The sequence below is a fragment of the Benincasa hispida genome, chromosome 3 (assembly GCF_027475165.1).
Source record: "Benincasa hispida cultivar pf3 chromosome 3, pf3_genome.v1.1, whole genome shotgun sequence".
Lineage (NCBI taxonomy): Eukaryota > Viridiplantae > Streptophyta > Magnoliopsida > Cucurbitales > Cucurbitaceae > Benincasa > Benincasa hispida.
In genome coordinates, this window is record NC_143480.1 from 72,986,041 (window position 1) to 73,054,590 (window position 68,550).

The window sequence follows — 68,550 nt, forward strand, 5'->3', positions numbered from 1 at the left end:
AACGCACTCAGTGGTCGTGCTATCTTAGAAAAGTCCTTAACAAATCGTCTATAGAATCCGACATGCCCCAAGAAGCTTCGCACAGCCTTCACGCTGGTTGGAGGTGGAAGCTTTTCAATTGCATCGATCTTTGCTTTGTCCACCTCCAAGCCATCTCGAGAGACTTTATGTCCTAACACTACTCTCTCCTTGACCATGAAATGACATTTTTCCCAGTTGAGCTCTAAATACGTCTTTTCACATCTCTTCATAATTTTCTCTAAGTTGGCTAGCAGACTTCATAAGTGTTCCCATAAACAGAGAAGTCATCCCTAAATATTTCCACTGAGTCCTCGAGATAATCTGAAAAGATCGTCATCATGCACCTTTGGAACGTGCTTGGCGCATTGCAGAGGCTAAATGGCATGCGACGAAAAGCGAATGTCCCATATGGGCAGGTGAATATGGTCTTGTCTTTATCTTCAGGAACTATCATGATTTGATTGTATCCGGCATACCCATCTAGGAAGTAGTAAAAATCATTCCCTGCTAGTCTGTCTAGCCTTTGATCGATGAATGGCAGAGGGAAATGATCTTTCTTTGTGGCCGCATTCAACTTGCGGTAGTCCATACATATGCGCCATCCAGTAATGGACCTTTGCGATATTAATTCGTTGTTCTCATTTGGGACTACCGTCATTTCGCTCTTCTTCGACACACATTGCACGGGACTGACCCACGTGCTATTTGCTATGGGATAGATAATGCCCACATCTAGCCATTTGAGAATCTCCTTCTTGACGACCTCTTTCATCACAGGGTTGAGTCTGCATTGATGTTTAATTGTTGCTTTGTGGTCGTCTTCAAGACGAATGTGGTGCATACAGTATGCGGGGCTAAATCCTCTGATGTCAGCGAGTGTCCAGCCAATTACTCGCACATGTTTCTTGAGAATGATCATCAACGCATTCTCCTGTTCTTTGTTGAGCGCAAAGGAAATGATCACTGGCAGCTTCTCATTCTGCCCCAGAAATGCGTACTTCAAATGGGTTGGTAGGGTCTTCAATTCAAGTGTTGGTGGCTCCACTAAGGAAGGTTGCATTATTTTTCTTTGATCTGTCGGCTCTACAGCTTTACGATCATTTCTTCTTCCTTGTTTGTTTTTGTTGCGATCGCATTGTAGGCAACAACGGATGCGCTGGCATCCTCTTCTTCATACTCTTCATTAGACTTTTCTTCTTCAATCAAATTCAGGTCATCATCAGAATCTTGCAGGTCCTCTTCATCCGAAAACTTCATAGCACGAATCATATTAAATTTGAGCTTTTGTTTGTTGATACTCAAAGTGATTTCTCCTTTATACACATCAATTTGAGCACGACCCGTTGATAGAAAAGGTCGCCCCAAAATGATAGGCACATCTTTGTCGGCCTCATAGTCTAAAATGATGAAGTCAGCTAGCAGGATAAATTTGTCAATTGTTATCAATACATCTTTCACGTTACCTTCTGGATGGACCAGAAATCTGTCGGCCAATTGGAGAGTCATTGATGTGGGCACAGTTGCCCACATTTACTCATCTAAAAATTGACAGCGACATCAAATTTACGCTAGCCCCCAAGTCATACAGGGCTTGCCCAATATAGAGTTCTCCTATGGAGCAAGGAATAGTAAAGCTCCCAGGATCGCTCATCTTCGGTGGGATTATGGATTTGGAACTTTGCGTTAATGCCACCGTGACAAATTTCCCAGCACCCTTCTTCTTAGTTACCATGTCCTTCAGAAACTTGGCATAGGTAGGCATGTCCTCAATCGCTTCATTGAAAGGAATGTTAACATGTAATTGCCTTAACATAGATAAGAAGCATTGGTATTATACCTCTTCGTTTTTCCTCTTCCTTAGTCTCTGAGGAAAATATGGTAACTGAACTTTCACGGTTCCCATTTCAGTTGGCTTCGAGGTCGATGTAACCTTAGGTTCTTCTGCTTCATTTTCTCTTTCTTCTCCTTGCGTTACCGCAATCTCAGGTTCAGCTGCAATGGAAGATGTTCTACTAAGCTCCTTCTTTTCTCCCTCCACAGTCTTCCCACTACGCAATGTCACAACCTGACATTGCTCCTTACCTGATCCCCCCGAGTTGCATGGAAGTTCGGTTGAACTTAGCAGTACCCCTTGTGGTCTACTTTTCAGCTCACTCGCAATCTGGCTCATCTGTAATTCAAGATTGTGGATAGACGTGGCCTGACTTTGAAGCACTGTCTCATTTTTCTCTATATATTGCTTCAATAGGCTCTCCAAAGAATAGGATTGTGGTGGTTATTATGAGCTACTTGCTTGATTGCTCGGTTGACCGTTGCTGCGTTAAAAGAATCCTAGTGGCCCTTCTTTTTGCGCCACAGGTTGAAAATTTTGTTGTTGATTCTTCCAAGCAAAATTGGGGTGGTCTCTCCACCGAGGGTTGTAAGTATTTGAAAAGGGATTATTTTTCACAAAGTAGACAGATTGTGGATTTTGGGGGCAATCTTCCATTGCATGCCCATCACCACAAGTCATACACCTTGCAGTGTTCTGACTGATTGCATTGATTTGCCCACCTTGCGATGTTGGGCTGTTGATCGCCATTCCTTGGATCAAATTCATCATTGCGGTCATTTGGTTTTGCAATGCAACAATAGCACCGTTGTTTACGTCATAATCTTTAAGTCTCAATCTCTGGTCACTCTCTCTTCAGTCTTCATGGTTCTTGGAGATGCGATCTAGGATATTCTTCGCCTCATCATAAGTTTTGTCAAGCAGACCACCAGCGGCTGCCGCATTGGCAGCGGTCTGTGAAGCGGGATTCAAACCATGATAGAAAATCTCCATTTGAAGGCAGTCTAGTAACCCATTATGCGGAAAATCCTAGACGAACCTTTTAAACCTCGCCCAAGAATCGTTGAGCGATTCGTTCATATCTTGTTCAAAATTTTTAATAATCTTCCTTCGTCTTGCATTCTCGTTAGGTGAAAAATACTTCTTCATAAATTTCTCCACTACCTGCTCCCAAGAAGTGATCTCTCCCAGTTCGAGAAAATGTGCCCATTTCCTAGCTTGATCACAGAGAGAAAATGGGAATAACGTTAGTCAAACTTCTTCAGCAGAGATGTTCGGGAACACAAAAGTATTGCAGATTTCAATAAAACTTCGAAGGTGGGCGTGCAGCTCATCGCCACAACTTCCTTCGAATTGACCTAAAGTCTGGATCATCTGTAGCATCACTGGTTTCATTTTGAATCGGCTTCTGTCGAGGGCAAGCCTCATGATTCTCAGAGAAAAATCATAGAGGTTTGGCAATGCATAGTCCCTAATGGGTCTATTGCGATCATTTTCCAACAAAATTGGATTCGCCATGACATTATTATCATTTGGTACTCCAGCTCCAGGTTGCTCCGCCATCTCTTCTTTATCGGATTGTGGTTATTGTTGGTGGTTTCTCAGTCTTCTTCTAAATGTCCTCTCAATCTCCTGGTCGTAATTCGCTAGAGATTGAGAGTTCTGCAACGAAATAAAAAAAAAAATACCGTTAACAAACTATTTTGTCGAAGTCCCTGGCAACGGCGCCAAAAACATGATGCTCGTATTTATGAAGTGGAAATATGGATGATATGCGTTGATGGAATTGCGTTATGCACTCAAGTTACCACAGTGGAATTCAAGTATAAATTCCTCTAAGTTTCCTGATAAGTCTAGGGTCGAACACAGGGATTTGTGAAAATAGATTGCGTTGGTAATTTTGATGAAAAACTTTGCGGTAACCAGGAAAATAAATAAAGTGTTTGGTTTGTTGATTGTATTGATTAAAAATAAATAAAAAATGTGGCGGAGTTTGAAAAGAGTTGGTAAACGGAAAATGCGATGAATATGCGGTGAACGAGTTGAGAAAGGTTTCGGCTAACACTCCCTAGAATGCGTTCATGCTTGCGATCATGCAACATGCATACAACAGTAAACCACCTCTCGGTGCGAATACCACTTCTTCTAAGGCTAGAACGCATGCGATATATATGCGATAAGACTACAAGATTTACACATAAACCTCTATTTCTATTTAAGCGATGACAACATGACGTTCACACAAATATGCGACCACATAATATCATTCCCATCTCTAGGATGCATGCGTTGCAAATTGACAAACAGAGCTTATCTCTAAGTCCCTATCTCTTATTTATGTAAGCCTAATCTTGCTCTTTCACGTCCAGATTCTAACCTAGCTCTCTCGAGACATTAGGTTCTTTCTTTAGACTCTCTCTCGAGTAATTCTAAAGGGTATTTTGCACAACATAAAACAAGACAATCGCAAGCAATGAACTTCCTAGGTCATGTTAGCTTAGTTCTTCTCAACCTATTCAACTAGTTTAGCTACTCAAGCGTATTAAGAGAGTGAGTAGATGTAGAAATAGAACTTCCATTGAATAGATATGAAGATGATGTACAAATAACAATGCAAGTATAATAAAGAGCCTAGTAGCAATTTCTTGCTGCCAGGCGTACACACTGTTTCTACTCGTGCTCTAAAGATAATCTCGCTCTCGCGAGAGTCGGCCCACTCTCTGCTCTTATGCCCCAAGGTTCTCTCTCAAGTTTCCCTGAGCGATCTCCGGCGTCACCACTCTTCTCTTGCTCTGCCTTAAAATGGAAAGGAAATTATGAACAGAATCAACTGGTTAACTCGTCAACTGGTTGTAAAAACGGTGAACCCCTTTTTTGAAGAATGCACTTGGTATTTATAGAGCATCAATGGTGAAAGGCGGCTTCTCTCTCCTGGTTGTACTGATGGGACAGCTTTAATTCCTGATTGACGCGCCGAATAATTATCACCGATAAAGCTGAATATACTTTGTGACCGTTATCGGCTGTCATCTTAATTTAGATTCGACTGTCATCAGCTTTCTGTCCCATCGCTCATAATTGGCCTTTCACCCAGATGTGTCTACCATGTTACACTGCCAAGTTGCAGCGATCCTTCTTGGGCGAATGTTTGCGAGCACGATCAAGGCAAAGCCTTGTGGTGAAGTTGTGCTCGACCAATGAATTCCTATGATCGCAATCTTTGTATTTCGTTAATGCATATTCTGCACAAAAATACAGAAATCAATAGTTCTAATGCACTGAACGCATGTGACTGCAATATTATGTAATTGATGCTTAATGGACGCAAAGTAACATATTTCATCAACGCAATCCAACATTGTTTAAGAACTTAGCACTATGATAACTTACATTTCTGCCCGTTATCAGGAGGAGGAAGGGAGATCGTATACAATGATAAAGTAAATGGGAGAAAGGCTCATCTATCGTATAGATAAAATGCTTGATCGGCTCGTCTATCGTATAGATAAAATGCTTGATCGTTTAGGTGAAGTATAGGTGAAGTATACGATCATGTAGGAAAAGGTAAGTGATCGTTTAAACGATCGTATAGGAAAAGGGAAGCGATCATCTATACGATCATTTAGTAAAGCTTAGGTGTTAAACGATCGCTTAGTAAAAAGTAAGCGATCATTTAGTAAATAGGGCGCGTGGGTGTAAGCGTTAAGCGATCGTTCAGCACTATCGTATAGGCTATGATTTCACTAAGCGATAACACACTTCAACACTATGTCGCCATCCAATACTTAACACACCGTTGTGAAAACAGAAGAGACGCCGGCCAATTATCCCATAACTGTCCAATTAATAAATAATAAATATAATCTCATTATATTCATAACCTATGGCTTAATATCATATAGTAATTTTTCCTCTACTAGATATAAATCATATTTATATCCAATTTCCTCCAAATTAATGTATCTCATACATAAAATTAATTATATCATATATAATTAACTAGTTCAATTATATCATATATAATCTCCCTCTTGCCAATTTGAACATTTCAAACTGATCCAAAAACTGATTCTTAATTTTTATCCAAGCTACCAAGGGGACCTTATGGACCTATAGCTCGAAGCTCGAACGGTACGTGAATAACTAACTAAACTCTTTAGGCATGATATCCACCATCTGTTAACTGCCAGGCATTCCACTAAAGATCGACAGCTGAACACTTCTTACCATAGATATATTTCTATGTCCATTGGATATAACCAATCATCAGTAAGATGACCCTTCACAGATGCTCGTAAGTACAGCTAGGCAAATTTACCATTTTGCCCCTATAGTTACATCTTACTCCTTAAGTACCACTGATCCCTCTAATGAACAATACAACATAGTCCTACTATGTGTGAACACCTCTCGGACCATGAGAAGATGTGTGGTGCCACATCGTTCAAGCCCCGAGATCAGCCCTTAAGGGAGCAATCTATCTACTTACCCTTGCTTCGAGGAAGAAGTGAACTTCATCTTGTGAAGCTGAGTTCCCAGCTCCCAAATCAGACAAATCTCCAAAGTGGTAGGTTTGAGTCGACACTCTAGCCATTCACACCCATGCAAACCAAAGGACCGCCCTCAATGGCAGGAGTTCCCAACTCACTCAAGATTGAGGTCATGTTACCTATGGTTATCCTAGTGAAGTGAAGTCTCTGTCATGAACGGAGTTATATGACGAGACATTAAACCCTCGTGGTCAGGTCTTATATAAACTCTTTGTATAGAACGCCCCTACTCGCATGTCCCCTACACGAATGATCAGGACCAGACCATCTGTGACAAGTCACAACATTTGTAACTATTCCACAAAGCGAGTCACGTCCGTAGTGTTACCAGGATAAGGTTTCCCTTCTTTATCCATACTACAGACCATTTTGGTTATCACCTAAGACATGATCCACTTGTATGTCACTACATACATGCTTAAGTTACATAAAGACAACTAGGGATATTAAGTTTATTGGTTTATGGTAAAGCAAATAAAACATCTAAATGTGCAAAGTTAAGAAGTGAAGTAAATATCATATATTATACATCACAAGCGTTCGTACAAACTGCACGAGACTTTAGGGCATCAACCTCAACAACCCTCTCCATACTCGAGAGGGGTTTAGTCATAGTTGGACTATGATCTATTGTTCATTAGAGGGATCAGTCGTACTTAAGAAGTTAGATGTAACTACAAAGACAAAACGGTAATTTTGGCCTAGCTGTACTTACGAGCAATTTGTGAAGGGTCATCGTAGTGTTGATTGATTATATCCAATGGACACATAAATATATTTGTATTGCGAAGAGTGCAGCTATCGGTCTTTAGTTGAGTGCCCGACAGTTAACAGATAGCGAATAATTTAATTAAAGAGTTTGATTAATTATTCATGTACCGTTGGAGCTTCAAGCTACAGGTCCATGAGGTTCCCTTGGGAGCTCAATAGGATTAAATGAGATTTTTTTTTTGGATTAATTTGAATTGTTTAAATTAATTGAGGGATTAATTATATATGATATAATTAAGTTATTTTAATTATATATGATATAAATAGTATAATGTATTTTATATGTTATGAGAGGAAATAAATATTTGAATGAGATTAAAAAATTATTTATATGAATTGGATTCATAATTGTTAAATTGAATATAAATGTGATTTATATTAAATACCAAATGAAAGAGAAAAGAATCTATGGGTTATATTGTATATGATACGATATTAAAACTATAGGTTATATGTTATATTTAATATAACATATAATTTAATATATATATATATATATATATTAATTGTTATTTTAATTTAAATAAGGGAGGGAGTTATAACTCTCCATTCTCTTTTCTCTCCACTTACATAAATGGGTGGATATTGTTATTTTAGCTTTTAATAGGAGAGAGTCTCCTTCTTCTTTAGTAAGACCAAAACATTTTGGTTATGAGATAGTCTTAGAGATCAATCATATTCCAAATCTTTCTCTCTACTCTCAATCTTTCCCTCATTCCAAAATAGTGAGAGCTCACCACTCTTAGATTGTCTACCTGAGAATATCAAGGTCTCCATTTTGGTAGTGTTTGTTCTTGATCGAGGGATTCTTGAAGAAGGTCTTCAAAGGTATGGGTTTCTGAAACCCTAAGTTTCTTTGAATTAAGCATGCTATAATTAATGTAAATGCATAAATTTGTTCTTTTTGAAAAAAAAAATTTACATTCTATAAGAAATGAAAATTGGGATGATCCCGCTTCCATTCAAGGTTCTCTTCATTAAGATCCTTCAATTAGTATCGGAGCCAGGTTGCTGGTTTACTGATCCCAAATTCCATTTTTTTATTGAATCAATTTTTACAGTGATGGTGGGTTTTGATATTCTGCATTCTATTCATAATTCATGTGATGAATGGTTTAGTGATGAATGTGGTTTTGTTGATAGATGTTTCGGGATAGGATACTTAGTTTTTAGACTTTATCCTTTTACAAACTCATATTACAAGGCCCCTGTATTGGGCATATTTATGCGATAAAGTCTGTATTTATTGTTTTGAGTCACTCATGCTACTCCCGATGAGCTTCAAAGAGGAAATTCAGAGCACTGCTTCGATGAAGAAGAAAACATTACTGCAGAATCGTGTAGTTTTTTGCTACATGATCGTGTAGCATTTTCTAAACGATTGTGTATCTTATGCTACAAGATCGTGTGGTTTTTACTACACGATCGTGTAGCTTTTGCTACAAGATCGTGCAGCAAGTTTCTACTACTTTTACAACAAGTTTGCTACACGATCACTGCAAAAAGTTCCATGGTGGACGGTTCGGTTTGAGCGGTTCAAGGCCTGGTTCACTTGTTTCGAACCGGATGGCTCTCATTCTTGTAATAATTAGCATTTAAGTTCCTTTTAGGTGTCCTATTTCGGTCCATTAACTGTTAGTTTTAAATATACATTTGATGTATGTTTTTATTATATGTCATATTATATGTTATATAGTTTTAAAACCCAACATAGGTTATGCTTTTATATTCATGCATCATTTATATTATAATTGTTATAATATATGGTTGAATGAATGTATAAAAAGTATGCTATATTATGATTCATTAACTAGTTATATAATTGTTATATATATTAGTAATGAATGAAAATTGCATGAAGCATGACATTACCTTAGGTTAATTTATAAATATTATGATTAACTGAAGTATGTCAAGCATGCAATGAATGTTTTAATTGTTTCATTTATTTATAATTGTTACAATTAAATGAAATTAGAATTAAAATCGATAATTAAGAGTTGCATGCAAACCTTAGGCTATAATCATTTTTTAAAATTGTTTTAAAACATGATTAAGATAGACATAAGATCACATTTCTAATGAGACTAGAAATTTTAGTTTAACCTTTTAATCGGTTTAATAGGATTAAATTGATTCTTAATAAAAGATTAAATATGTAACAAATGTATCTATAAGAGATCTTTTATCTAAGGTGGTTCTGTCTAGGCTGGGGTACTTAAGTTGACAGAAACGTCGCACCCCTACTTGGGAACCTATCTAGAAAAGTGAATTAGATAGATTTGTTACATGCATGAAAGTTTGATTAAAGTATATTAAAGAGTTTAATGAGACTTCAATCAAAATTTTTTTATCATAAAAAACAAGTGTTGTTTTTTAGCAAATTAAATATTCACTTAGTTAAAATCAATAGCCGGGTTTTCCTAAGTTAGTTTACCCTAGGTAAAACACTTAGTGAGAGAAAAATGGGGCATATGATACTTCACTTTATCCTCTGCACGTTTCTCCTTGTAAATTCACACCGTGAGATCTACACTCCACCTCGAGGCATCATGGGTATCCCCCTACGGGTGGCATTTGGGTAGGTCAATAACAAGGTGAATAGAGAGAGTGTTTATAGTAAGTGGGAGCGGAACGTGTGAAAACACATCCCTTGGTCTCTCTCATTAGGTTAAATAAAGTTTCATGCATCGCCTCGTGGCATCATGGGTGTCCCCCTAAAAGATGGCTGTATTTCATGACGCTTTATTCAATCTCTAGAAATGGATAGGGTTGCTTTAGTTTCATGTCTCAATCGATTTTTCCCTACGGTTGGCTCATTGGGGCGGAACTCTAGAACCTAAAATGAGGAGTTACACTTACAAGAATTGCTAAGCAGATTAACAAATTCTGGACCAAACAATGGTAACTACTAGTCACAGTAACAAGGTGTTGTTTCTGTCTAATGGTTGAGAATGTCTCATTTCAGTGAAAGGATACTAGATCACCCTATGGTGACTTTTGTCCTGCCTCACTGAAACATCATTGCAAAATTAGATGTCACTTAGGGAATATTACATTTTTGCTAAAGCTAATTGGTTGTTTGAGTGGTTTAATGCAAAGTAAACTAATAGTAAATAATTTGTTCCTTTTCAATAATTATTTTATTATGGCAACCGCTACTTTAAACTTGCTCGCCGCAGATAAATTAACGGGAGAGAATTATACTCGTTGGAAAAACACTATCAACACAATACTGATCATTGATGATCTTCGTTTTGTCCTCATGGAGGATTGTCCTCCCATTCCAGCTTCTAATGCTCCTCAAAACGTTCAGAAAGCTTATGAGTGTTGGACATAGGCAAATGATAAAGCTTGAGCATATATCTTGGCAAGTCTTAACAAAGTCTTGGCCAAAATGCATGAGCTCATGCTCATAGCTCATGAGATCACGGAGTCCCTGAGGGGAATGTTCGGACAACCGTCTGCACAGCTTAGGCATGATGCTCTAAAACACATCTTCAATGCCCATATGCAAGAATAGGCATCTGTTCGAGAAAATGTTCTCAACGTGATGGTCCACTTCAACGTGGCAGAGATGAACGGGTCAAGCATCGATAAAGCTAGTCAGGTTAGCTTCATTTTGGAATCTTTACCTGAAAGTTTCCTACATTTCCATAACAATGTTGTTTTGAACATGATTGACTATAACCTGACCACTTTGCTCAATGAGCTACAGACCTTTCAATCCTTGATAAAAATCAAGGAATAGAAGGGTGAAGCAAATGTTGCTTCATCATCTAAGAAGTTCCACAGAGGTTCGATCTCTGGGACTAAGTCTGTATCTTCTTCCTCTGGCACCAAAAAATGGAAGAAGAAGAAGGGTAGAAAGGGGAAAGCTAACCCTATATATGTCGCTCAAAGGGGCAGAAAACCAATCAAGGCTGCAAAGGGAATCTGTTTCCATTGCAATCAAGATGGGCATTGGAAGAGGATCTGTCCCAAATACTTGGCAGAAAAGAAGAAGGTCAAGCAAGGTAAATATGATTTACTTGTTTTGGAAATCTGCTTAGTGGAGAATGATGATTCTACCTGGATTATAGATTATTGGGCCACTAACCACATTTGTTCTTCATTTCAGGGAATTAGTTCTTGGCGACAACTAGATATTGGTGAGATGACGATGCGAGTTGAAACTGGGTACGTCATCTCAACTGTGGTAGTGAAAAGTCTCCGGTTGACTTTACATAACAAATTTCTTATTTTAGAAAATCTTTATATAGTTCCTGATTTAAAAAGGAACCTTATTTCTGTAAAGTGTTTGCTTGAACGTTCTTATACTATCAACTTTCTTTTAAATAAAGTGTTTATTTCTAAGAATTATGTTGATATTTGTTCTACAAAACTGAAAAATAATCTTTATGTGCTAAGACTGTTACCAACTAACGCCCTCCATAACACAAAAATATTTAAGACTATAGTAACTCAACATAAAAGACTTAAAATTTCTCCTAATAAAAATGCTCAACTTTGGTACTTAAGACTAGGACAGATCAATCTCAATAGGATTGAGAGGTTGGTGAAGAATAGACTTCTAAGTGAGTTAGAAGAAAATTCTTTACATGTGTATAAGTCTTTCCTTGAAGGCAAAATGACTAAAAGACTTTTTACTGGAAAGGGTCATAGGGCCAAAGAACCTCTAGAGCTAATACATTTGGGCCTCTGTGGTGCGATGAATGTCAAAGCAAGGAGAGGTTATGAATGTTTCTTCACCATTACTGATGATTATTCGAGATATGGGTATGTTTATTTAATGCAACATAATTCTGAATCTTTTCAAAAGTTCAAAGAATTCAAGGTTGAAGTTGAAAATGCATTAAACAGAAGGATTAAAACATTTCGATCTGATCGAGGTGGAGAGTTTATGGATTTAACATTCTAAAACTATTTGATAGAATATGGAATAGTATTTCAACTCTCAGCACCTGGTACACCAAAATGGTGTATCAGAAAGGAGAAATCGAACCCTGTTGAACATGGTTCGGCCAATGATGAGTTACGCTTCCTTACCTGACTCGTTTTGGGGTTATGTAGTAGAGATTGCAACGTACACCCTGAACTGCGTTCCATCCAAGAGTGTTGCTAGAACACCTTTGGAATTATGGAATGGTTGTAAAGCTAGTTTACGCCATTTTAGAATCTGGGGTTGCCCAAAACACGTGCTTGATGCTAATCCTAAGAAATTGGAACCACGTTCAAAATTTTGCCTATTTGTAGGCTACCCCCAAAGAAACGAGAGGTGGTTACTTCTTCGATCCTAAAGAAACAAATTGTTTGTATCAACAAATGTTACTTTTCTTGAAGAAGACCACATAAGGGAGCACAAGGCCCGAAGTAAGATTGTGTTGAATGAAATTTCCAAAGAAACTACTGAATCTTCAACAATAGTTGTTGAAGAATCTAGTACCTCAACAAAAGTTGTTAAAGTAGGATCATTTAGTAGGTCAAATTCACCTCAGTGTTGAGGGAACCTCGATGTAGTGGGAGGGTTGCGAACCCACATGTTCGCTATATGGGTTTAACATAAATCTTGGCTATGGTAGCTGATGGTGAAATTGAGGATCCATTATCTTACAAAAAGGCAATGGAGGATATTGACAAAGATGAATGGATCAAAGAGATGGATCTCGAAATGGAGTTTATGTACTTCAATTCCATATGGGATCTTGTAGATCAACCTGAAGGGGTTAAACCTATAGGTTTTAAATGGATCTACAAGAGGAAATAGGGTACTGATGGGAAGGTGCAAACCTTCAAGACTAGATTAGTGGCAAAGGGTGCTGATGGGAAGGTGCTGAGAAGAGACTTTCTCATCTGTTGCCATGCTTAAATCTATCAGAATACTTCTATCCATTACCTCATATTATGATTATGAGATTTGGAAAATGGACGTCAAGACTGCCTCTCTGAATGGAAATCTTGAGAGGCCATTTTCATAGAGCAACCCGAGGGATTCATAACCCAAGGTTAAGAGCAAAAGATTTACAAGCTTAATCAGTTTATTTATAGACTAAAGCAAGCTTCTCGATCTTGGAACATAAGGTTTGATACTGCAATCAAATCTTATGGCTTTCATCAAAATGTTGATGAGCCTTGTGTATACAAGAAGATCATCAATAGTTCAGTAGTTTTTCTAGTATTATATATAGATGATATCCTAATCATTGGGAATGATGTGGTTTACTGATTGAGGTTAAGACCTGGCTAGCGACCTAATTCCAAATGAAATATTTGGGAGAGGCTCAGTTTGTTCTGGGTATTCAAATCTTTAGAGATCGAAGAACAAAGTATTAGCTCTGTCTCAAGCATCGTATATTGATAAGATGCTTGTCAAATATTCACTACAGAACTTCAAGAGGGGATTATTACCTTCAGGCACGGAGTTACATTGTCTAAGGAACAGTGTCTTAAGACACCTCAAAAAGTTGAGGAAAAATGAGACGAATCCCCTATGCTTCAGCTGTGGGCAGCCTGATGTATGCGATGTTATGTACTAGACCTGACATCTGTTATACGGTGGAGATAGTCAATAGATATCAATCTAATCTAGGATTAGATCACTGGACCGCTGTTAAAAACATCCTCAAATATCTGCAGAGAACGAGGGAATACATGCTCGTGTATGGTTCTAAGGATTTGATCCTTACGAGATACACGGACTCTAATTTTCAGACTAATAAGAAGACCACATAAGGAAGCACCAAGCAAGGGTGCATCGCTGACTCCACCATGGAGGCTAAGTATGTAGCAGTTTGTGAAGCTGCTAAGGAATTGATGTCGTTCCAGACATGTCAACGCACATCACATTTTATTGTGATAATAGTGGTGTTGTGGCTAATTCCTAAAAGCATAGAAGTCACAAACGTGAGAAGCATATAGAGCGGAAGTATCATCTCATCATGGAGATTGTGCATCGAAGGGACATGATCGTCACACAGATAGCTTCAAAGCACAACATTACTGATCCATTTACTAAGGCCCTCTTGACTAAGGTGTTTGAGGGTTACTTGTAGAGTATGGGTCTATAGAACATGCCACGTCTAGACTAAGGCAAGTGGGAGATTTATACTGGGCACGTGTTATGCCCTAGTTTATTATTTGTGTACTTTGTATTTTGACTATATTATACATTCTACTAGCTTTAGATCAAGTATGAGGTTGTTGGGGTTGATGCCCTAAATCTCATAGGGTTCTATAGTTGTAAATGTTTTGAACAAACTCATTGTGTATGTAATAAAATATATGATATTTTATTCCATATTTTAGTTGTATTAACCACAAACCAATAAACTAACATTCAAGGCTATCTTGTAGCTTAAACATATATGTAAAGAAATACAGGTGGATCATGTTTAAGTGATAACCTAAATGGCCTGTAGTAGATGGATAAGGCTGGATACCTTATCTTGGTGACACTACGAGTATGGCCCGCTTTGTTGGTGTTATAATTTATGTAAAGTGCTATAAATTATCTGATCTTGATCATTCATGTATAAACATTTGAGTGGAGATATTCTATACAAAGAAGTTTGTATAAGACCGGACCACGAAATGTGTAGTCTCATTATATAATGTCGTTCATGATAGAGACTTACATTTCACCAGGATGACCATAGGTAACATGACCTGAATCCTGAGTGAGTTGTGAACTTCTACCTATGAGAGTGGTCCTTTGATTTATATGGGTGAGAGTGGCCAGATTGCCCAGTCAATAAGCCTACCATTTTGAGGATTCGTCTAATTGGGGAGCTAGGAACACAGCTACACAAGAAGGAATTCACTCATTCCCCAAGTTCAGGATAAGTAGATAAATTGCTCCATTACTGGCTAATTCCAGTGCTTGAATAATGTGGCACCACACCCTTTCCTGGTCCGAGAGGGGTTTAGTCATAATTGGACTATGATCTATTATTCATTAGAAGGATCAGTGGTACTTAAGGAGTTAGATGTAACTATAAGGGAAAAACGGTAATTTTGACCCAACTGTACTTACGAGCAATTTGTGAAAGGTCATCGTACTTTTGATTGGTTATATCCAATGGACACAGAAATATATCTGTAGTGCGAAGAGTGCAACTGTCAGTCCTTAGTGGAGTGCCCGACAGTTAACAGATGATGAATAATTTAATTAAAGAGTTTGATTAATTATTCATGTACCGTTGAAGATTCATGCTACAGGTCCATGAGGTCCTCCTTGGTAACTCAGTAGGATTAAATGAGAATCATTTTTTTTTGGATTAATTTGAATTGTTCAAATTAATTGAGGGATTTAATTATATATGATATAATTAAGTTATTTTAATTATATATGATATAATTGGTATAATGTATTTCATACACTATGAGAGAAAATAAATATTTAAATAAGATTAAAATATTATTTATATGAATTGGATTTATAATTGTTAAATTTGATATAAATGTGATTTATATTAAATACCAAATGAAAGGGAAAAGAATTTGTAGGTTATATTGTACATGATATAATATTAAAACTATAGATTACACATTATATTTTATATAACATATAATTTAATATATATATATACATAAACTATTATTTTAATTTAAATAAGGGAGGGAGTTATAACTCCCTGCCCCCTCTTTTCTCTCCACTCACGTAATTGGGTGGATATTGTTATTTTTGCTTTTGATATGGGAGAGTCTCCTTCTTCTTTAGTAAGAAATAAACGTTTTGCTTGTGAGATAGTCTTGAAGATCAATCACATTCTAAATCTTCCTCTCTACTCTCAATCTTTCCTTCATTCCAAAATAGTCAGAGCCCACCACTTATGGATTCTCTACCTGTGAATATCAAGGTCGCCATTGTGGTAGTGCCTATTTTTTATCGAGGGATTCTTGAAGAAGGTCTTCAAAGGCATGGATTTCTGAAACCCTAAATTTCTTTGAATTAAGCATGCTATAATTCATATAAATGCATAAATTTGTTCTTTCTGAAAAAAAAAATTACATTCTATAAGAAATTGAAATTGGGACGATCCCGCTTTCGTTCAAGGTTCTCTTGATTAAGATCCTTCGGCGCCTGTCTAGAGAAAGCATCGAGGAGAATGAAGAAGTTGGCTGATAAAAAGCGGAGGCCCCTTGAGTTCCAAGCTAGGGACAAAGTTCTAATCAATTTGCAACCAGAACAACTCCGTTTCAGGACCAGAGAGACCAACGCCTCATATGAAAATATGAAGAACCAATTGAGGTGATTGAAAAGGTCGGGAAAACCTCGTACAGGGTTTAGTTACCCTCGTGGATGAAGATCCATCATGTCATCCACGTGAGTATACTGAAGCCCTATCACCTTGACCCTGAGGATGAGCAGCGAACATGTTGATGTGTCCACCCGTCACGATGAAGAATTCAATTGAGAAGGAAGTCGCGCAAATCCTGGAAAAACGTACACGCCGTATTGGAAGACCATGACGATAACATATAGAGTTCTTGGTGAAATAGAAAGACCTCCCTGAAGAAGAAATCTGTTGGGAGCACGCAGAAGACCTGAAGAATTATGCTCTAGCGATCACTGAGTTCGAGCAGATTCATTTGACGGGGATGTCAATAAATTGAGTGGAGGAGAATGTCATGGTCATGCTTATCTAGGGCCTGTTGCCCATGGCCACATGCCCAATCCAACCATTTTTTCTTATCATGCTTTCATGTTATGTATTTCATTAGTTAAGCTAGTTTGCTTTCCTTGTACTTTTTGTTGTAAGTGACTGCTCGCCCTTTTACATATGCAAGGGTGCCAGTTGGCTTTTTGTTCAGAATGCACTATATGGGGATAAGACTAACCATCACTTCCTCATACCATAAGTGGTATGTTATAAAGTCGTTGTTGCTTATTGCTTTCTAGTCTACTACAATCTTTCTCTTATCTATTCATATATTCAAACGTTTGCGAAAACCTTTTTCCTCTAAACCCGTTTTCTAAAACCATTTTTTCTAAAATGGGGATAGAAGTTACAAGAGGCACTCGGTGTACCATCAGCGTTTCGTATTTGAATTGGCTGACTTGTTTGTGAGCGAAAACAAGTGTTGCACAATCGCGAAGTGAAGCTTCTGAAAGTGCAATTGTGACACTATGTACGGGGGGAGAGAGGATTAATCCTTTTTTTTTATCTCATGTAACTTAATTCCAACTTTTACATATATATATGTATATATATATATGTATATATATTTATACAAACGTAAACCCTTTTCCTTCTCTAAATCCAAATCTTTTTTGATTTAAAATCCCAAATTCCTTTTGGAAAAATAATTCCAAATCAATTATCTCAATTAAACGATTTAATTCTAATCTTCTTCTCCAAAATATATATATATATATAAATCAAAATCTCCCGATTTTGATTCAATTTTCCAAATTGAATTAAAATAAAAATAATTTGACATAAATCCCTAATTTTTCTTTAATCAAATTTAAATTAAAAGATTCTTTTTTGAGCAAATATTAAAATTGAAATTATCCTTTCACAATAATCAAATTTAACCTTAAAAAATCCAAAATTATCCTCAAATGTTAAAAATAACTTAATTTTAATTACACAAAAATTGGGATGTCACAAGTTATATAAGGGGATGATCATAAGTATATAAGGGAAAACAACTATCTCCAATAATATTCAACCTTTGGGTGAAACCAAAAGTAAATCTATGAGTGATTTAGTCATATTCGATAGAATCCTCAAGTGCCCGTTAAAGAAGTGGAAAGCCCCTGGCCATGCATTTATGGTGAGATCCATCAATGAGTGAGCTTTCTGACAAGCATTGAAATGTTTCTCAAAAAGTTAATTACATTTAAACATTTTTTTAAAGTAAAAAAAAAAACTTTAAACATTTTTACTTTAAAAAATGTTTAAAGTAAAAATACAAATGTATTTGATTACATTTTCTCAAAAGAAATTGTATACACTAGTTTGTTTGGTTTGGTTATATGCTCAATATATTTATATCAATGTTAAGTTACGATATAAGATGCGCATTAAAAACTTTGAACTAGAACTTTCATTTTTTGTATTTGAAAAAAATTTCATCAGCCGACTTCTGTTTTCATTTTTTCAAATATATGATTGGTTGAGTTCGTTGTTAGAGTTAGTCATTGGAGAAGATTGATGGATTAGTGGTCGAAGTTGATCGCCAAAGGTGATCGTCGAAACTGGCTACCGAAGGTGGGTAGACACATCAAGTTGGATGTCTAAGATGGTCGCATAAGTATTCGACGAAGGTCGTTGTCAAAATTTGGTCAGAAAAGGTGGCCGACAAATCATGTCGTCGAACTGAGGTGGAAATAGTTGCCAGTGGTTGTTATTTCCAGAGTTGGGCATAAGAGTCAATCGTCGGAGGTGTTTGTCAAAGCATGTTACCAGAGTTATGTCGTTAGATGTTAGCTGTGGGTAGTGGGTGGATTCATTAGAAATATGGGAGGAGAGAGAGAAGTTGGAGAAGATGGAGTTCCCCAATAAATGTGCAAATTTTCGATAGTGAACTTTGCTGAAGTTAATGAAGTTGAGTTATTTAACACCAACTAAAAAAATTGGTGGATATAAATACTAGTTGGGTTAAAAATCCAACTCAACTTAACCAAAGTCAAATAGTCCAAACACCCTTATAGAAAGCACCTTTAGCTCAATGTTGATCACTAAATTAGTGCTATAATATTGTTATTCTACACTGTTTTCACTTGTGGCCATAAAGTTAATATACTTTTGACCTTTTCTATAGAATCACCCACAAATGAAGGGTTGAAAAAAAGATTCTCTGGCCACAATTAAAGATGACAAAAAAAGAATCATAACAACAGTAACAACAAAATTATTATTCTAAACCTCCAATTCATTAAACTTTTTTATGTCAATACACAAATCCATCTTCTTTGCCAATTTTAAAAGATATATAGCAAGAAGAAAGCCAAAACACTCATGTTTCTGAATTAGGGTTCACATCTAACCCTAAAACCATCCAACTAAACAGAACTCTTCAACAAGACTGAAAAGACAAAGCAAGTGGAAGGTGATAGTGGTGATGGTGGTGGCGATGGCGGTGGTAGTGATTTTGTTTGTCGTTGAAATTGTCAGATTCTTTCTCAATCCGCCACCGAAGTTGGAGAAAGTCGTCGACCGAGCATGGAAGCCGAAGAGGACCGTTGACATGGTAGCCATAGATTTCTTGAGCTTTGTCCAAGAGATTCTTGAAGAGAGGGTGATATAAATAGGATATGGGAACCACAAACCTTTCTGTTCTTCCATCTTCCTCTTGCAACCCTACTTCCACTACTAACCATCCTTTCTTTACCTTCATTTTCTTCTTCTCAGGCATGTTTTCCTTTTTTTGTTCTCTTCTCTTCTTTTTTTCTTCTCCTCACAGTTTCATTGTTTCCAAAGGACATATATATACAAGGTTTTGAGAGTGGTGGGTGTAAAGGAATTTCGTTTTCTTTTAAGAGTGTCAAATCGAATCATGTGTTGATTGCTTTTTGACTTGTCCATTTTCAGTTCTTTCATTTATTAGTTTGTGGAACAAGAATGAGATAAAGCGTGTACTACTCCACTTCTCTCTACCATTTATTCTGTCAGTGAAAAATAAAATAAATAAATAAATAAATAGATAAGTTGGAAAGTTTTAATATTATTGTAGTATAGAAAATTTTTCATACTACCATACTACCTTCGGATTCATTGTTCTTTGCATAAAAAAAATTTTAAAAATTTTGTGGGATTCATGAAATTAAAAAAAGTGTCAAATGTTAACCTTGAATTAAAAAATAGCACCTCAAAAAGTAGCTTCTGATTGTTGGTGGGTATGCAATTATATATTGTTTTTGAAAACAAATCTTCTTGTTATATATTGTTATCTTGCTCTGTGGGTTAAGTTTCTGTGTTGGTATCGTTATTTTGATTAGAATAAATCTCGTATACGATATCAGTATTCAAACGATGCAAGTATCAATATCGATAATTAATTATATTGGTAACGACATCAATCTCGTTATTCGACACTGCATGATTAAAAGCTACCTATATGACCATTTATATACAACGGATATTGATATCAATACAATACAAGTATAGATATACGATCATTTATATATGGATACTGTTATCGATTTTAAATGCAACAAAAATATATATAGATGATAATTGAATGGAATGGATGATGTGTGAGGGTAAAATCTCAAAAATGCTCCAAGACTCACACACAAAAAGAAGAATGAGTCTCGTGTAAAATTAATTATCAATAGCAATCGTATTGCTCACTCTCTCATTGCAATGAGATTACTAATCGAGATCATGATTTTGAAGTGGGGCCCAACATTCTTCATATTATCATTGACTAATTAAGATTGTGCACACGTAAACATGATCTTAATTACAATGAAAAATAAGATTAAGTAGTAGACATTATCATCCTCGAGGACTAAAATAGAAATTGATAGAAGATCATATTTAAAGATAAAAATAGAAAATATTTTGATGTTTTTCCGATTCAAAATATTATTGTATATGTCTTAATCAATCGAGATATATGATTCGACAAAAATGGTATATGAAAAAAGGAAAAAGGAAAGGCATAAGGGTTGTGTGGTGTAGGGAGGAAGTATTTGATTAAAAATTTCAAAGATTTAGGGTCCACAGATTCTATATCCCGTACAGTCTAAGTGATACTTTTTTTTTTTTGGGTTGATGATATTGATGAGGACACTCTCTTTGGCTATGAAATCGAAGTTAGTGGAGAAATAAAGTTGGTCTGTGAATTGGACCCCAAACTCCACTCAAAATCAAACCCTTTCATCTTTGCCTACTACTACTTCAAATTCATTCTTTTTTTTATTCCCTTAATCTCTCTCTCTATTGTGAGATTTGGCATTTGTAATCAAGTATATGCCTATTTTGCTTCTTATCCTCGATGCTAATCTCTTTCCCTTTTCTTTTCCTTTAATATATGTAAAAGAAAAATACTTAGTACATCTCGAACTATACTTATCTTTCTACATTCTACTGAATTGTTCAATTATAATTTATCATATATAAGTTTTGCTTATTTCTTAAAACTTTTTTAATTCATGGTTTTGAGTGTATGTCGAATGTGAGATGCATAAAGATAGATACATCCACTCGGATATTGTTCTATATAAAAGTTTAGTTATTTTTGTTGAGGTTAGGGACCAAACCCTAGAGCTCCTATTTTATGATGATGTAAATGCTAGGTAATATATTGTCATGGATAGAGTTGAAATAATTGTATTACATGAGGAGTGCTGAGAAATGATTGAGATTGGGTAATTTTGAGCAAAAAGGTGGAGTGGAGATAGAATATGTAGATATAGAATTGGTGGGGTGGGAGGGATTTTGTTTTTGATGGTTTAAAATTCTAATCATATTGTTTTGAAATGAAATCCAACGGAGAGAGACTTCTCCACCGCATGTTGAGTTTTTTAACTTGAAAAAATGGAATGTCTTACGACATTTATATCATATTTGAATTATTTTCATTGTTAGTCAGTTACGAGATGCAATCTCATGCTATCTAATATGGTATCATAGTAGGATAATTTTAATTTCAATTCCGTAAAGTCATTTCCTCCTCAATTAACATTGAATTTAACTTATTGGGTCATCGACAAATTTTCGAGTATTTGATAAAAAAAAATCCAATCAATAATAGTGAACCAAAAAGATAACATATTATCAAAGCAAGTAGTTTGAGTTCCAACCTCTACAAATTAATTTGCTTCTCAATTAACATTGAAATTCACTTGTTAGACCTTCAACAAATTTTCGGATATTCAGTCAAATGAAAAATCCGACCCAACAATAATAAACCCAAAAAGATGTCACCTTGTTCTTATATTTTGAGGAAGACATCTTAGCCTCACGCGTAAGATTAGAAATGATTCTTGTATTTTGAGTTGTCTTGTGCCAAACAAACATGAAGATCTTTCACACGGCTTAACGGCGATTTTGTAGGTGAACAAAATAAATTGAGCATTTTTCTTGAACAATAAATACATAGATAATGAATCTATAATAAATTTAAGCAAATCTATGACTTCGATTTCATATAAATTACTAATCGTTGTAATTTATTTATTTTCATGCATTAAACAACTTTATTTTGTAGTGATTTCTCAAAATTTTTTTAGTACAACAACTGTAGGATGCGAGATTGAATCTCCGATCTCTCGGATCGAAGTGCATGTCAATATAGTTAATCTAAGCGAACTTCCATGTGATTTCTCGAAATTTAATCCATAGTTATTATTATTTCTCAAGTATTAGCAAACTATATTATACATTTGTATGAAATTTTATAGCCTAAATTATGTGTTTTGGAACTGTAAAATAATGTTTGAACACAAATGGATCTAGTGTTTTGTTTCAAGTAGACAAATTGTTTCTAGATTTTCTAGAAGACTAAAATCTAAAAATAAGAAATAAATAAATAAAAGGGCATTTGTAGAAATGTCAATATCATTTATTAAAATTCGGCCCGTATCTCATGTTTTATGATATTGCAACTATGGCTAAATCCTTGTAAGCCCAACCCAATTTTCGCTGATGGACTGAATTAAAAAAATTTTGAAAAAATCGAAAATACCCCTACATTTTGAATCAGTTTGTGTTCTATTTTATTTCACGTAACTTGGGTTTTTTTCTCATGGCAAGTTCTTCCGTTTTGGGTTCTTCCTCACCCAAATTTCTTCCATTTTCCATGTCGGTTTCTTCTACTCTTTAACGATTATCTTCATTCTCTCCGATTTCTTATATTAAAAACCATCTTTAGGTCCTATATTTCAAAAATGTCTTTAAATTTAAATTTTTTCAGAAAAGGTTTTTAATATTATTTTTGCATAAATTTACCTTTTTTTATTATTTTTATTCTCAATTTTTATATATATTTCCCTATTTTCAAAACTTTCTTACTGATGGAGAGGGAAACTATATTTATTATGGATAGAAGATTCATTTAATATGATTTTTTTTTTCATATTTTCAAATGAAGAGAGAAAATGCATTTATTTATTGAGATTTTTTTCTTTATTTAATTTAATTGGAGAGAGAAAATACATTTAATGATTTTTTTCTATTTTCATTGGTTTCACGTTTTTTTCTTCCGCGGATTCATGATTATTTAAAATATATCTCAGAACATTTTGTAAAGAATTTTAAAATATTATAACCAATATATGAAATATATCACAGTATATAAATTCAATGATTGACATAAATCACCATATAATGCATTTATTATGGAGAGAGAAAATGTATTTATTATGATTTTTTTCTCTTTTTCTATTGTTATATTTTTTCCATTTTCACTTTGAGAGAGAAAATGACATTTAATATGATTTTATTTTTCATTTCGTTTTTCATGTTGATTTTTTGTTATTATGTGACATATTTCATTGTTTGTTCACTTGTACATGTAATATATTTCATTGTTTATTTGTACATATCAATTTATTGGATTTTTTTTATGGATTAATGGTTATTTTAAATATATCTTAGAACATTTTGACAGATTCATGATTATTTTAAATATACATTAGAACATTTTGTTAAATATTTGAAAATATTCTAACCAATATATGAAATATACTGCAGTTTATAAATTAGAGATTGACTCAATGCTTGACATAAATCACAATATAAACCAATATATAAAATATACTACAGTGTATAAATCTTCATAAATTTCATTTACACCACAGTATATTTACCATAATATAATAAGTCTAAATAAAAAAAAAACACTCGTTTATATCAAATAAATGAATATATATACCACGGTATATATCAAATTTCCTATAAAAGCTAAAAAAATAGTACATATATATAACAGTATATATAAAAAATAGGAAAAAGTAAAGTTCATCTTCATATGGGGGTTTATAATACATAACCCTCCATCTTCATCTCTTCTTCTTCAGCCATGGTCGCCACGAATCTCCCTCTCCATCTTCGTCGACCGGATTTGCTCACCCCATCGTGTCGTCGACCGAATCTGCTCAACCTGTCACCGTTGATTCGTCCACGTCGTCCGCACCATCGATTTGTCCTAAGTCATACGTGTCACCTCGTGTCGAGCCATCAATTCGTCTCACGCCATCGTCTACCACCTACAACTCACATTGTCGGAAGGAGAAAAGAGAGGGAGGGAGAAGGAAAAAAGAGAGGGAAAAGGAAGAAATGGGTGTGAATTATGAGAAAGAGAATATATGAAATATATTATTGGGAGAGAGGAAACATATGCATGGAGAGAGAGAATATGCATGGGAGAAAAAGAGTATGCATGGAATAGAGAGAAAGACATAAATAAATAAATTATATATAAACATATATAATGTAGGTGAGGGTTAAATTATAAATAAACACTGATATTATTGAAAATAGAAAGGTCAATAAGTTTTTTTTAAAAAAAATAAAATGTAAGACATTAACCTAATATGTGTCTATTCTTAAGACGTAAAATTCTCTTTACTAAAATTTCGGTCCATATCTCATGTTTTATGATATTGCAAAGATGCCTAAAATCCTTATAAGCCCAACCCAATTTTCGCTGATGGACTGCATTAAAAAAATTTGAAAATGCCCCTACATTTTTTAATCAGTTTGTGTTATATTCTATTGCACGTAACTTGGGGCTTTTTTCTTCATGGCAAGTTCTTCCTCACCCAAATTTCTTCCATTTTCCATGTCGGTTTCTTCAGCTCTTTAAGGAATATCTTCATTCTCTCTGATTTCTTCATTCTCTTACATTTATTACATTTCTTCGGTTCTTCAATGATTATACTTGCTTCTCTCCGTTTATACAATTATGATTTCTTCCTTCTCTCTGATTATATTCACATACATTAGGACTGTTGTTTTTGCTTCAAGTGGGATAGAAGAATGAGGTGAAAATTTTAGAATAGTATACTCGTAGTACCATATCTTTAGTTTTGCACACATCATTGAAATAGTATGCCGCATGTGGCTTTGTGCTCTTGAAACAAAAATGTACGACAAATACTGTTTACCTTTATGTTTAGCCCAACTTTCAATTTCTTCTTATTACCATATAATTGTTTATGTTCTTTGTCAATGAGAATTGTGAAGTTAAATTTGATTGATGGGTTTTGGGTTTTGTAGATTTTTAAGAACCCGATTAGATTCTCTGTAAATCTCTCAATTTCTCTTTTGGTGTTTTTTTTTCTCTGTGTGAAATTCTTATGTTCGTCCGAAATCGAGAATTCACTGTGTAATGCATCATCCAATCCACTTTTTATTGTCATGTGATTTACATTTGATTACGTCTAATTGTCATATGGTGACCTTATATTGTTTGTCACGTAGTTCATAGTTTGTGATATTACTACTTGATTGTTGTTTGACTACCATCTATTTATTTTTTATTTTTAACAATTAATTAATAGTTTCTAACATTAATATGATTGTCTTCTGATTATCATTTGATTGTCATCTAATTACCTTCTAACTATCATATGATTTCATAATTTCTTTTCTATTTAGTTAACTTTTTTTATAGTCATTTAATTACCTTCTGATTACCATATGATTACATTATACTCCTTGTCATGTAGTTTGTAGTTTCTAATATTGTGATCTGATTACCATCTAATTATTATCTTACTACTCTCTATTTTTGTCAAGTAGTTAATAGTTTCTAATAATCATCTTATTGCCTTCTAATTGCCATATGAAAAAAGAGAAGAAGAGCGCAAACGAGAAGAATAGAAAAGGATTTGGAATCAATTGATGAAATAGTCAACATTAACCAGCTGATGTTGCTATTTCAAATTAAATAGTTTATGATTATCTTCTAATTGATATCTGATTGTCATCCGATTGTTTTTGGATTTTTATCTGATTACTTCTCCATTTTTAATATATAGTTAGCAGTTTTTTATATAGTCATCTGATTTTCATCTAATTACTTATATTTTATCACGTAGTTGTAAGTAGTGACTAATTAACATGATTTGTTTAATTTTGTTTTTTAAATTGAATGACAATAATTTGTTTGTTTTGATAACATGTCGAAGGAAGAAGAGAAGAAGAAGGGAAGAGGAACAATAGGCATGAAGACAAAGAAAAAGTATGACAAAGGCAAAAAAAAAAATTAGTAACATTATTTTCTTCAAATAATCTTCATTAATTACTATTTGTTCACCTACTACAGGAAATCTGACTTCTCCCGATGTCACATTTCGTCGGAAAAGTATGAAAAATTCGTCGGTAGAGGATCTCCCGATGCATAAACGGTCGTCGAGAGTTTGGTCGGGAGAAACCCGTCGGGAGAAGATCTCTCGACGCACTTTTAAACGGCATCGGGAGTTATGGGGGAACTCCCGACATATCGTAGTGTGTCGGGAGTTCCTGGAATCTGATTACCTTTATTTTGTTTATATAGTTAGCAATTTATGATAGTCATTTGATTGCCTTCTGATAGCTATCTGATTTCTATTTGTTTGCTATTTGATTGCTTTTCAATTACCTACTAATTACTATCTTATATTTATTTCTAACTCATTATCTAATGCCAATGAAAAAATCTTCATAAGATAAATGTAAAGTGGAGAATGAACGACCAAGAAGAAAATTGAAACCAACACTAAAAATCTCCAAATAAGAAACAAACTACATACGCTGTTATTGAAGCACCTAATTTTCATTTGAAAATTTCGCAAACAAAATGAGACAATTTTCTTTTGGAAAGTTTGTAGGCTTTGACGTTGGACCAAGTTTTTATCTACCAAAATTGTATCTATCATATATCACATATCATTTTGATATTACATATCTATCACCAAAATTGTATGTAGTGCATATCTACCAAATTATTATATCACATATCTTTTCAGAATTTCGGAGCTCATAATCATGACTACAATTGAAAATAAGAAAGGAATAGACTACTATGAGATAACCATGTTACCTACAATGTTATAACATTCTACACAACAATTACAAGAAATAATCAAGAGACAAATGAACACAAGAGATTAGTAACCTAGTTCGGTGTAAACCACCTATGTCTTATGGGTAGTGTTAATTTTACGCCTTATTAGTTATTCAAGCGGATCACTTAAAAAGGAAAGAGAAGGCAGCTGTAGATCTCGAGTCTTTACGGGCAATGAAAGCCTCTATTTCATCAATCGAAAAAGGAAAGTCAAATACAGATGAAGGAGAAGCGGCTTGAGATTATTAATTTGGATTATCTGACTACTGATAAGGAGATCTAGAAGGTTGGGATTAATCGTTTCAGTTGGAATGCCAAATCATTAGCGACTGGCGTTGTCTTAAACTTAAAGCAGCAAATTTCTTTTTTTAAGTATACTGATCTCGAGCCTACCACCGGCCCAAGCGAAGATCGGCACTCGAAGGCTTGAGGAGCTGCCCGTCGAAATTTTCTTCACCACTAGTGGCAACGAAGTTCTTGGTAATTAACAAGGGGGAAGGAAGATCTCCACTCATGCCCAGAAAAGATAACTTTACTGATGTCAATTATAAGAAATTACAACGTAGTATTTAATCTTTATCGTATGAAGCAGCACATATTCCACACTGAGATCAAAGCAAGGCAATTGACCTTTCTTGGGCCAAGTATATTTGAATCCCCCTGTGAGTTCAAAAATAAGATCAGACATAGACGGTCGTTGTACAGTGACATTTTCAATAACTTGGCGATTCAGAAACTTGTTAATTAGAGAGGCTGAAAATAGAAACCAATGTCCTCTCACATGAACTTTTATGTAGTTCGAGCTACCTTCATTGTCAAACTGGTGAAAGAGATTTACATAAAATTCACGAAGTAATTGTGGGTAGTACGACCCAAGATTCAACACAGAGCGAACAATATATGCCTTCACAAGTAAATTCATAATTTCTAGATAGCCTTGTGCTTGTTCAGAAAGATCTCTTTCTGTAGCAATCTTCCTGTTTAACTACAATCTTCCACATCTTAGCACCATACTCATAATAGAATGATATACCATCTAAAGGCACGACCGGAACATCTTTCTTTTTCATTCTCCTCTTGGTCTCAGTTTTCTAAATATCCTCATCCAACATATCTTGAGGATCTTCTTCTAGCATATTTTCTTCTTCAACCCATTTTGAGTTAGAAATAGTTGCATTCGGAACACTTGGTTTCAAGGAACCAACACCCTCACTAACACACTTTTTCTTATCTTTTTGCTTTAATTGACTAATTGGTACATTATTATCAGATTATTCATCAGTAGAACTGGAGGAGCTCTTCTTGCTTCTTTCTCCTCATAAGTATTTTCACTCTCCTTTGCCTTATCCGACATACTATCTTCAATTTTGTTTTCAAAACTTACCTTCCTTGAGCTACTTTTGTCATTCGGACTTTCTAAATTGCCATGTGATGGAATGAACACATGCGCAGAGGAAGAAAAATGAACCTAAAGTAAACTAATTAGGCTAATTACAAAGATAAGCATGAAAAAGAAACAAATAAAAGGGAAAATATTGGATATTTTCACTAACTTGGTCAAAGTTTGACTCTCAAAGTCCAAAGTCAACAAATTTGACTTTTTGATTTTCAAACATCAAAAGTCAACAATTTGACTTTTAATGCAATTTTAATCAATTCTATTTAATTTCAAAAATTAATTCTAATAATCAATTTTAAAATTAAATTAATATTAAATAATTAATTAAACAATTTAATTAATTTAATTTAATATTAAATCCAACAAAAATCTCAATGAATATGAATCTCTGTTCATAATCTTGATATTTAAATCTTATTTAAATATCTTCTACTTTCTCTCTCTTTATGTTTAATTCACAATTAAACATTAGGTTAAATATATTGTGTATATTTAATGCTTTGCTCCAAAAACTAAATTTGAACACTTCAAATTCGTTCGTCACACTGTTCTAAGGTTTAGTCTGATATGAGCTAGTAGGGGGACCTCATGACCCTATAAATCATGGGCTCCAACGATTCATGATTAACCGGCTAAACTCTTTAACCTAATTAATTATCATTCGTTAACTACCGGGTCACTCCACTAAAGCCCAATAGTTTCACTCCCCTCATTGTAGATATATTATGTCCACTTGATATAACCATGATTAGTAAGTTAACCCTTCACAGGTTGTTTGTAATAACGGCTGGGTCAAAAGTTGTTTTACCCCCGAGATTACATCTTGCTCCTTAAGTCCCACAAATCCTCTAATGAATAATTCATTTGTGATCCAATCACTAGACCGAGTCCCTCTCGGGCCAATAAGAGGGTGAGGCCCCTTGTTCAAGACCCAGAGTCAGCACTTAAGGGAACAACCTCTCTACTATCCCTAAAAGCGAGTAAGAGTGAATTCCATCTTGCACCTGTTGGGTTTTATGTCCTAAAACTTGTGGTATGTAAACAATGGAACTTATTCTGAAAATTCAATAAAGGTGTTATTGAATAGATCTATTACTTGAATAGAAATCTAATAAACCTAAAAGTCGCTTGACTATTGGATGAGTACTTGAACTTTATGTGGAGACATAAAGGTGGATCAAGTTCGAGTAAATAGTCAAAATGATCTATAGTATATGGATAAGGTTAGGTACCTTATTCTGGTAACACTATTGGATACGGCTTACTCTGTAGTTGTTACAAGAAGTTATAAAGTGCTACAAACAAAGTGATCCTAATTCCTAATTCTGGTAACACTATTGGATACGGCTTACTCTTGTAACAACTACAGAGTGGGTCGCATCCGATAGTGTTACCAGAATAAGCTACCCAATCTTATTCGTATACTATAGACCAGTTTGGCTATTTACTGAACTTGATCCACTCTTATGTATCCACATAAAGTTCATGTATTCAAATAATAATCATGGATCTTTAGTTTATTGGATTTAGTCTTTATAAGTGCAATTCACATATTCAATAATAGTTTTATTGAATAAATGTTAATAATATCTTTATTGATAATAGAATATGTTTAACATTACAAAGTGCGAGTTTTAGGACATACAACCCAATACAATGATCATCTTCCTTTTCAACACACTCAGATCATTTAATACCTCAGATGTAAAAACATTCAACAACACATTTAGAGCCCCAACCTCAATAGTATCAACATTTTGAACTGTTCCATCAATAGTGGACTCAACACCCAACACAATTGAACTGCTTTCAGTTATTTATCTTTTGATGATTTCGTATTGTCCTAAACCCTTTTACTATATTATCATCAATTTGAATTTGTTCTATAGTGACAACATGCATGTCATCCCTAACCATGGTAACATTTTCATTTCTAGAGTCAACAAGAAGAGGATCATTACATGTAGGGTTCTGAAGTATAGAAAGAAGTTGGGAAGACTCAATTTCAACACCAGAACCCACAAGGTCCTCCCTGGTCAGTCTAAGGAAGGTCTCCCTCTTCTTCTTCTTACCTTTAACTTTTGTCCTATGATTTGTTTGTTTTTGCTTTGCACCAGAAGAAGGAAGAGCATTAACTTGCCCAACATCTCAGCATTAGGGTTCTATGGTATGAGTTCCTCTTCTTTGTATCGAACAATTTTAGGTTCTATGGTATGAGTTCCTCTTCGAACATTCACCATTTTGTTTACAGTTTCCAGAGATACCCTAAAAACACTAGAGAAGTTGAAAAGATCGTGGGCAAACAAAAATTTAAACACCTATTTCCTACCATAACACAAGTGACAGGGGTTATTAAGAAAAAACAAATCGTAATTAATTTTCAACTTACTCTGAGCATTATCGTGGCAAACATGGTGACATGGTGATCTGAAACTGCTATATCATGGCGATCGGTGAAACAGACCGTAACAGCCACTTCCTCAAATCATGCTAAAATTCTTGTAATTCACGAGGCTAGTTGAGAATGTGTATGGCTAAGATCAATGACTCATCATATTCGTGGAACAGTTTTCTAGTAAAAATCGTCCGACGATATTATACGAAGACAACATAACATGCATATTCCAAATCAAAGGAGGATATATTAAAGGAGATAAAACAAAACATATTTCATCGAAGCTTTTCTACACTCATGATCTTGAAGAATATGGCGACATCATTGTACAAAAAATTTGTTCGAAAGATAACCTGACAGACTTATTTACAAAGGTATTACTTACCGCAATCTTTGAAAAACTGGTGCACAACATTGGAATGCGGCGACTCGGAGATCTCAAGTGATGTTTTCATGAGGGAGAGTAAATATACTTTTTAAGAGTACCAAATTACATGAAATATGTACTCTTTTTCTTTCATTAAGATTTTCTTCCCAGTGAGTTTTTTCCTAGTAAGGTTTTAATGAGGCATATTTCATATACAATGGGCATCTAAAGGGGAGTATTATAAATATGTTAAATTAGGTGTAATGTAGATGCCCATTATTAGTGTTCATTAGCCAAGTGTCACTTATCCATTACCCCATGTGTTGTCTATGTGTCTCAAGATTACACATTATTAGTGTCCATATAATCCACCTCTTACTTAGTAAATTGCCTATAAATAGTGGCATTTTATGGGTCTTGAAAGACACATATTGGTGATTAATCCAAAAGGATTGAAGAAAGTGGAAAAATTCATTATTTGTTATTTTATTTACTTTTTGTTATTTATTTATTTATTTATATATTATATTATATTTATTTTAATATTTATTTATTTTATTATATATTATTATTATATTATATTTTCCTCGTATCCATATTCTTGTTGTATGCCCTTGTACTTCTCAAATTCACAACCAATATAACTCTTAATAATTAGTTTTATTTCACTTTTTCTTTTTTAGTATATGTTATACCACAAACTAGGTGAGCAAAAAATTAGGTACGTTACATTATGATTTCTTCTTGAAGATCATGGCCGTATACTACAAAAATTAAATATAAGAAAGCAAAAAAAAAAAAAAAAGTAGAGTAGAAATAATCAATACCTCATCTTTATCAAACGTATTCAACAAAATTAAAGAAAAGAAAATCCGATTGTTTCTAGACAATTAGAAACGTCTAAAGTCATAACTCTCGTTTCATAATCATTTTTAGGAGCAATTCTAATTTTAATTAAAATAAATAAAAAAATAAAATTGAAAATTGGGCACGTGTTCCTAGGTTTTACTCTTTTGCAAACATATCAAAAAACTTCTGCCTGAAAATTTGATTGTTATCTAATTTATATATGATTGTCATATGATTGCTATGTGGTTGTCACACCTGCAATTACAAAAAAGTTGAAGTCATGGTTTTGGTTTCTTAAAAAATATATTTGTCACACAATGTAATTTTCCTTATTTTTATTAATAAGTTGTTTTTGACATCTATCTAGCTCCGACATTTCTAAACCAAAATGTTTGTTTTTTCAAAATTAATTAAGCTTATAAAACACTACTTCCATCAATAAGTTTATTTATTTATTTTATACATTTTCTACCCTTTTGAAAAATCAAACCTCAATTTTGTTGTATTCAACTTTTCAAACACTTAGGCACCTTTGGGTGAACATTTTGTTTTTAGTTTTAGTTTTTGAAAATTAAGCCTATAAACACTATTTCAATCTCTAAATTTATTTCTTTGTTATCAACTTTTTACCAATGGTTTAAAACTTTAAAAAAATCAAGCCAAATTTTGAAAACTAAGAAAATAGCTCTTAAAAATTTGTTTTTGTTTTTAAAATTTGGTTAAGAATTCAGCAATTATACTTGAGAAAAATGCAAAACATTGTTAAGAAAATAGAGAGGAAATAGACATAATTTTCAAAAGCCAAAAACTAAATACGAAATAGTTATCAAAGAGAACCTTACATTTTCACTTTATAGGTTTCTTGTTATATCATATCTATTCTTTAAAATTATTTTTAAAATCTAAGTCTTTGAATACCAAAAGAAAAAAAAGTTAGTTTTAGATTTGGGGTTGCAATGAATAGAGTAGGAAGAAGAAAGCGACTAAAAAGGGTAGTTTAAAAAATGGAATTGGGCTAAAAAAATTTAACTATTTTCTTAATTAAGAAAAATAAAAACTTGTTTTTTTTTTTTTTTTTTTTTAACATTTGAATTTAACAAAACAATGTCCATGTTGTTATTGAAATTTGACTTAAAATTCAAATGTGTCGAGTCTTCCTATACAAAATTCAAAACTTAAAAACTGATTCCAAACAATAATACTAATAATCATACAAATTGAATCGCTTCGATTAATAACATAAACAAGAACGATCTATACATCCATGAAAAACAATATTAATTCTTTAGTTTAATCAACAACCTTATATCATTTCACTCCAAATTTGTATATTCTTCCTTCATTTCACTCCATTTTAATTAAACAAACTCCTTTCAAAGTTTTTTTTCTTTTTCATATACTATCACACTGAGTGGGCAAAAACGATAGGGTTTCTTCCTGAAGATCATGAACTACCATAAAGTTTTGTTGCTGAAGATTTCCAAAAATGGACATTCCTCTAGAACTCCCAATGGCTAAGCATATCAATCCCGTCCTCGAATCGCCGATCATGTAGTTCTCCCCGGGAAGCTCCAAATCTGCACCCTCGAAATGGAACGTCAACTTCGGAACCTCCACCTTTGTTAAGAAAACATAAACAAAATGATCAACGACTTGTTTAGTAGTGATTCTAAAATTATTAAAATCCCTTCAAAAATACTTTTAATCATTCAATATCAAATTAGTCTTGAGAAAATTAAACATGATAATAATGATTTTAACCATGTCAAAATCACTTTCAAACATATTATAATACTATAATCCATTAACTTAAAACATTTCAAATAAACATACCTGAGTTGCCTCGGCTGGTAGGTTAAAGCAAAGGTCGAGGCCACCGGTACCGGAGTCATCGACGGGAAGATTCATTTGAGCAATGAACTCATTTTTGAGTAGAGTGAAAGCTGTGTTTTCAATGTAAGTGATTGTTGTGCCTGAGTCTATGATTACTCCTCCACTTCCATCATCATGGAGCTCAAAAGTGGTCTTTGGTATTGATAATTGAGTGCTACCAACTGAGATTCCTTGGAGAGAAAGATAGTAAAAAGATGGCTGAGAAGGATTTCTGATCAATGGGGTTGTTTTCATTTCATCTTTTGTTGTTTTAGGTTTAATATTTGCTAGAGATCCCAACAAAAGTGAGCTAGGTTTTGAATCATCAATGGCAGTTAAACAATAAGCAAACTTTTGTTCTTTTAGTTGAGAAACCAACGATAAGGGTCCTCGCCCGAGCCCCACCAACCCCGCGCCTTGGCTGAACCCATCTCCTTCATTATCATCTCCGCATCCGAACCCGAGTCCAGTGATCGAGACCTGGATTAAGAATATGTATTAAAAAAAATTAAATGTATTATAATTTAAATTTCATTTGATGATAGTTTAGTTTTTAGTTATTAGTTTTTAGAAATTAAGTTTATATGTATTACATTCACTTATTATTAACGATTGTATTTGTTCATAATCACTTGTATTTTCAAGTCTTTATTCTAAATGCATATTTAATAAGTTCTAGACTAAAATGAACAAAAAAAAAAAAAAAACAATCAAAATTTAGGGGATAAAATGAGATTGAGATTTCAAAAACATATATTAAATTTGTTTCCTAACGAATGTATTTTTTATTTTTTATTTTTGAAATTGTGTTTAAATTTTTTCCTAAATTTCATATTATGATTCTCACATTTTTTTTTTAAAAAAAAACAAAATTCAAAATATTTTTTATAATTTGCAAATTTTGTTTAATTTTTTAAGACATTAATCGAAAGTAAAATAATTAAGAAAAACAAAGAAATTTATAGATTAAAATAATATTGATAAATTTAATTTTTAAAAATCAAATAATTATCGAATGACGTGTATACTGACTTATCTTTCTTTTGTAGGGGAAAATACCTGATCATCACTTGAATCTCCAAACGTGAAGGTCTCAAGAGCCAAAACACCTTGTGTGGAGGAAGAATCTCCATACGTGTACAAATACTCGCAACCGTCGCTGCTGCATGTCGACGTCGGGAGAGCTCCACAGAGCTCGCTGGAGCAAGAAATCTTAGAGAAAGAAGAAGATGCTTTGGGATCAAAAATAGGTGTTGCTTGATCAAAACACTGCTGACAAGGCTTGCATTGGGTCCAAATCAGATCACTGCCAGTATCCATGATCGCTGAGAAGCTTTTGGGCGGAGTTCCGATGGCCAACTTCATCAGAAACTCACCATTACCCGCAACCACCGGTGCCTGCACTTGCTCACCCACCGCAGCATTGGCGGCCAACACCATAGCATTTAGTCTATGCAATCGATTCTTTCCACGCGCCACCCCTCTTCGCAGCCGCTCGAATCTTGTCAAATTCTTCACATGATCCACATGGTTAAGCTTCACCTTAAAACCATTACTTGGCAACTCATTCGATTTTTGTAGAGCCCGCCTACTCAAAGCCAACGTATCAATAAATAACGTTGTAATCAATACAATAACCAAGAGAATCAGACATCGATATGAATGTAACGAGACCGTCATGGTAGATACAAAGAACAAAATATACTAAAAGTAAAGGAAATAAGTTCTTGAAGCCTTGTTCAAAACAAGAGAATAATGAAGATATTGGGGAGTTGAAATATGAAGAATAAGGAAAGAGAGTAGAGAGAGAAATTTAGAAAGGATAGGCAAACCAACTTTGGAATTGAGAGGAATAATGTAGAGTAACAACACAGCTAACTTGGGGAAAGTCTTTTAATTGGTATAGGTTGGTGAGAAAATTAAAGGAATAGAAGAGTGATTATTATTATTTGATTTGAACATTACAACAAAACTTTGATGTGATAAAATAATGGTGAAAATTATTGCAAGTCTCTCCACACACTTTGATTTCTACTAAAAATCATCCTCTTCTTTAGGAGAGATAATTCAACACACTTCTTGAGCAAATTTCTTTTTTTTTTTTTTTTAATCCACTTTTAACTCCATGATTTTTGGATTAGGTATTATAATTTGACAACAAATTAGATAAATTTTAGAAATGAATGGACAAATATAAATATGATTAACGAATTAGATTTTGTATAAGTATGTGCATAATGATGGATTATCGAGCTTCATGGTTAAAGTATATATGCAATTATTTTTACTTACTTTGTGTGCTCTCTCCCATCAAATACTTTTAATTACTTCTCTTGAATTATAATTACTTTTATTATAACAACTTTTTCTAAGGGGATAAGTATAGTAATTAAAATTCAAGAGAAGTAACTTAACTTTTTTTTAATTCTAAAAACTAAAGGATAATACTCAAAGTTGAATGATAAATTTTGTAGTTTAAGTTGTTAATTTCATATTATTATTTTTTATGGAAAATTTCAATTTATACCCCGAAGTTTGGAGGTTATATCAATTTAAACCCTAAACTAATAATTGCATCAATTAAACCATGAACTTTCATGAGTGAGTCAATTTAAATCCCAAACTATTAAGGGGGCATTTGGGATGGTTATTATAGTCATAGATTATTATAGTTGGGTTATAAAGTGTGTGTTTGGGGTATAGATTGTTTTACTTTGGGTTATAATAGTATGTATTTTATGTGTAAACTATTTTAGTTTGAGAAGGAAATAATAAACACCGTAGCAATAAATAAAAAAAATGATAAATATAAAATAGTAAAAACTGTAGCAAATAATAAATAACGTAGCAATTAAGGGTTTTGAAATAACGTTAGACTATAGTTATTTGGGGAATATAAAATATTATTTACTGTAGTAAGAGGTAGTTATTGCAGTCTTAGGATAATCTTTGCCCCAAACATGTCCTAAGTGTATCAATTTAAATCTTGAACTTATATAAGTGTATTAAATTTAAGGTTTAAATTGATATTCTCATAAAAGTTTAAGGTTTAAATTGATATATTTATGAAAGTTCAAGGTCTTAATTGATACAATTATTAGTTTGAGATTTAAATTGATACAACAAAAAGTACAAAGTTTAAATCAATACAATTATTAGTTCGGGGTTTAAATAGATATAACTTCCAAAGTTCAGAGGTATAAAATGATATTTGCCTTATTTTTTTATCATCACTACCCTACAAGATTGGAGTATTTACCATAATAATGTTTTTTCCTTCATTTTTCTTTCAAAAATCTCAAACGACCTTCTTAAATTAATTAATATCATGCATTACGTATGGAACTGTCTTCCATTTAAATATGCAAAAAAGAAGTATCATATTGAGCAAGTTTTACTCCAAAAACATTCAATAGATGTAAAAAAAAATTATAAAAAGAAAAAAAAAAGAAAAAAAAAAAACAACAATAATAATAAATTTTCAAATTAGAAAAGAAAACAAAAAAAAACAGGTGGAATGTTTTTTCTTACGCTCTTCCTTTGTATTTAATTTTCAGTGTGTTTTTTTTAGTCTAAAATCATTTTTTTAGAAAAGGAAATGATACATGAGTTTACGTTAATGTTGATTTCTTAATTGGGTAATTATATCCTTTTTCAGAAAGTAAAAAATGGCAATTATAGATATTAACTTGTAATCTTTATTTTGTGTTTTTTAGTATTTAATCACACTATTCATCGTTGTTTTAGTTCCTTCAATTCTTTCCCCTTTTAATTTTTTTTTCTATTATTTGTTATGAACCTCTTACGTTTTGCCACGTGTTACAGTTTCATCAATGGACGCATCCTATTACCCCGCCCCATTGGCTTGTTAAGTGTCAAAGTAAGGTTGTTTATAACAAGCGAAAAATATGTTGGATAATTATGGAGAAAAATCCTTATTATAAGACAATTTTATGCTATGAGATCTTACACTTTTTTCCGGACTAATTTGTGGCCCTTAAATCTTTTACCTTGATCAATGACAAATTAGAGTCTCGGATCCTTCACATTGACGATTCAAAGCCAATAGATTTGGTTGATGACTAAGTTTCTTTGGGCTATAAATAGGTGGGGATCTATGGTTGCCAAACAATTTCAAAATCTCCAACAAGTGAACGAGATAAAATAGAGACTGTTTCTTCTAGCAAGAGAGTCTGGTACTCCAAGAAAGTTTATAACTCCTATTTTGTATAGTAAAATTCTTCCATCCTGGACCGTGGTTTTGACCCTAATTTATTTAAGGGTTTTGTATGTAAAATTATTGTGTGTTATTCTTCATTATTATTATTTTCAATCTATTTATTCTCTCTCTTCCTCTTCTTCATTATTATTATTCTCAATCTACTTTGGTTGTGATCTTACTCTATTTGGTCACAATCATTTTCGTAACAAAATACCCTTTTGGTCTCTACATTTTACATCTAGTTTCTATTTGATCCATAGATTTCAAAATGTTACACATTTAATTCTTATGTTTTGAGTTTGGCTTCAGTTTAGTCTCTAGGTTTCAAAATGTTATAATTTTACCCTTGACATTTGAGTTTTGTTTCAATTAGTCCCTAGATTTTAGGATTTTCACTTTTCAAGTCAATTTTTTACTAAATACTCATTTTCTATATTTAGTGTTAATGTATGTTAATAAATTTAAAATAATTAATATAATTATGATTAATTAAGTTTCACTAACTTTCATCAAGTTTAAATTAAATTTAAATTTTCACTTGATAATTATTTTAAATCAATTAGGAGACACTGACATCAATGATTGGAAGTGAATATTTAATGAAAAATTAAAATTAAAAATGTAAAACTTAGAAACCCAGAGACCAAATTAAAATAAAACTCATACCTTTTAAAATGAGTGAGATGAGAGTCTACAGTAATCTTTTCTCTCAACTCTGTCCCACCACTTTCACCACCAACCAGCAGCCAACTGACTTCAATTCCTCACCTCCCTTATTCAATCCCTTCACTAACCTTTCCTCTCCACTTTTCTTTTATTTCCATCACCCCCTTCATTTCTTCACACCTAAATTTTCCCCTGCTTTCATTGATCTGACCCTATGGCTTTCATCAGACTTTTACCTCGCTCCTACAATATTGAACGGAAGGAATTTGTCCTTTCCATAGAAAAACATTCTAGAGGAAGTTATATCCTCCTAACTAAAGTGGGGCCTAACAAATCTTTCTTGTTACCACTATTTCCTGAGTCACTTGGATGAATTAAAAGTATCTTCAAAGCCCTCCTTGCCACACCAAAAACCAATCGTTTCTTCATAGAGAAACGCTACAAAGATCACTGTTTCTAGGTGGAGAAAACTACAAATAGACATGGGTACATAGCAGAGATCTACTATGTTGATGATAGGGACAGAAGATGCTACATCCTCGTCCCTGAGGGTGTTGACAAAAGCAATTGGACCACTTTCTACTCCTTGCTCAACTTTCATGAGGAAAAAAACAAAAAGAAAACATATTTCCAAGGTCAATCGAGTAAATCCATCAAATCTACCATTTACTCCTCCTTAGATGATGACAGCCCAAGGCGAACTTATGCAAAAACTCTCTCATTAGCCAGTCCAACTGATATATCCACAGACTTTTCAAACTTAGAAAGTCCACACAAGAACAACATAAAATTCATCAAAGAAGAAGCTGAAGAAGATTTTGATTGGGAGCATGCTTTCATCATTCATAGACGCTTATTTCATGATGACTGGACAAAGATCATAGCTCATCTGAGAGACCAAATAGGATCTATTCGATCCTATAGACCTTTTCATGTTGATAAAGCAATCCTCTTCCCAAATGACAAAGATCAGGCTAGATTTTGAATGCTATCATCAAGGTTGGGTTGCTGTGGATAAGTAATATGTCAAATATGAAAAATGGTCCCCCACTCTGCATTCTACCCCTAATCTCATCCCAAGCTCTGGAGGCTGGACAATTTTTAGGGATATCCCTTTGCATGCTTGGAATTTACATACTTTCACCTAGATTGGAGATGCATGTGGTGGTTTCTTATATCAAAGGATACTTGGAAAAAAGTTGATATTATGGAAGCCCATATCAAGATCAAAAGGAACTTCACAGGTTTCATCCCAACAGCCATAGCCATCTTTAATAACAAAGGTAATTGTTTTATTGTGCATCCAGTTACTCAGGCGTCTGGGAAGTGGTTTGTCAAGCATGATTCAAGTGTCCATGGTTTCTACATGAAGGAGGCGGTTGCGAGTTTCAATGAATTCGACACGAAGAATGAACAGTACAACTTTCGTGCAACATTTCTTACTCTCCTCAACAAAATGAACATTGTCCGGTTACAAATAATTCAATTACTACCAAATGCAAACTAGATTTTATGTCGAAACCTAAGGCAATCTAAGTATTGACCGTGAAAAAAATATTTTTAAATAAGTTGAATAGTCGAAAGGGAAAGAAAAGATGAACGAAATAGACAAGGGAAAGAAAATTTGGGATGATGAATCTGACATTAGTCACTTCAGTTTAAATGTTAAGAGAAATGTCATTTTCCCTTACCCAAGAATCAAAACTTATATTATTATAACTCATCTTATGCTCCCACCAGGCCAATTTGAATTACTAGCCCACCAAGCCCAAAAAGAAAGATTTAAAAGAAAAAGGAAAGACTGATCTATCGTGTAGAAAGCCCAACAACAAAATTAGTCCATTTGTTCGCTAAATCAGGCCAACTACTTGGAAAAATTTGAAGTTAAAGGGAATAATGTCCCTGGGCCAAACAAACCAGATTTTGAACTTTTTGTGGACTTGGGTTACATCTCCTCGGAATCAGATGCAAAAGTCTCTAGCCCATATCATAATTACAACCAGAAGCATAGACCCCATTCTCCTACTCAATCTGAGATTGTGAAAGGCAACTTGGAAGTTATTATGAAAGATAAAGAATAGGAAAATCCAAAAGCGCTAAGAAAATCCTTCAAAAAAGAATTGAAAGAATGGCTTCACTCAAATAACTTACAGGTTATTTCAGCAAATGCAATAGCAGGTTCGAATGATTTTTAGATAGTAATTTAGATGATTTCTTTTTAGGCCAAAAGGCTAAGGGGAATAGCATCTCCCCATGAAAATCATCACTTGGAACGTTAGAAGGCAACACTCTCCCTCAAAAAGAGCCTTAATAAAATGCACTATTTCTAGCTACTGCCCAAAATTTGTTATTCTCACTAGAACTAATTATCGTCTGTTAACACATCTCTGATCAAGTCTATTTGGAGCTTCATTAGCATCAATTGGATTTGTCTTAATGTCATTGGTAGATCAGAGGGGATTCTTTTATTATGGGATGACTTAAAACATCAAATTTCTAAATACATTCAAGGCACTTACTCCATATCTGCTAGATTTAAATTGAGTGATGGTTTCTCTTGGTGGGTAACGGCTATATATGGCCCAACTAAAAGAAAAGATAGAAAAAATATTTGGGATGAGTTATTCGCTTTGGCAAACCTATGTCTTCCACCTTGGATCCTTGGTGGTGATTTCAATGTCAACAGAGATCAAAATGAAACCTCCTCCACAAATCTAGCCAAACATAGTATGAAAAAATTCAATGCATTTATTGACAACTTCCCCCCGACAAATGGTACATATACTTGGACAAATATTAGGACTAGGCCTATCCTATCAAGACTCGAGCGTTTCTTATATTCACAGAATTGGGAAGATAAATTCCTTCCTCATTATACCAAGTTACTTGCTAAAACTACATCCAACCACTTCCCAATTGCCCTTGAGACTTCAAATCTTACTTGGGGCCCTTGTCCTTTCAGATTAAACAACTATGTGTAGGATAACCTGAGCTTCAAGAATAATATCAAATTTTGGTAGAGTCATCAAACTAGATATCTGAATACTCCTTCATTAGGAGATTGAAACAACTTGCTTATACTTTCATAAACTGGAGTAGAACATGAAAAATTACTAATGAGGACGAGAAATAGAGTTGGATAAAAGAAATAGAAGTTGTTGACCGACTTGAAGCCAAACATAACTTATCTGATATTGATTATCACAGAAGAATTTCTCTCAAAGCAAATCTCAGCAAGGCTATTGACAAAGAAAACCTTTATTGGTCTCAAAGATGTAAAAAACAATGGCTTGTAGAGGGAGATGAAAATACTGTCTTTTCCATAAGGTCTGCTCCAGGCAAAGAAGAAATTTTATAGCAAAAATCACCAACAAAGATGGTGTTAGCTACACAAACAACAATAGTATTAAGGAAGCCTTAATCCAACACTTTAAGGATATCTATGCTGGGAAAAACTCTGATGCATGGTATATTGACAATCTTGATTGGAATGTGATCTCTCATGAACAAAAACCACAGACTCATTGCCCCCTTCACAGAACTTGAGGTACACTTTGTGCTTAATTCTATTGCTGCTAATAAAGCTCCTGGTCCTGACGGATTTATTATTGAGTTCTTCAAAAAGTACTGGAACATTTTCAAAGAAGATATCATGGGAGTGTTCCACGAATTTTTCAGGAATTGTATAGTAAATAAAAATCTTAATGAAACTTATATTGCTTTAATTGCAAAGAAAGATAGAGCTCTTCTAACTTCTAATTACAGGCATATAAGTCTTACCACCTTCTTGTATAAAATTCTCGCCAAAGTGCTTGCAGAGAGACTCAAACTCACCTTGCCTACGACTGTATTTGAAAACCAAATGGCTTTTGTCAAGGTCGCCAAATCACTAATATCATTCTTATAGCCAATGAAGTTATTGATTTCTAGAAATGCAAAAAGACCAAAGATTTTATGTTCAAGTTTGACATTGAAAAATCTCTTGACAAGATCGACGGGAGGTTCATTGACTATATGCTCATGAAAAAAGGTTTTAATCCTAAATGGAGAAAATGGATCAATAGTTGTCTCTTAACTGTCAGTTATTCTATGTTGATTAATGGCAGGCCTAGAGGTCACATTATCCCAAACAAAGGTATCACATAAGGAGACCCTTTCTCCCTCTCTATTTTTGTTCTTGCCATGGACTATTTTAGTAGACTTATACAACATCTAGAGCAACAAAGATTAAGTAAAGGAGTTATTTTCTCTGATCAATGTGACATATATATATCCTCTTTGCTAATGACATCCTTCTTTTGTTGAGGACAATGATGTTGATATGGATAATCTCCTTAAGGTGATTAAAGTCTTTGAAATTGCTTTAGGTCTCAAGATCAACCTTAATAAGTTCTCTATTATGGGCATCACATTGACACAAGCCGAATTGATGAAGTGGTCAGAAGGTGGGCTATTATAAAAAAACACTTACCTTTTGAAATATTTGGGTGCTCCTCTCGGTGGTAAACCTATTTCCACTTCTTTTTTAGATGTCATTGTGGAGAGAATTAGGAGAAAGCTAGATAACTGGAAATACTCATAATCTCCAAATGGGGCAGAATCACTCTCATTAAATCAACCCTCAGCAGTCTCCCAACTTACCTACTCTCAGTCTTCAAAGCCCCTGTATCTACAAAACAAGTGAAAAGCTTTGGAGATACAATCTTTGGAAAGATGACTCAAGTAGAAACTCTACTCACCTTGTTCATTGGTCAATCGACACTGCTCCAAAAAATAAAGGTGGCTTAGGCATAAATAACATTGTTGATACAAACTACGCCCTTCTTAATAAATGGCTCTGGCATTTCTGCTTTGAAGAGCTCATCCTTTGGAAGCATATTATAATTGCAAAATACAAACAATCTTTTGTTACTGACATTCCCGTTGAAGGCAAGTTCAGTAATTTAAAAGCCCCGTGACACTCTATCATTAGATGCCTTGATTGGTTTGGGTAAATTATGATATGGAAGGTGAACAATGGTGCTTCGATATCTTTTTGGAAAGGAAAATGGAATTAGAGAAGCCCTCTTATTAATAGCTTTCCTAGACTTTATGCTCTTGCAAGTCTCATGAACAACTCCATTAATGATAATTGGGACATTCACATAAATGACTAGAATCTTCTCCCTCGCACACCTCTATTTGACAGAGAAATAAGGAATTGGAACAACTTTAAGAGCTCTTTGATAATACCCGAAGATAGAAAAGGTTCTGACAAGCCTCGATGGACTCTTCAAAGCAATGGTTGATGTCGAAAAAGGGTTTGTTTTCCCTAGGGGTTTATTTGTAATTTACTTATGGGCCTAGGGCTTCCTATCTGTCTATTTATTTGAGCAGTCTTTCTGTATTTCAGTGTAACTTAATAATAAGATTCAATCGTGGTTTTTTTCTCCCTGGCCTAGGGTTTTCCACGTAAATCAGTCTTGTGTTTCTCTTCTTCTATTTTTATTTTTATCATGGTATCAAAGCACGGGGACGAAACCCTAGCCACCATTGATGAGTCTCCTTCGACGACAAATTTTGAGATGGCTGACACGATTAAGGAAGCTATCCAACAATACCTAGAGACTGCATTACCTCGCCTCCTCCAACAAATGAGTGTCGGTAGACAGATCGGGTCTCGCCCAGATGTGAGCGATGCCCAGCCACCCTTCAACCGGAGACCAGCCGACATCTCAAGTGTAGATAGTGGTCGGCGAACAGATCCATCCTTGTTCGGTGTTTGTCCAGGTTCAGTCGTAGCCCAGACGGTGTTCAGTGACTATTCAGATCCATTGACGACGATCAGACCTATCGATCGGTCGGGAACCTTCGAGCACAACAGGTCAGTCGATCTCCCAGAATTTTTCGCACAACCCAGACGAGAGCTCCCAACCACCGCGACTTTGGATGAACTTCCAGCAGCGACTTCAAACCCTAGGGCAGTCGACCACACCGGGTTGCGCAACCAATCGACGACATTTTCTGACCAGCAACCTCCGGGGTAGGACAGTCGGTCTTCTCTGACTGCATTGACGTCAGTCCAGTTGTTTTTCTAGCGAACTATCCGACCGGTCTGACCGGGGCATGTTCTGATGAGATTAAAAGCAGGTTTGTTTTCCTCTAGCAACAGCTCGCTGAATTTGGGTCAGTTCTTGGTACAAACTCAAAAATGGTTCAACCGGAATCGTCAAATTTACAGCTAAGCTTTGAGAACCTGGTAAACTCTTTCCATTCTTTACCTGCTACAAATTTATTATCTGGATCAATAGAACACTCTGCAGGGATTATAATTGGAGAAAAGTTTAATGGCAAAAATTATTTTTCATGGTCTCAATCCATACGAATGGCTCTGGAAGGAAGATAGAAATTTAGCTATCTAACTGGGGAGATAGCCAAACTTGAACCCGGTAGTCCTCATGAGCGTCTTTGGAGAGCAGAAGATTAATTTCTACAATCAGTTCTGGTGAGTAGCATGGAACCTCAAATTGGCAGACCATTACTTTATACGGCGACTGCCAAAGAGATCTGGGATGTAGTACAGCAGTTGTATTCGCAGAAGCAGAATGCATTCCACATATATACCTTACACAAACAAATTCATGAATGTAAGCAAGGAGCTATGGACGTCACGTCATACTTCAACAAATTGTCCTTGTTAGGCAAGAAATGGACTTATGCCGTGAGATTGTCTGGAGATGTACATATGATGGAACGTAATATTCCAAACTTAAGGAAGCTAATCGAGTGTACGGTTTTCTGGCAGGGTTAAATCCAAAATATGACGGTGTTCGCAGCAGCATTTTGGGTTAACGCCCTACACCATCACTGAGGGAGGTGTGCTCTGAAATACGCCTCGAAGAAGATAGGTCTAAGCCCATGAATATTTCAGTTGTTATGTCTACTGAGGCTGCAGCTTTTGCCACCAAGTCATTTGGATCAGATAGTGACAAGAAACCTCCACCTATCTGTGAGCACTGCAAAAAACCATGGCACACGAAAGACCAGTGTTGAAAGCTTCATGGGAAACCTCAAAATTACAAATGACATCAGTCACAGAACAAGACTGATTCTGGACGTGCTCTGGCCAGCGACTCGAAAAATGACAAGACTTTGACTCCGCCTCAAGTTGACAGTCAGAGTAACTTAAGTGTTGTTGGGGTCAGTGCAATTGCACACTCAGGTACGACTCAGTCTTTTGGTTTTATTAGCATTAATGGTAAACAACCTTAAATTGTGGATTCTGGAGCAACAGACCATCTGACCGAGTCTTCTGATCATTTTATCTCATATCACCCGAGTGCCGGCAATGAAAAAATTAGAATCGCCGATGGCTCATTTGCCCCCATAGCAGAGAAAGGACATCTATCTCCGTTTGATGGTTTGATATTGCGTGATGTGCTGCATGTTCCTAAAATTTCGTATAACTTACTATCTGTTAGTAAAATTACAAGGGACTTGAACTGTCAAACTGTTTTCTCACCCGACATTATTTTATTTCAGGATCTGGGCTTGGAGACGACGATTGGTATTGCTCAGCATGATAGGGGGCTCTATTTCCTAACTGATGAAACTTCCTTTAAGGATGGTTATAGGACTAGTTTTGTTTCTTTGAATTTCTCTGTTGTTGAAACTAATTTTATGTTATGGCATTACCGTCTAAGACATCCTAGTTTTCAATATATGAAGTACCTTTTTCTGCATTTATTTCATAATATTAATATGTCATCCTTACAGTGTGATGTGTGTATCCGGGCTAAACAGAGTCGTGTTTCGTTTCACTCTCAACCTTACAAGCCGTCCAAACCATTCAGTCTTATCCATAGTGATGTCTGAGGTCCCTCACCTACCACTACCTCTACAGGTAAACGGTGGTTCGTCACCTTTATTGACGATCACACCAGATTGACCTGGATCTTCCTTTTGATCGATAAGTCTAAGGTGACCTCCGTTTTCCAACAATTTTATGCGACCGTCGAAACCCAATTCAACACAAAAATTACCATTTTACGGAGTGACAACAGGCGTGAATTCATTAATAACTCATTCCGGGACTTCCTGGTATCTAAAGGAATCATCCATCAAAGCTCGTGTGCCTATACTCCCCAGCAAAAGGAATCACCCGTTCCCTTATGATATCTACCTCTCTTCCTTTCTATTTGTGGGGCGATACTATCCTCATTGCAACCCACTTTATCAACCGCATGCCTTCCCGTGTCTTGTCCTTCCATACTCCTCTTGAATGTTTCAAAGAATTATATCCCAACACTCGGTTAATTCCTGACGTACCTCTGCGGTTTGGATGTGTTGTCTTTGTCCATACCCATGGTCCCAATCGTACAAAATTCACTCCTCGTGCCGAGAAATGTGTCTTTGTTGGGTATCCTCTCCATCAACGTGGGTACAAGTGTTATCATCCCTCGTCTCGAAAATACTCTGTGTCTATGGATGTCACCTTTCTTGAGGATCAACCGTTTTTTCTCGTTAGTCCTCTTCAGAGGGAGTGTCCTAGTGAAGAGACTAACTGGTCCTCGTACTCTATCCCCCTAGAGATGTCGGCTGAACCTGAAGATCCTAAATCTGTTCTTTCTAGTCCTGTTCTTCTCACTAATCAAGTCTCTTGGATAACCTACTACAGGAAGAATCTCAGGAAGGAAACAGTGTCGCCTGTCGCCTCTCCGGCTCCAGTTCATGAGTCTGACTCAGTCTCAGTTTCAGGTATGAATATCCCTGTTTGTGATATTGATGATTGTGTTGAGACTGATAATTGTAGAATGGATAGAGATGTAGAGATTGATGCAAATAATGAGAAAATAGAGGGAACTGAGTAGGATGGAGAAACTGATAGAAAAGACAACACTGAAGAAATAACTTTAGCAAACGAGAATAGTGGAAAGGAAGGTGATTGTGTAGGAAATCCTTCTCACAAAAGATCCATAGATCAGACGGTTGACTGCAGTAAGGAACGTGGAGAAGAGGAGAACCGTGATACGTTTCTTGATCTTCCAATTGCCTTGAGAAAAGGGACTCGTTGATGTACAAAGTTTCCTATGCATAGTTACATGACATATAGTAACCTATCTCTTGAGTTCAAGGCTCTTACTACCCGTCTAGATACGATAATGGTTCCAAGTACTATACAAGTTACCATGGAAACTCCCGAGTGGAGGGTTGCGGTTATGGAAGAAATAAGAGCCCTATAGAAAAATGGAACATGGGAACAGGTTACTCTTCCTGAGGGGCATAAGATGGTTAGATGTAAATGGGTATTTACTGTCAAGTACAAATCCGATGGCTCGATTGACAGATATAAGGCAAGACTGGTTGCCAAAGGCTTTACCCAGACCTTTGGTATTGATTACTCTAAGACATTCTCTCCTGTGGCCAAACTCAATACAATCCGGGTGCTATTATCTGTTGTTGTTAATAAAGATTAGCCTTTGCACCAGTTGGATGTGAAGAACGTGTTTCTTAATGGAGAACTCGAAGAAGAAGTCTATATGAGCCCTCCACCTGGCTTCGAACATCAATTAACCATCGGGTTTGTAGATTGAAGAAATCTCTGTATGGGTTGAAACAGCCGCCAAGAGCCTGGTTTGACAAATTCACCATGTTTGTTAAAGTTCAGGGGTATGATCAGGGGCACTCAGACCACATGCTGTTCACAAAAAGGTCGAGTTCAGGAAAGACTTCAGTACTTATTGTGTATGTAGATGACATTATTCTAACTGGTGATGATACTGATGAAATCATAAGACTTAAAACGAAGATGGCTGAAGAATTTGAAATTAAAGATCTGGAAAAATTACGATACTTTCTTGGGATGGAGGTGGCCCGATCGAAAGAGGGTATATCTGTCACAATGAAAGTATACTCTAGATCTTCTCAAAGAAACAAGAATGACTGGGTGTAAACCTGTAGACACCCCTACAAAGTATAATGTCAAACTGAGTAATGTTAATAATGGAGCTTCTGTTAACAAAGAAAGATATCAGCGATTAGTCGGGAAGTTGATATATTTATTTCACACAAAACCTGATATATCATATGTCGTGAGTGTTGTTAGTCAGTTCGTGCAAGCTCCCTATGAAGAACATATGACAGTAGTTGAACACATCTTACGGTATTTAAAGGGCACTCCTGGTAAAGGTCTTCTGTTCAGGAAGTCTAGTAAACATGGTATAGAAGCATATACAAATTCAGACTGGGCTGGATCTTCTGTTGATAGAAAGTCTATGTCTGGATATTGTACGTTTGTCTGGGGCAATCTGGTCACTTAGAGAAGTAAAAAACAGGGAGTGATTGCCAGGAGTAGTACAGAAGCCGAATATAGAGCCATGTGTTTGGGGATATGTGAAGAGATCTAGTTGAAGAAATTATGAACAGATCTTTGACAAGACAGTGAGCTTCCAATGAAGTTGTTTTGCGACAATAAAGCAGCAATAAGTATTGCCAACAATCCGGTCCAGCATTATAGGACTAAACACGTCGAGATTGACAGACATTTCATTAAAGAAAGATTGGACAATGGGAGCATATGTATTCTCTACATCCCTTCAAATCAGCATATTGTAGATGTCCTTACAAAAGGGTTGTTAAGACAGAGTTTTGATTACTGTGTCAGCAAGTTGGATCTTATCGATATTTACGCCCCAACTTGAGGGAGAGTGTCAAAAAAGGGTTTGTTTGCCCTAGGGGTTTATTTGTAATTTAATTATGGGCCTAGGACTTCCTATCTATCTATTTATTTGAGCAGTCTTTCTGTATTTCAGTATAATTTAATAATAAGATTCAATCGTGGTTTTTTCTCCATGGTTTAGGGTTTTCCACGTAAATCAATCTTGTGTTTCTCTTCTTCTATTTTTATTTTTATCAGTTTATACAACATCTCCTCAGCCAAAATGAATCTCTTTTGCTCATCTATAAGTGATAATACTAATAAGAACCATCTTATTTTCAACAAAGTATGGAATCTTATATTCCAAAAAAAATGCAAATTCTTTCTTTGGATAATACTACACGATGGCCTAAACACTATTGAGACTCTTTAAAAAAAGGCTGTCTAATTCTTCTCTCAGCCCAAACTAGTGCAAAAGGAAAGTATGAATCAACTGTTCATCCATTGTGACTTTGCAAAAACTATTTGGAGGAAAATTCAACCTTGGACCAAGCAACATCAGGAATGCTAATGGCATGCTTTCACTTGCAGATGCAATATGCAATATAAACCTCACAAAAAAGAAAAGGTATTATTGTTTTCAACTTAGCTATAATCATTTGTTGGTCTTTATGGCTTGAAAGAAATAATCGAATCTTCAACGATCTTGAAAACTCTAAAGTAAAGGTTTGGGAAAATGCTCATGTTCTCTTTGGTTTGTGGTGCTCCAAACCAAAACGCTTCAAAGACTACTTCCCAGCTATTATTTCATTGAATTTTAATGCTTCATGTAACTTCACTTTCTTATTGGGCTCATCTCCGGCCCTTCTTTTGTAACCCTTTTTATTGATAATTAATGAATGGGTTGAGATATGATGATGGTGCTAAGGAGGTGTCAACCTAACTAAGATGTTTCGGTGCATCTACTGACCTCGGTTGTATCTTTTTCACAAAAAAATAAAATAAAACTCAAATCTCAAGGGTGAAATTGTAAGATTTTGAAACTTAGGTACAAAATTAAAATCAAACTACAAACTTAAGTACTAAATGTGTAACATTTTGAAACCCAAGAATCAAATATAAAGGAAAATTGCCAAAATAGGAAAATTTTACGGGTGTTAAAGAATTTTGGGATCGATTTTTAAGAAGAAGACATTTAGGACAAATTTTATGTGAAATTTCTAAATTGCCCTTTTAGTTAAGAAAACCTTAAAATGAATGAAAAGAGCAGTCTCACTCACTTCTCTTGCATGAGAACACCTTCGGCGATCACATTCAGCCAAATCCTTCAACGATGATTCTTCCGAAAAAATCCTTCAGCAGCGACACCTTGTTAGAGTTAGAAAACATGCAGCAGAAGAAAAATAGATCATTAAGCATTCCAATTCATTAATTTTGGCTTTAAATTAAGCATGCTCATAAACTAATAAGAGAGTTTCATGACATACCTTTGAAAAAACACTTGATTCTTGAATCTCAACTGCAATCTCCTTGAAATCAGTTCGTGAACCACCTCAAGGTCTTCCCTACTATCCTCTTGGTATCTTATATTGAGTTGTGAGACTCAAAATAAGCTTGGATTAAGTGAATTTGGAGATGAGATTACTGCATCACCATGGTTAAAGACCTTCTTCAACCTCAAGGATTTTTCAGGAAAAAAACACAATTGCATGCTCGATTCTCACTTCAATCTTCTTTATTTATTGCATGACTATCATGCAAACAGTATTGTTGCATGTATTGCAGCTCATGCTTGAAAGATTGACTCAAATCTGAAAATGGAAAATGAGTGAGCTTCTTACTTAGAAAGTGGAAAAAATCTCACTTTTGAGATTTTTCCATTTCCATTTCTTTTTCATTTTTTGATTTCCAAATTAATTTCTAAAATTAATTTTCTTTTTCAAATTAATTCAGTAATTAATTTATCTAATAAAATTAATAATTAATAATTTATTAAACAATTTAATTAATTCTAATAATTTAATATCAAATATTAAATTAATAATTTTTTTCCAATTCCACTATCATGAATCTAATATTTAAATCATATTTAAATATTAATTGATTCTCCAATTTCTTTTAATTCTAAAAATTAATGCGTAATTATATCATATATAATTACTAATTTCCTTAATTTGAATTTGAACGTTTCAAATCAATTTATCACGTTACTCCAAGGCTAATCCATTTGTGAGCTATAGGGGGACCTTGTGGACCTACAGATTATGGGCTCCAACGATATGAGATTAATTGGTTAAACTTTTACTCCAAATTAACCCCCGTTCATTAACTACTGGGTCACTCTACTAAAGCCCAGAGTTGCACTCCCCTCACTGTAGATATATTATGTCCACTCGATATAACCATAATTAGTAAGTTAACCCTTTACAGGTTGTTCGTAATAACGGCAGGGTCAAATGGTTGTTTTACCCCCCGAGATTACCTCTTGTTCCTTAAGTCCCACTGATCCTCTAATGAACAATTGGTTTGTGATCCGATTAATAAATCGAGTCCCTCTCAGGCCAATGAGAGGGTGGGGCCCCTTGTTCAAGACTTGGAGTCAACAGTTAAGGGAACGACCCTCTCTACTATCCATGAAAGCGGGTATGAGTGAATTCCATCTTGCACCCTATGTCCCAACACTATAAGAAAAATGAGTTCCTCCGACGCTTAAATAGAGCATCGGGAGTTAGGTCGTCGAGAGAGACGGTCTCTCCCGATGAAGTAAAGGACCAGGGGAACTCCCGACGCCGTAAAGGTTCGTCGGGAGTTCCCGAAGAACTCTCGACGTGTCACACCCCCTCCCAGATTACCCTCTTAATCTAAAAGAGGATATGACCGTGGTAGTTGCTAGCCCTGCTGCCAGCACCTACCACCTTAGCCCTCTAATCTAAATGCCAACCTGTTAAACATTAATAAGGTATGCATATGGTATGTCTCCTTAAGGTTCTACAAAATATTATATAAACACATGCATATAGCCATGATATAACATCTAAGGGGAGAAGCATTCACAGATGGGCCCAAGTATCTCTAACAAAGCCCTAGTCCTTCTCAAAACATGTGTGCATAAATAAATCATCAACCTAAGTCTTCTTAATAAGCCGAGTCTCTCAGTGGCAAGCAGCAGCAGGATCAACCTTGAGGAATCTGACCGCTACCTGAGAAGGGAAAACATAGAAATTCTGTGAGCTAAAAGCCCAGTGAGCGACTATAGAACCGTATAACATCATGCATTACATCACTATAAACATGTAAATATACTAATGAGTATCTCAAGAAATTGTCTCTAAGTGTAGCTTTAAACCATTCTTAGACATCATCCAACATCATTATTCTCTAGTTGAGAACGAGCCTAAACGCTCTAGCTCCCAACATTTAATACAGGCCAAGAGACTCATACTTCGGTCTCTCATTCAGAACTGCCTACGTGCACGTGGCTATACTAAGTACCATCATACCTTAGGTACTTCCGCTCAGATACCTTCTCAAACCTGTCCTTCAGTATCGAGCTACTAAGATACTCAAATGTCCTTCGGTATCAAGTTGGTCAGGTACCTTCTCAAATGTCCTTCGGTACCGGGGTATTTTGTAGCATCAAATTAAGTTCTATTGCCTACCATCTACACAAGAACTCATTTTCTCATAGCCTTCATCTAGGAAGCATATTTTAACATTAGAAACTTAACTTTTGTAATGACTACATGACATATCTTGGCCTGTGTTACACATATACAAGCCGGGAAACATGCGTTAAGTTATTCTCCAACCATTTGTTACTTGAGGAAGTATAAATTCATCATTAATATCATTATAACTTACTTGATCTTATATGCATAAGTGTTGGAGACATTAATTCACTTAGTCACTCACCACTCGTCAAGGCTCTTAACAGTTTATACGCCTCTCCTAGCTCTCCTTGGCCTAAAAGGACATAATTTCCGGTTAAACTACTTAGAATTCTTAGTAAAATACCTCAAATAGTTCATTTACTAAAGGAACTTTCATCAACAAATACAGCTTTACTGGCAAGATCCTCATGAGCGAGATCAGCGAGATCCTCATGAGCGAGATCAGCGAGATCCTCATGAGCGAGATTAGCGAGAACCTCATGAGCGAGATCAGCAAGAACCTCATGAGCGAGATCAGCGAGATCCTCATGAGCGAGATCAAGCTTTTCCTGGCAACTTTCATCCTAGCAATACTGACCTTACCAGCGATACTTAGCCCAATTTCTAGCGAGATTTCCTTCTAGAGCGAGATCCTCATCACAAAATCAGCTAAATTTCCTTCATAAGCGAGATCCTCATTCCCATATCTCGCTATAACTCTCCACGGTGAGTTGTTTGCTTGTTTTTCCCAAGCAACTGTCTGCTTATGCACCGTTTCCCTATTACAACTTTAAAAATTCATAACTCAAAATCCAGAGCTCTTTTCTAGAAACTTCCTTCTACAAACTTGTTTAAAATTGAGTTAACTTTATTACTTAAAATGTCAGCTAAAAATTCATTATATTTTGGCCTGAAGCTTCCAATCTTCACCTCGGGCCCTGATTAATCCGAGGTTCTGCCTCTTCTGTAAATTCTCTATTTTTATCCTTCTCCTCTTGAAATATTTCTCCGTCAGGACAACCTTGAAAACTAGATTCTCCCAGCTTTCAAATGGCACCGATTTCACTAAATTTTCTCTTTTCCATTGCCGAAACCATGCTTTTGAAGTTTCACTTCCCTTTTAATCTTTCTGCCGCTTCCCGAGTTCAAAGAGTAGATTGCCACGTCACCCCACATCTAGTGCCTCCAGCCAAACTAATGAATGAGTTTCTTCATTTAATATATTTTCCTTCCCTTCCTTCATAATCCCTATAAATAAACATGAATTTCTACTTAATAAATATGTAATATAACATTCCTTTGGTTAAACATGCTTATTTAGGGAACCTAGAGTTCAGGGTTTACACGACACATCAAACCGACATCGGGAGTTCTCTGAGAACTCCCGACATATTAAAATGGTGTTGGGCATTCCCCGGGGAACTCTCGACGTCAGGCGTTGACTGTCGAAAGTTCCCGCGGAACTCTGACGGATCTCTCGTCGCTCATCGGGCGGCGTCGGGAGAGGGGTCTAGTTTAAACCAGACCCCTTCTTCTTCCCCATTCCCCCTATGTTTTCTCTCTCCCTTTCAAAAAACCCTAACCCCCCCCCCCCCCCCAACTGCCGCCGCCCCTATTTTCTTCCTCTCTCTCTCAAATTTTTCCCTCTTTCTCCCATTTTCCTCATTTTCTTCACCATTCTTCCTCACTCCCCCATTTTTCCATCATTTTACCCTTTAACTCCCATTTTCTCCATTTTTTCCATCCAATTTTTCTTCCATTTTTCCCATCAAATTTTTCTTCCATTTCTCCCTTTTCTTCCATCCTTTTACACTTTCCATTTTTCCCATAAAATTTTTCTTCCATTTCTCCCTTTTCTTCCATCATTTTTTGCTGCCGCCGCCGTTGTCGCTGCAATCAACTGCCCGTCGCCGTTGTCGTCTCCTCGCCGGTAATTTTCTCATTTTATTTTATCTTGTATACTTATTTAAATCATATGTGAAATGCCCATTAAAATGTGTTAAATATTGTATTTGCTTTTGTTAATTTTCTGAAATTGTTGTACAAATCATGCCCATCAATATTATGCCCATTAAAATATTATTTGAAATTTTTAACAATTCAAAGATGTTGAATAAATGAAAGGCCTATATTAATCTAAAAAATATAAAATAAATCTTTAAACCTCCAATTTGGTACTTAACACATTTAATATTTTAAAAAAGTTTAAAGAATCTACTAGACATAAAACGAAATTCTATATCTAATAGAAAATTGAACTTTAAATTTTGTTCAATAGGCTTGTAAATTTTAGAAGATGTTGAATAGATGAAAGGCCTATATTAGACACAAAATTGAAAGCTTGGAGACGTACTAAATAAAACATTTGAAAGTTGTTAAGACAATTTAAACGGTCTAGGGACCTATGTGTTTATTTTTCCTTAAGAAATGAAAATTATGGAACTCAATACTTAATAATACATTGTACTTTGTCCTCTAATCCAGGTTATTTTTTGGATTACAAGTTGGTCAGAAAATATTTATTTTTAAGGATGAATAAAGAACGGATTAAACTAAGGAATAAGTTATCAGTGGAGTATAGAGAAGGAGTATCACATTTCTTAGATATGGCAAGGTTTCATGTTAATGATTCCGGACGAATAAGATGTCCATGCAAGAATTGTATGAATTCAATTTGGGAAAAGATAGATATTGTTGAACGACATCTATTAACATATGGAATATCTCCCTCATATTGTGAATGGGTATATCATGGAGAGCCAGCAAACTTATCTAGAAGTCATACAAGTCATTCAATACAGGATATTGAAGTAGATAATATAGAGAGTAATGCTGTCGAAGAAAATGAGATGTTGAATCTTATAAACGATTTACAAGTTCCAATTGAAAACGAAAATGCAAATGAAGGAAGGATTGAGAATAATGAAATGTCCTTTAATGGTCAAGAAAGAGATACCATGAACTTATTCGAGGATTTAATGGCCAAAGCACGTAATGAATTATACCCTGGGTGTTCGCAATTTTCGTCCTTAAACTTTTTAGTGAAGTTGATGCATATCAAAGTTTTGAACGGAATTGTTAAAAGCAGCGTTTCCAACTGACACCTCTATACCTACTTCCTTTTATGAAGCCAAGCAAAAATTGCGTGATTTAGGCCTAAGTTATGAGTCTATTCATGCGTGCAAATATGATTGTGTATTGTATTGAAAAAAGTTTGCAAATTTGCAACAATGCCCTGTTTGTGGTGAGTCTCAGTACAAAGTTAATGATGGCAAGGGTAAAAAAAATACCACATAAGGTATTGCGTCATTTTCCATTGATACTAAGATTAAAACGATTGTTTGCATCAAAAGAAGGTGCTTCTGACATAAGATGGCATAAAGATAAGCGAGTTGAAATGGAGGATGTATTGCGACATCCAGCTGATGCAGAGGGGTGGAAACATTTTGATCGTGGATTCCCTCATTTCGCTTTAGATCCTCGAAATGTTTGTTTGGGATTAGCTTCTGATGGCTTCAATCCGTTTGGAAATATGAACACTTCTTATAGTATGTGGCCTGTGGTGATAATTCCTTATAATTTGCCCCCTTGAAAATACATGAAGGAAACAAACTTCTTCATGTCTTTGCTCATACCTGGTCAAAAATCTCCTGGAAAGGAAATTGATCTTTACTTGCAACCGTTGATTGAAGAGTTGAAAGAGTTATGGACAATTGGTGTGCGAACTTATGATTTTGTTGCTGGTGAGTTTTTTCAACTATATGCTACCTTATTATGGACGATTAATGACTTCCCTACGTACGGTGACTTATCTGGGTGGAGTACAAAAGGTTATCAAGCATGTTCAATATGCAAAGAAGATAACTCGTCCTTTGGGATAAGAGGGAAAATATCATTTATGGGACATCGACATTATCTTCCAGATAATTATAGTTGGCGTCGAAGTAGACAACATGATGGAAAAGTTGAACGTAGACCTCCACTAGTCGTAATGAATGGAGAAAAGATATTACAATAAATAAATACGCTAAATTTTTTTGTGCTTAGCAAACATCCATCGAAGCAAGATAAAAAAAGAAAGCGAATTCTAAACTGGACTAAAAAAAGTATTTTTTTCCAACTTCCATATTGGTCCAAACTATTGTTATGACATAAATGGGATGTAATGCATATTGAAAAAAACATATGTGGCAATTTGGTGGGCACATTGTTAAATATTGAAGAAAAGACAAAGGATACAATGAACGCTCGATTAGACTTACAAGATTTGAAGATAAGAAAGAACCTACACTTGATACAGGTCGATAACAAATTTGTAAAACCACACGCAGCATACACATTAACAAATGGTGAACGGATTTCGTTTTGTAAGTATTTGAAATCAGTGAAATTCCCTGATGGATTCGTATCTAACATATCACGATGTGTCAATGACAAAGATGGAAAAATATCGGGGCTGAAAACATACGACTGTCATGTGTTGCTTCATAGACTACTCCCTATTGGTATTCGAGCATACCTACCGAAGAACATATCCACTGCTTTGTTGAGTTGTGTACATTCTTTCGCGACTTATGTGCAAAGACAATATGTGTAAGTGATTTGAACAGACTACAAGCAGACATCATAGTCATACTTTGTAAATTGGAGAGAATATTCCCACCTGACTTTTTCGATGTAATGGTACACCTTACAGTTCATCTACCATATGAAACCAAAGTGGTGGGTCCAGTTAGTTACAGTTGGATATATCCTATTGAAAGAAGTTTATGAATATTAAAACAATTTGTACGGAACAAAGCACGTCCCGAGGGGTCTATAGCAGAAGCATATGCAATGAATGAATCATGGAACTTCTGCTCGAGATATCTAAGTGGGATTGGAACGAGATTCAATAGAGATGAACGAAATGATCATTCCCGATCACGAGATATTTGGTGAATTTGAATTATTTAGGCAAAGGGTACGGCCATTAGGGGCGTCAATTTTACGGACGCTATCAATGGAGAAAAAGCATATTGCACATTGATACATTCTCAACAATTGTAAAGAAATAACAGACTATCGCAAGTACGTTTCAAACTTTTTCCATTTCTAAATTCTAGGGTATCTCCTTTGATATAACATTTAAATGATCAATTTTATAGGCAACATTTGAGGTTAATTCGTCGTGAAGCTCAAAGCGCCTCTCACTTATATATAAAACATCAACGCAAATTTTTCGATTGGTTCAAATCTCAGGTATACATAGTCATTTTGTAGGCAATAGTTGAGGGATGATTCATTTTTCATATTCATTTTTAATGTATAAGTAATTATCAGGTTCTACAATGGCGCGAGAGAGAAGACATCTCCGATGATTTCTTTTCACTTGCAATGGGACCTTCGTCTGAGGTGCGCTTTTACAATGGATGCATTATTAATGGGGTATGGTTTCACACTGTAGAGCGTGATAATCGTAGAGCTACACAAAATAGTGGAGTCCTAGTGGCCGGGGAGATTAGTGAGAACACAAGTGTGGATAACAATTTCTACGGTGTTGTAGAAGAAGTATTAGATTTCTAATATGCGAACAGAAGACGTGTTTTCTTGTTGAAGTGCAGATGGTTTAACACAGATAACAACAAAAGTAATAGGACACATGTGGATTTAGGATATAAATCGATCAATACATCACACTTTTGGTATGTCGACGAGCCTTTCATCTTTCCTATCCAAGCACAACAAGTATTTTACATTGATGACATCAAACATGATAGCAATTGGAAAGTTGTTCAAGTAGTCCAAAATAAACGAATATGTGATGTACCAGAAGTGGATGATGTTGAAAACGCACAACTAGATTTACTAGAAATTGGTGGTGGCGTCCGAATGGATGAAACCATTGAGGAGGTTACTTTATGTAGAGTTGACGTTGATCCTATAGTTGTGGAAAGACCAATTATTGTACATGGTGAAGAACAATTATCTCCCAATAACAGTTCAAGTGTTGATGAATAATTTGAATTAGATTACGATAATGAGTAATGATGTATCTACTCAATTCTCTTTTTATCTAGCTTACACGTATTTATTGTTAATTTAATATTGTTTTCTCTTTTTTGTGTTTGTATAGATTCAATGTCAAACCCTAATAGGCAACAGGAGGCTGATGAAGAATTCCAGGAGTTATATCTAGGCAACACGGTATCTTCTGTGGGTGATACTTCAGGTTAGTATATTTTGAAATATATTCTGTTAACTGAAATACATCATAAACCGTTTTAAATTTTTTATTCTTCAAATAGTAGCTAAGCATCCAATCGGAAGAAACGAGAGCATTGGCGGAACATCGAGTTGGAAAAATACGTCCAAAAACATGAGAAAATTACAATCGTGATAAATGAGGGGAGACGAAACCAATATCTCAACATTCGGTACGATTTAGTAATGTGATCGGCGTCGCCGTGAGATCTGCATTTTCAGTACGTTGTCGTACTTTTGCTGAGGTTCCAAACGAGTTCATAGAATTGGCTAAAAGTCAATTATTGGTAAGTAATTATAAGTTTATTCTTTTACAGTCATTAACATCATCTATGCTAATTCTTCCCTCCCTCTTTTGTAGGCTCATTTCGAACTTGATCTGTCCAATCAACGACTTAAACATTTTATAGAACATCAAATGTAAAACTCCTTCAAAGAATTTAGAGCAGATTTGCACAGACATTACAAAAAATGTGGAGATCCTCCGCAAGCACGTGTCAATTTGCCTAGTTGGCTTAAAAATAGGCCAGAAGATTGGGACTTTTTGTATGACCGCTTCGAGAGTGAAGCGTTTCAGGTACAATATTTATGGCGTGTATCATTTGCTGCATTTACTAATACATCACACTATTGACATATTTTTTTTCCTTCAAATGTAGGAAATGTCTATGACGAACAGGAAAAATAGAGAGAAATTACCGTTCGACCACGTAGGTGGATCGAAGTCATTCCTGCAAATTCAGGCAGAGTTATAGTAAAGAAAGGGTCAAGAAATAGGACGTGTTGACCTATTTAGGGAAACACAATCTAAAGATGGCAAGTTTGTGAACGAGGCAGCTGAAAATGCACATGTAACATTTTTTTGCTTTACTGTCGTGTTTTTTTTTCACTTTTAACTTTAATTGCTCGTTCTTACCCATTTAATTATTATGTCTAACATCAAATGTTGGAATTACAATCCAGCCCCACTCTAGAAGGTTCTCAACCACTAACAGGGGATGAAATCTGTGAGACGGTTTTGAGTAGACGAACCGGATATTCAAAAGGTCTAGGTTGGGGCCCTAAGCCTAAGTCAAGAAGGAGTAGCATCTTATCAAGCTCGTTCATCTACTCAAGGAATGGAGGCAGGAATGGAGGAATTGAGAGTCAATTTCCAACAGTCTCAGTCGAGGATTAAGGAACTTGAAGACATTCAGAAAAGAATGCAAGAGGATCATGCAAGACAAATGGAAGAAATGAAAAAAATGATTGAAGACATGGTACGATCACATAGAGGAGACCCATCAAATTAGGTATGATTACTACATTATTTAGTTGTCTAATATGTTGCTATCCTGCAGTTATGGTAGCAAAGTTTAGTTATGTCTTAAGTAGCTTTATGATAATTAAAGAATTGTTGGCTATCCTGCATTTATGGTAGCCAAACAACTGGATTTTGATGTGTTTTTTGTTGGCTCTCTCCTTGCTTCTTTTTTTGACTTTTTATTCAACTATATCTCGCTCTCTCCTTGCCTCTCGCTCTCTCCCTAAATCTCACTCTCTCTCTGTATCTCGCTCTCTCTTTGAATCTCGCTCTCTTCCTGTATCTCGCTCTCTCCTTGCCTTTCGCTTTATCCCTGTATGAAAGAGCTGGTTGGTCAAGAGAGAGCTTTGAGTCTTATCATTATTGTTTTGAATCTGTCTTTGTGTCTCTTCCTCCATGATTCCCTAATGGAAGACTGGCCTACTCTTGACACACTGCATATTCACCTTCCCTGGGATCAAAACTTCTTTTTTATTTTTTTTATTTTTTATTCAACTGTATCTCGCTCTCTCCTTGCCTCTCGCTCTCTCCCTGAATCTCGTTCTCTCCCTGTATCTCACTTTCTCCCTGTATCTCGCTCTCTCCCTGAATCTCGTTCTCGCCCTGTATCTCGCTCTCTCCCTGAATCTCGCTTTCTCCCTGTATCTCGCTCTCTCCTTGCCTCTCGCTCTCTCCTTGTATGAAAAAGCTAGTTGGTCAAGAGAGAGCTTTGAGTCTTATCATTATTGTTTTGAGTCTGTCTTCGCTTCTCTTCCTCCATGATTCCCTAATGGAAGACTGACCTACTCTTGATACACTGCATATTCACCTTCCCTGGGATCAGAACTTCTTTTTTTTTTTTTTTTTTACTTTTTATTCAACTGTATCTTATTCTCTCCTTGCCTCTCGCTCTCTCCCTGTATCTCGCTCTCTCCTTACCTCTCGCTCTCTCCTTGTAACTTGTTCTCTCCTTGCCTCTTGCTCTCTCCTTGCCTCTCGCTCTCTCCCTGAATCTCTCTACCTCTCGCTTTCTGTGAGTTTCCTCTTCTCTTACGTTTTTCATTATCTTAACTTTTTGTGTATTTATGAATGTTTACGAAGTTTAATGTGTTGTGAGGAGAGGGGAGGGGTGGTGTAAATTTTTTATTAAACCATTTTGGGGATAAATTTGAGTTTTATGTGTGTTGGTCATCATTGTTTACTCCTTTTGTATGTTTTTTTATGTTCGGGAGGTTCCATGTTTGTCGCGGGGGGTGGGTAGAGTTTCATTACACCCGTCTTGTCCTTGAACTTAGCTATTTTGTGTATTTATGAAAGTTTAATGTGTTGTTGGGGGGGGGGGGGAAGGGAGGGGAGGAGAAGGTTAAAATTTGGGTTAAACCATTTTGGGGAGAAATTTGAGTTTTATGTGTGTTGGTCATCATTGTTTACTCCTTTTGTATGTTTTTTTATGTTTGGGAGGTTCCATGTTTGTCGTGGGGGGTGGGTAGAGTTTCATTACACCCGTCTTGTCCTTGAACTTGACTATTTTGTGTATTTATAAAAGTTTAATGTATTGTGGGGGAAGGGGGAGAGAGAGGGGGAGGGCGAGTGTAAAATTTGGGTTAAACCTTTTTGGGGACAAATTTGAGTTTTATGTGCATTGGTCATCATTGTTTACTCGTTTTGATGTTCATTACCACCCATATTGGAGTTTGAACATGTTGTTAATGTTTATCGATATAACATTTCAATGTTTTTGTTTTATGGTAGAATGTTGTTCGGAGATGAGCGGGGACAATTGTTGAAGATGCTGTGTTCGAGAAGTTTTCTAGATGTTGTTTTGATTTTACTTCTTTTATGTATTTTTGATATGAATGTTTATCGAGTTCGTTTAGATATTGTAATTTCTAGTATCGACTTCGTTTGGATATTGTAATTTTTTTACTTGTTATAAAATTGACTTCATTTTCGTTTTTTAGTTATGTGAAACTTTATTTGGTATAATATGTTTTACAGGTTTTCAGATCAAATTTTAAAGAATTACAAACGATATATTAAATTTTAATACTCCCCATGCATATAGGATCTCCCGACGCACTTTAAAACGATGTCGGGAGTTATGGTGGAACTCCGGATGCCTACATGGAGTCAAGAGTTAGGGGGGAACTCCTGACGCATTGTAGTGCATGGGAGTTCCCCTTAACTCCCGACGCCGTTTAAAAGTGCATCGGGAGATCCTCTCCCGACGGGTTTTCCCCGACCAAACTCCCGACGACCGTTTATGCATTGGGAGATCCTCTCCCGATGAAATTTCCACACTTTCCCGACGAAATGTGACATCGAGAGAAGTCAGATTTCCTGTAGTGCCAGCTATGTACCCGTTCTTACCCCTAAAATGGAGGTTTACTGAGCTGACGCTGTTGAGCCAACCCTCACTTATGAAAATCTAAAGATAATCTCGAATAAACAGGAGTTCATAGTTAGCTCAGGAATAAGGTCAAATTACCTAGGTCATCGCTTTGAAATAGTCAGTCTTAAACAATAAACAGCTTTATAAAGTAAGAGTGACTTATTTCGTGGTCCGACCTTGTGCAATCTCATTGCACAGGACGCCCCCACCCTTCATGTCATATACGAATTAGAATCACTTCGTCTATAGCATTTTACAACTCCTTGTAACAACTACAGAGTAGGCCACATCCAATAGTGTTACCAGAATAAGGTACCCAACCTTATTCATATACTATAGACCATTTTGACTATTTACTTGAACCTGATCCAATTTTATATCTCCACGTGAAATTCAAGTATTCATGTAATAGTCATGGATCTTTTGGTTTATTAGATTTATTTCTAAAATGAAATAAACAATTCATATTCAATAACAACTTATTGAATTTTCAGAATAAGTTTAATTGTTTACAAACCATGAGTTTTAAGATATAAAACCCAACACACTTTTGATGGCGACAACTTCAGCAGCGACTACAGCTTCATAGGAACGGCGACACATTTGGCAAGCAAAAGTTGGTTCACAAGTGAAGACAATTCTTTAGGAAAAATCCTTTAACTCCTGCACCTTCGACGGCAACGACTTCAAGCAGCACCTTCGTTTCTATTGAGCTTCAAATGACAGCATTAGCTTCAAATAGTTGATTGGGTTTATTGAGTTTTTTATTTGTAAATGTTGTTGGGGTTTATTTTGGTTTGCTTTTGTTTTTTATTTGTAAATGTTGTTGGGGTTTATTTTGGTTTGCTTCTTGTAAAATTTGTTGTTGGCTGGGTTTATTTTCTATTGACATCACTTGCAAAAATAACAGTTGTTTGAGTTTATTTTGGTTTGTTACTTGCAAAAACTACTTTTTGATGGGTTTGTGTTGTAAAAACATGTTTTTGCTAAACTTTGTAGGTGACTTTGAAGATTTCATGTCATTTTAGGTGTTATTTTTAATTTTACAAGGATCTCGCAACTATCTTCAAACACAAAAACTTGCAGCCTCTAACTCATTGTGGCACACTAATAAACTTATTTTAGGTTAATTGGGGTGGATATGAATGTGTTATGGCTAGCTTTTTAAATATATATATATATATATATATATATATATTTTTCTATCTCGTAACAACTAGCAGAGAAATGATCATACCCACCCTAAATCACCTAAAATAACTATAAAATAAGTTTCAATCGAGTATTTCGAATTTGGAAGTTGTTGCGAGATAAAAATACAATAGCTAAAAAACTCCCAAAAAAATGTCCATAACCACCCTAAATCACGTAAGACACCTATAAAAAGAAGTTTCAATTGAATGTTTCAAGTTTGAAACAGATATGTCGCAAGATAAAAAAAAAAACAATAGCTAAAAACTCGAATATCCATAACCGCACTAAATCATCTAAACAATTATAAAAATGAGTTCCTAAAAACTTACTAGAACATGTGTAAAACTATCCTAAATCACCTCTAAATCACTAACACAAGTATATGATTGATTTGAGATTAGACATTTCAAATTTGGAAGTTGCGAGATGAAAAAACAATAGGTAGAAATGCTAAAATATGTGTAAAACCACCTTAAATCATCTAAATCAAATACAAAATACACAATTAGCATCATGTTGTTTGTTGTTGGAGATGTATGAAATATACTCCTAACGTTTGGCAGATAAATGTGTCCCAATGAATTTTTAGAATTTGTTTGCTGCAAGTTACTTTTCTAAGACACTTTCAATGTAGGGACAAGATAAAAGATCACCTACAAAAAGGGTATACACATTATCATGAATTACAAATCTTAATACATCATGCTAATTGTCAAGTTTTTCTCGTCTCTCATCCCTTGCTCCACCAAAAAAAACAAAAATCTGAACATGAGTCATTCTTAAATTATCAAAAAGTCTTTAGTTCTTGCAAAAATTAAAAATAATTGAAGTCCAGGAGGTAAGAGATGTTTGCGAGATGTTGCAAGATAAAAAATATAAGTTAAAAAACTTGCTAAAATATTTGTAAAACTCGTCCTAAATCAACTAAAACACATATAAAAATGATTTGTTATTGCATGTTTCCAATTTGAAAGTTGGAAAATCATTGCAAGATGCTACGGCATAAAAAGACAATACCTAATAAACTATCTAAAACATGTCTAAACCCACCCTATATCATCTAAAACGCGTATAAAAATTATTTGGGATTGGTCATTTCAAGTATGAAAGTCCAGAAGTTACGAGATGTTGCGAGATAAAAGACAATACATAATAAATTATCTAAAACATAGCTAAACTCATCCTAAATCACCTAAAACACATATAAAAATGATTTGGTGTTGGGTGTTTCAAGTTTGAAAGTTGTGAGATACTGTGAGATGTTGCGAGATGTTGCAAGATGTTGTGAGATAAAAAAACAGTACCCTAAAACCTATCTAAAACATGTATAAAATCACCCTAAATCACCTAATACAAGTATATAATAGATTTAGGATTAAGTAATTGAAGTTTAGGAATTAGGAGATGTTAACAAGATGTTGCGAGATAAAAAACATAAGCTAAAAAACTTTCTAAAACATGTGTAAAACCATCTTAAATCACCTAAAACAAGTATATAATTGATTTGGGATTGGACAATTGAAGTTTGGGAGTTGCGAGATGTTTGCAAGATATTTTGAGATGTTGCAAGATAAAAAAAAAAAATATCTAAAACATGTGTAAAACCACTCTAAATTACCTAAAATAAGTATATAATTGATTTATGATTGAGCATTTGAAGTTTGGAAGATGTGAGATGTTTGTTAGATGTTGCGAGATAAAAAAAATATCTAAAAAGAATTGCTAAAACATGTGAAAAATCACCCTAAATAATTAAAACGGAAGTTGCACCAAGAGGAAAAAATAATTTAATGTAACTCAACCCAACATCAACCTAAAAATAAGATTAGAGGAACAAAAAATCATTAACAATAAAAAAAAAAATCATAAGGTTAACTTACCACAAATATATTGAAATTGAGAGAATGTTCAAGAGTAACTAAGAATCCAACTATTCTTCGAATGACATCTTTGAAAAACGAAAATGTTTATCTCAAAAAAAACAAAAATATTGGTCTCAAAAAAATGTATGGCCTCAACAAACTTCAAATCCCACTTCTCTCTCTTTTTCTCCATGTTTATCCATCTGTTCCTCTTTTTCTGAATTTCAATTTCATCTTTAAAAAATAGTTGGGTGCATCTGTGTCCATTTTTGTACAACCCACCTTATGTCCACTCATAAGTATTGCCATCTGTCAAACTTTTCATTTTTAAAAAAAATTATGTTTTTCTTTGTGACTGAAGGTGATAATATGGAGATAAAATAACCTAAGCTATATCCAAATACTACTTTTTCATCTTCAAGTTTTCTTACTTGTTTTTTTTTCTTCCAATTATCCTCCCACCCCTTTTTTCTTTATGTATTTTTAATTTACTTTTTGTTTACCTAATTGCATTTTTTATTTTCTCTCTCCTTTTTTTCTTCTGTTTTAATTTTATTTTGTAAGTTTCCATAATGCCCTAATTTTTTTTCTCTTTTTTCTTTCTTAATCTTGTTTTGGTTTTATTTCCAAGATGGTGGATTTACTTTTTAGATTCAAATAAAAAATAAGATGTTGAACTAATTCTCTAATCTCATTTTTTTTATTTTATAAATTATTTTCTCAATTAGTTATTGTTCGCACGAGATTTCAAGAGAAATTTATTTCATGGAGCTTGAACCTTGTATTTGTATTAATTTTGTAGAATGTGAGTACAATCTCTAATACATAGTATTTTGATGCTTTCAAAATAAATTATAATCTTTAAGCTAGTTGATCTTCTTGAACGATCGACCTTTGGGCTGGTAGATCTTCTTGAACGATCGACCTTTGGGCTGGTTGATCTTCTTAAACGATCGACCTTTGGGCTGGTTGATCTTCTTGAACGATCGACCTTTGGGCTTGTTGATCTTCTTGGAGGATTAGTGTTCGCACGAGACTTCCGGAGAAACTTGTTTCGTGGAGTTGAACTTGAGTTGGTGTTGACATTGAGGTTGGTTTGATGCGATGTAGTTCGATCTCTAGTACTTATCATCATATTCTCTCTTGGTTGGGTGGATGTGCTTGACTTGAAGAAGAAAAACACCGAACGTTCTTGAAGTAGAAGTCTTGGAGGAGTGCTTGTGTCTTCAAGAGCTTTCTGTCTTCTAGGAGTGCAGCTTCAGGAGTCTTGGGAGTCTTTTGCTTATTGATGAATTCTCTCTGGGCTCTCTGAATATAGAATTTCTTGTATCTTCAAAGGAATTCAGATTGTATCTTCAAAGAACTTGTATCTTCAAAGGACTTCAGTCTTCAAGCATGGTCAGAATGCTTGTATCTTCAAAGGACTTCAGTCTTCAGGATGGCTGCATCTTCAAAGGACTTCAGTCTTCAAATTGCTTGTATCTTCGAAGGACTTCATTCTTCAAGCATGGTCAGCTTCAAGAGTCAAGGAGTCTTCTAATTGTAGAGAATTCCCTACAAGTTCTCTGGGTATAGAATTGCTGACCCTTGCAAATGAGTGGAGTTTCTCCATCCATAGAGCTTCGGGATGGGCTTCATGGGCTTGGGTCTGGCCTTGATTGGTCCATGGGCCTGACCCTTGGGCCTAATTTAATTGGACTTGGGCCTCACTTTTTGGCCTAATTAATTGGGCTTAAGCCTGATCTTTAGGTCCTATTAACTGGGCCTAGATCTATTTTTACGTTTTAGGCCCACATTAAGCCCATATTTGGGCATAACTGGGCCAATGCCCAAATTATAACGTCAAATTGGTCGAAATTAATTTTACTCAGTCGACGTCTGTAACGAAAACACAAAATTTGTCCTCAATTTAAATTTGAGACTCATGTCAACTCTTAATTGGTCACAAATTGACGATTTCGGAATTCCGTCATTAATTTAGCAAATGACGTGGTGGTCCGTAGTTGATCCAAAATTTATCCTCCAACAAATGCCCCTTTTCGAGATTTGTTTACAGATATGGGGGATGAATCTCGAAAAAAGATAAAGCCGACATCGAGATGCAAATCGGTCTTGACTTCGATGCTCCCAATTTAATTAACCCATGAGTTTAGTGACGAGTTTAACTAAAATTTGTAATAGGGGACGGCCAAAATGTTAATTTAAGGAAAGTATCAACCTTTATGTCAGACTTGATTTGATTTGGAGAGATAAAATGTAGGAATTCTCAAATTTTCTTAATTTCTTTTTTTTTTTTTAACAAAAAGGAAAATTTAGGTTTCATCCGAAATTAATTTGA

At 35.1% G+C, this 68,550-nt stretch overlaps 1 protein-coding gene and 1 pseudogene across 1 annotated transcript; one reads left to right on the forward strand and one right to left on the reverse strand.

The window, feature by feature from the left end:
• Positions 1-33,398: 33,398 nt before the first annotated feature.
• On the reverse strand, positions 33,399-35,935 carry LOC120074299 (Eukaryotic aspartyl protease family protein). The gene is made up of 3 exons (XM_039027385.2): positions 35,125-35,935; positions 34,027-34,545; positions 33,399-33,810 (listed from the first exon to the last, which is right to left on the reverse strand). The coding sequence occupies exons 1-3, from the start codon at positions 35,743-35,745 to the stop codon at positions 33,586-33,588; spliced, it is 1,365 nt and encodes a 454-aa protein (XP_038883313.2). The 5' UTR covers positions 35,746-35,935; the 3' UTR covers positions 33,399-33,585.
• Positions 35,936-48,178: 12,243 nt separating this feature from the next.
• LOC150037519 (uncharacterized) lies at positions 48,179-60,659 on the forward strand (annotated as a pseudogene).
• Positions 60,660-68,550: the final 7,891 nt, after the last annotated feature.

Excerpts from the sequence above, each read along its gene's own strand:
- LOC120074299 (XM_039027385.2), bottom strand. The coding sequence starts at position 35,745 with ATGACGGTCTCGTTACATTCATATCGATGTCTGATTCTCTTGGTTATT. Across the intron at positions 34,546-35,124 it reads GAGATTCAAGTGATGATCAG|GTCTCGATCACTGGACTCGG; the intron begins GTATTTTCCCCT and ends TTCTTAATCCAG. Across the intron at positions 33,811-34,026 it reads TACCAGCCGAGGCAACTCAG|GTGGAGGTTCCGAAGTTGAC; the intron begins GTATGTTTATTT and ends TTCTTAACAAAG.